Raw genomic sequence first — 72,089 nt, 5'->3', positions numbered from 1 at the left:
ATGACCAGAATCTGGGGCAGAAGGTGCTGGATGACATGATGTGAGGATAAAGGGCTCTGCAGGATTATTGGGAGGATGATCCCATGGCTGGATCAGGGGCAGGAATGATCAGGAGCAAGACCTTGGAGAAGACTGTTTGACCCAACCCTGTCCAACCACCATGAGAACAAGTCCAGGTAACCTACTAGAGAATGAGATACCATGTTGAAGAGAATCCAGTTGCTCCAATGAAGAATATTCTAGACTAATCTTGAGCTAGCCAACTCCCAACCATATCCAAGAACACAGACAAGACCAGCAAAGCTGCCTACACATCTTGTAGCTGACCACATATGCATAAGTGAGCTGAACCAAAAGACAAGAGCTACCCAGGTAACCCACATTCTCAGGAGCAAGGATAAATGGTTATTGTGAAGTCATCAAGCTTTGTTAGTTTGTTTTGCAGGGCAGCTGGCTGGTAGACACACACTCCTCACAACAAACTATGGAGTAGGTACTATTATACATCTTCAGTTTGCAGATGAAATAAGTAAAGCTTTAGAAAAGTTCATTCACTTGTGTTAGGCCACATATAGCCAGTGTTTTAATTCAGACAGTCTTTCTCTAGAGCTGGACCTCTTAACAGGTGGTTACACTGCCTATCCATTATGAGCAAAATTTTGCAGTTAAATTTGAAATAGGCAAAGTGAGGCACATACTGAGTCACAGAAGCAAGATGCAAAGCCAGGTCCTCCTCTTTCAAAACCCACGTGCTCTCTGTGCTGTCTCTCCTCCCTCAGGCAAAAGGGAAGCACTGAAAAGCAAATATGGGAAAGGAAGGTTGAAGTCAAACATAGACACTTTTGGACACAAGGGCAAAGAGCTTTACTTACTTCTGGTTTTTAGATATTAAGCAGCCCTACACTTATTTGAGCAGGGGTAGTGCAAAAGTACTTACCTTCTTTAAGAAGCTTAAGGGGCGGCAGGGGCACGTTCAAATAAGCCATACCCCAAGAATGAATTTGGTATTTGTGCTTTCTGCCAAGTCAAATATCTCTCTGTGCAGAAAACGGCCCTCTTGTTAGCTTAAAAATAAATTCAGGATGTTAAACCTCAAAAACTTCAGGGGCTAAGTCAGAAAGGTCTCTTCCATACAGAACATAAACACTAACTTTGTAGAGTCATGAAGTGTCCATATTTTTTTTTAATCACAAAATATGTTGGCAAACTTTGCTTCCACAAGAACCCCTACCATGAGGATAACTTTAATCCGGCACAAAAGAAAAATATTTACAGGAACTGAGCCTGGCAAGTTGCTCTCCCCTGTGCTATGTGATATACTGACTACCCTGATTATGTGACAGTTTGATGGGCATGGCAGGGAAAAAAAAATGCTTAGGAGTATAAATATTAATGCTTAGGCAGTGATTTGTATAAACTGCATAGCAAAAACAAAAGTACAAATATAAGTTTTTCACGTATTTTGCCTTGTCCACAGCATATATTATTCACCCCACATGTGTTCTGTCTCGATAGCGCATCTGTGTGGCTAGAAACCACATTTCTCAAATACTAAATTCTCATAAAAGTTTTTTTTGTCGTTTTTTTGTTTTTCTTTTTCTTTTTTTTTTTTTCCTAATCAGAACAAAATTTTCTATAGTTTGTAAACTGGCATTACAGCATTAAAATTGGGCTTTAAACAGTCCTTTTGTGATATCAAAAAAAAATCAGCATGGCAATTCAAACAGCATCAATGTATTTCTAAAAACATTTAAAAATTTTTCCGTTCCATCCCAAATGACATAGTCTTCATGGAAGGAAAAATCTCCAATTCTCTTTTGACATAATGTGTAAGTTAGGGAGCAGTGGTCTTCTTCCACTGTTGGAATTCTGCCAAGTGCCCCTCAATAGTGACATGGGAAAAGACGTCCCTTCTCTTCTTTGCTAGAGGTAGGACAGCCAGATACTCACTCCCATACTCTGCATATGACAGAGTCCCCCACGCCCCTTCTGGTCACCTGAATCTTGATTGTAATGATAGACAGGATTTCTCAGTCCTAGTTAGATCACCAATTCCTTCCTTCCTTCTTCCTTCCTTCCTTCCTTCCTCCTTCCTTCCTTCCTTCCTTCCGCTCTCTGTCCTTCTCTCTGTCCTGTCTTCCTCCTTTTGTTACTTATCTCCAATCTTTACTCTTTCCATCCTTCCTACCTCAATAACTAGAAGAAGAATAAAGTCCTTTAAGGGATTTATGCACATGATAATTCTGGTAAAAATACTAATAATGGTGTGTGATGATAAAATAATTGTAGCTAACATTTATTGAACATGTAAATGCATCACACATTGAACCATCTCCTTACATACATTTAATCTCATACATCTTCACAATTCTAGTGGGTACTGTTAATATTTCTATTTTAAACATGAAGAACCTGAAACCTGTAAAGGTCTCTTATCAAGGTTGTATAGGCAGCAAAAGACAGAACTGGGTGGCCCACAGGTAGGGCCACGTGTTCCTCAACATGCTTCGTTTGATGGCTCATATTGTGCAACATGACTGAACTTGTATTCTGTGTTGAGAACTTTGTAAATTGTGCACTTATAGAGATAAAGCATTTTTACCTCTCATCTAGAATAAGATAGGTGCAATTAAATAAAAGGCTGTTTGATCCAGTTTTCATGTTGGCTTCTCATTCTTCCTCCCAGAAGTGCTGGTAGAAATGCTTGACAACACCTGGATACACACTTGGACAAATACGGGGTGTGTGTGTGCACATGTGTGTGTGTGTGCACATATGTATGTGTATATGTCTGTGTAAGAGAGACACATCACTTTATGCCATGAATCCGAAACCACTCCAGATCCCGCCTCTCTCAGTTGAGTATATACATCAGGAAGGATATATCTCCATCCATTTCTGCTTCCTTCCAAGACGCTCTGCCTATTGCTATCTGTGCTTATTTGAGTATTCAAAAGGAGATATATGCCAACTAGAACCCCACATTCCTGTTCCACACTCTCTCTCCAGTGGTGATAGTGTTGGTTGTGTTTGTGTTGAGACATAGGGGTCATTCAATCACTGTGGCTTTATGTTTTTGGTCCTCTGCTGAGGGAAGAGTTAATTCCAATTTGAGGTTTACGGCTAAATCAGATTATCCATTGGACAAATGCAGTGCTCATGGTGCTTCTTCCCTCTTCAGCCCCATGAAATATCCCTTATCACCAGGCTCAGTGGTACCTGGGGGTGTGACAACGTAATCACTGCATGCCTGTTAGTGGTTTGGCTCGGTTGCAACATTTGCATTCAGACAGAATAAGTACATCTCTGAGATGACTTCCTTATGAAAGAATGCAGTTTAAAGTAAGAATTCAGAAAGTTTTTGCATTTAAAGCTGTGGATTACCAAAAATAAAACTGGTCCTCTCTCGTTTGCTTTATTCTATCACATAAGACATTATTGCACAGAGGTATTTATTGCAGTAGGTTGACAAGGCAAGGTACACAGAGGCCTGCACACAAAATCATCATGCACAATGTTCTTGAAGAAATTAGAGCCTGTAATGAAACATTATTATGCTTTAGGAAGTCTCTGTAGCCTAGAGAAATTGTTTCTAAAAAAGATACCAACACTACAATAACAGCCACTAAGTCACTTTTGATTGTCTTGGGAATTGTCTCCTTTTTTAATGTATATATTTAAATACAGTAGTTCTCCCTTTTCTGTGTTTTTTGCTTTCGACAGTTTCAGTTACCTATAGTCAACCAGGGTCCAAAAATAGGTGGATATAGAACTATAAGACATTTTGAAAGAGAGAGAGAGAAATCACATTCATGTAACTTTTATTTCAGGATATTTTTATAATTGTTCCCTTTTATTATTAGTTACCACTGTTAATCTCTTATGGTGCCTCATTTATAAATTAAATTTTACCACAGGTAGGCATAGAAAAAATTGTACATATTAATATTTGGTACTTTTGGGGTTCCAGGTATCCATTGGATATCTTGGAACATAATCCCCACGGATAGTGGGGGACTACCGTATGGAGACACAGTGTGGGTTTGACCAAATTAGAGAGCATAGTTTTCCATACAAGAGAATTTTCAAGGTAACTGAGATTTGGCATTTACCCCATTGGAAATGACTTATTTTCAGTATTTTAAAAAGAAATTGTAATTTAATGTATCACACCCCTCTTTGCTTTTGGAAACAGAAGATACAGGAACCGAGTTAACCTCTTCCTGATGTCACAAGTGACCATTATGCACAGCCGTGGCAAAGGGGAAAAGTACCGCGCCCGGAGTTATTTGATACCATGTGCGTGTTTACTCTTTCCGTCTCTTCTCAAAGAATTGGAGGCAGTTTACAAAATTATATGTAATACGAAAGGAAAAGAACAAATAATTTGAAGGCATCAAGACGAGGGGAAAATACAGGCTGGTAAATACCGAAGCCAGGAAAACATGAGTGAGCCGTGAACCTGCCTTAGCGTTCTGGTTGCAGGTAACGGAGATCCAGCCTGGAGACCAGTGAGGAATGAATCGCTGCATGTAAAATACTGCAGTGCTAAAGAACGGTGGAAATGGCTTTGACATTGACCAGAATTAGCTCGTGAACACTGTCATGACCCTCTCATCCTGACAGGTTTCTCACCCCTGTTTCTCTGTGTACAGGGTCTTCACTCTTTCAATAGTTAAAGGGGGCGAAGTGGTTTGGCTTACAGGAAAACCTGCATTTCTCTAACATTCTTGGAGTAGGACCCCAGTTGGCCCATTGGTCCAGCTTGTGTCCTGTGGCTATCCCTGGACAGATCACTCTTGCTAGAGGGATGTTTATTATGATGGAGCCTGTGTCATTGCAATGCCTATCTCTATAGTTGGGTAAATGGGTCTACGATCTGACAAGGGAAAAGGGTGACAAATGCAAGAGCCACTGTGCCAGCGTTCCACATGTCCTACGGAAGGCTAAATGTTGGTTTTCATGTAAGCTTCCCGATGGCCCACACAAAGCTGGAAACGGGATTGCTGACTTGGTTCTTGATTTCCGTAACACAGTAGGAAAGAGGGCTCGGGGAGACAGCAGAAAAGAAGAATCGGTGTTTCAAGGGCAGCCCAGCTTGTCCTCGCCCAGATGCCAGAGATTTCTCTCGCTTTGTGGTTGCTGACCTAGGAAACCACGGAATACCTGAATTCTGAATGTGGAATTCTAAGGAGCTCTGGTTCCAAATTTGGGTTAGAATCGCATTCCCCTGCTGAACACGGACATGCAACTGTCTGCTTCTCCCCTCCTCCTTGATCTCAGTGGGGGCCGGGCCGTCTGCCATTGCCAGGATCTATCCCTGTTGCAAACAACAGCAAAAATAAACAGATGAAACATCCTGGGCCCTTGACCCACAGCAGGGAAGGAAGGATCACATCCTGGACTCGGGAATTTGGACAGAAGGAGATGCTCAGAGGAGTGCTCAGACACGCCAGAGAGGCCCCAGGAATTTAGAGACCTGAGTAACCCCAGTGAAGCCCTGGCCCCACTCAGGTTGCTGTTTTTAGACTTAACTAAGCAGCTCGTATCAGTCCAAGCACGAAGGATATTCTCCAAGAACCACAGTCATGGAGATTTGGATTAATTTGCATTTTTTTTTTTTTTTTTTTGCCAAGGAAAGCATTAAGTGGCCCTTTGAGAAGCACGCGTTGGTCTAAGGTGATACGCTTTATTGTGCGTGGAGGGCAATCCGCACTGCTGCTGCTCAGGGACTCACCTGCCTTCCTGATGATTCCGTGCCAAGCCACAGCCTCGTAGGCAGTGGATGTCACTCCGAGTCAGAGATGCCATTCCAAGTCCTGGTGCTACTGGCCTCGCCAGGCTTGGCCCCACCTCGCCCCTTACCTGCCACTTCTCCCTTTTGCCGGTGCCAACACCAGGGCGGAGTTCCCCTACCCCACATGGCCGCTCGCTTGTTTCTTTATCACTGGTCCCTTGTGTGATTGTTTCAAAGGGCAGGACTTCCTAGATTTTTGGATTTAGATTCTTCTCTAAGCTGGCGAGTGATCTGCTTTATAACCTTCCTGCTGTTAGTGTGCCAAGCAGTAGAGGGCACCTTCCTAATCATCTTCTGTGGATGGGAAACTAGATAAGAAGGTTTATTAGAAATAGGTATAGATTTAGAGCCAGTGTGTACTGAGTGGAGTTCTCAAGGCTCCTCCCATAGTGTGTATGTGTGCGTGCACGTGTGTGTGTCCATGCTTAAAGAGCTTTTTTGAAATCCATCCTTGCCTCTTGCAAGCCCTTCTTGTTTATTTCTAGTTTCAGAGATAATTTTTGGTTAAATGTCTAGAAGTCTGACATATAGGTAAGTGGAGCACAAATGTTGTAAAGAGACATCAGATATCCTAGGCATCACTTGCTTCTCATGTCTACAATGATGGATGGATGCGTTTTTGTGATCCCGTTGGGAACCCAAGAGAGTTGTTGCTGTGTTCCCGGTGAGAAAGGTCATCCCTCTGCTCCCACACAACATATTATCTGCAAAAGAGACATAGGGATCTGCAGTTTCTCTTTCAGAGGGACAAGTGTGTCCAGGATGGATTTGGAGAGAACCACAAACTTCCTTACACGTTATTGCTCAGATGAGCCTTGAGCCGTGCCCAGCGAGTGCTTGCATATTCTGGAGCAGGAAGTGGGGCATCGCGGGTGGTCACAGGGAGAGATCCGTGCCCAGCTGGAGTGGGAGTCATCAAAGGGCACAGCTGTCCCAGAGCTCCAGACAGCTTCCCCTCGGGATGCCCCGGAACTCTCCCAGCTTTGCTTCAGCTATTCCAACCTCAGTTTCGTATGTGCGTTTATGTCTTCTCTGCCTCCCTTCCTCAGGGAATGCACTCTAAGCGCGGAGATTGTGAATGTGAAGTTACAGAGTTCAGCTTGCCAGTACTCCACCAGAGGAAATCAATCAAGGGGTAAAACGACAGGATCACCCCTGGGCTTTAAGTACAAGGAAACAAGCCTTCCCGCCTGCCCCCCTCCCACCCCCAAACCCCCGTGCTCCACACACACGGGTGTGACTTGCAGCAAATGGCTTCATCTCTGCAGACCTGTCTGTTCATCTGTCGAATGGGAACAGCAATGCCCAGCCTCAAGCCAGCTGGAGGTTACGAGAATTAAGCACGAAATGCCAAACACGGTGCCTGTCCTATAGTCGGCACTCGATCTTTCTTTTTTTTAAAAAGTAAGAAAAATAATTACATGTCTAGATACTTTCAGAGCCAGCTGAAATTGTCTTCTCTCCATAAACCCCTTATAATGTTTTTTCCAGCTGAAAGTCTGTGCTTATTCTCCAAGCCTCCCTTAGTGCTCTGCAGGCCCCTGGACAGCTGGGATCACATGTCACTTTATATTTGTGCTACTTGGTGTGTGTGTGTATGCACGTGAGTGTGTGTGGGCCAGGGTCTGCATGTGCATCTGTGTTTCTTCTTGGATCTTTTTAGTCCTTAAATTTACTTATCCCAGACAGCAAATGTGGCTTCATCTCTCTCTCTCTTTCTCTCTCTCTCTCTCTCTCTCTCTCTCTGCAGTCTGTACACAGGGAGTACTTAATAATTTTGTGACAAGTTTATTTATTTACCACCATGTGAGAGCTATTATTGCGTTCCAGGCTACTTACTAGGTACTTTATACATGGTATTTTATTTAATCTCCATAACTGCTCTAGGAGATAGGTTTTATTAACTGCATCCCTTTAATGACTATTTATATAGTCAATAAGACGATAATGACTTATACCCCTACTGAGCAGATAAGGGAACAGGAGCTCGGAGTAGTCACAAGACTTGCTCAGTGTTGCACAACTACCAAGAGGTGGCCCTGGGACCCAAATCCATTTTCTGCGACTCTAGCTCAGGCTCCGAAGTCTAATTAACCAATGGCATTTAAGGCATGGCCCCCATGCCGGACGTATCAGCATCACACGGGAAGCGGTTAGAACTGCAAAATCGTGGACTGTACCTCAGATCAACTGGATCGGAAACTCTGAGGGGTGGATTCCCACAATCTGTGGTTTCTCTGATGTAAGCTCAGGTTTGAGAGACAAGCCCTGCCCTAAACCATCAAGCAGGGCCGGGAGAGTGTGATGGCGGAGTGCACGGGTTCTGGCTCTTGACACCCCGAGATCAAGCCCCAGCTCTTCCACTTTCTAACTGCACAACTCTAACCATACAACAAAAGAAACTTCGTGTTGCTGCGAGGATTAAACATATTAGTACATGCAAGACATTTAACCCAACATTTGGCACATAGTATAAGGACTCGTTAAGTGCTATTTGTCATTATTATGATTTAATGATTTAAGATTACTTTTCCAATGTATTTCTTCACCATCCCACCAAAAGTTTCAACTGCTTTGTCTGTTTGTTTCTTTTTTAATAGATGGAAAAAATAATCACTTGGGTCAGCCCTGGCTTAGGCTCCTAAATTTCCCTGCCTGTGATCTGGCAGTGTTCTGAAGAACGAAGATGGCCTTTCTTCCTTCTCTGCTGCTATGCTGAGGGTGTGACTTGTGTGATTTTGGAGAAAAGTGTCTGTTGCCTGGAGAAGTATACAGTAAATTTAGAAGGCAGACTCAAATCTGCCTGCATGTTTGAGTCATGCGACCTTGGGCATGCTCTTTAACATCTGGAATCTTCCTTTTTCTTACAGGCAAAAGAGGGGAGTGGAATTACCTGGGTACAGGGGTGGGATGCCCTGGTATTTACTGAGCACTTACTATGTCCCAGACATTCCTCTAAGTGCTTTATGTGTGTTATCTCATGTGAGCCTTACAGTTGCTCACAGGGCAGACAGTAACATCATCTTTTCTTTACAAACTGCCACAGAGAAGTAACTTGTTGACAGTCCTACAAACAGGATTGGAATCTGGGAAATCTGACTCCTAAGCCAACATTCTTAACTACAACTGCCTCGGTGAATTGCTGAGAGAAAGAAGTAAACAGATGCGTATTAAACACGAAACAGTGCCAGGAACGTGGAAGTACTTATTCAATTTGGCCGGAACAATGAGCAATAATAGTAATCAGTAGCACTATTAATACTTTGGATGGAAGAACAGTTTTTCCCTTTTTTGCCCGGTGGGATTTAATCTCCTGAGAACTAGGTAAAGGATTTTTGTTTTGCCAGTGAGTTCACTCCGTACTCGAAGAAGGATTCCTTCCCTTTCTTCCTCGCTCCTCCTCCCCTGCTGAACCACTGGTGTCATTAAGAAACAGTTAACACACATCATCTTTCTTAGCTATTTTTGCTGCCTGCCATCTGGAGTACCTCGGCTCTCTGGTATGTGTTTGCACTAAATCAGCAGATGAAAGCATTAACTAATTTCTCCATTTCGGATCTGCTCATTTGGGTAACGATGACCTTTAAAACTAGTGTCATCCACCTCATAACCATGTGCCATATGTTGGATGTCAGATAATAAAGCATATTTAAACTTAGCAGGCTCCATAACACCTTATGGCTGGTTGGCGATTAATTAATAACTTCCTTAGCAGCATCTTCTCAGTGAAGGCTGACAAGGCGTTTTGTTTGCCACTTAGTGTCCGTTTCCACTGGAACCTTTTCAAATACACTCCTGGAAGACTTCGTTGTATGTGGAGCATTCCTGTTTACACTTGGCATATGGGGCCAGCACGTTTTCTCCAAAAGATATTTCGTTTCATTTTATGCAAAAGAATAATATCAGGCATTGATCCCTGAGTGCCCAGTGCCTTAGATGGGGTCCCATTTACTGTGCACAACAGCCTCCCAGGACAAGGGTTCTCGTTCCCATTTATGTACAGATGAGAGTGAGAATTAAAGGAGCTGAGCAATTTGCACAAGCTCATGGAAGGGCTAGGATTTGAACCTGGATCTCTGACTCCAAATGGATGACTTTATTTTATTTTTGTTTTCACTGAAATGCAAGATATCGTGCTGACTATTTTGTTTTCCCCATGCTCAGGGAGTCAAGCTATTCCTTAGATCATGTCTGAATCACAATGGGAGGCTTTAAAAGTTAATTCCCAATATCTCATCTGGTCTTCTCCAAGTTCTGCCATTCCATCACCCTGACAGGCATATCAGAGCAGAGATTCTGACAGTCACCTTGTCCAGGACCTGCGTCTCTTCCTCTGACAGCCATCCACTCACAACCTCAATCAGTAAGCCACAGCAGGGCTCGTTTTGTGACCCGTGCAATTCATGAAAACTCTTAAATCACTCTATGATATTAACCACATAGAAGGAACAAAGATTAAACCACTCACTTTTCTCAGCCTTAGATTCCTAGGGAGTATATCTGATTCCAAGGAAAGTGACTTTCAGTCTTTGGAAAAGATATTCTAAACTGAGTATCCAGGAATGAAAGGAAACGATGGGAAGAACAATATATAAATACTTAGTCACTCAAGGATCTTATGACTGAGGAGATAATTCTGCATCTCTAGCAGAGGGATGAATCTAAAGTTTTTGCCTATCCAAGCCTCATCCAAGCCAGTGGCACTATTAGATCCCTCGTGATTAACTTTAGGATCTTGTGAGATTCCTGCCTTTGGAGCTGTAAGTGCCTCAACACATATGATGTTATTTTCTTCCTCAATCCTTTATATATACACCCGCACCTTTACTATTATATAAATCCGTATGTGAGACCCACCACCACCATCAAGACAACTTATGTATCAATCTGTATCTTCATATTTTTCTCCATACTCTTAAAGTGCTATATAGACAAACCTAATGTCATTTTTTTCCTTAATTATAATTTGTTTCACAATGGCTATTACCTACATACACTTTGTTAAACACTACTCATTTGTTTGAATAACTATTATATTCCATGTTGTGAATGTGCTGTGATTTATACACCTATTCTCTAATCAGTGAGTATTCTCTTTCCCGCCTCCACTCCCATTGTGAGTAATACATAGGGGTGCTTTGATTTCCTGGCTCTGGATTCCCAGAAGTGGGATTGTTACCTTAGGGGTAAATGCTTTCAAAATTTAATTGCTGGTGCCAGATTGCTTTCCAAAAAGGCAGAAGTTCTTTGCATTTCCACCATCAATACCCGAAGTAAACTTTCTCCATATCAAATAGCTCTTAATATCGCTGTTTCAGTCTCATGGGTGTAAAGTGATATTTCATTGTTACTGGCACTGGCGTTTCATCCACTGCAAGAGAATTGAGCATATAAAATATATTTGTCAGACATTTTTTAAATTTGCACTTCTGTGAATTGTATTTTTGTATTCTTTGTCAGTCTTTCTGGTGAGCTCTCTGTCTTTTTCTTGGCAATGTGTAGAGGTATTTATAATATAGACATTTGTTATTTGTGATGCAATTTGATTTTCACAACTCTCAATGTCTGTCTATTGGCTTTGTTTCTGGTTTCTTTTGACATACTTAGATTTCACCTGTCTTTTAACTTTTGTTTTTCTATTATTGATTAAGAATGTGTTTCCTTCTTCTAGATTGTACATGTAGTTTCTTATACCTTCTGGCAAGATTTTTATTGCCTTTGAAAAAAATACAGCTGTTTAATCAATTCCTCTCACAGTTCTTTGCCATATTTTTTGGGATAATTTTAAACATTTATACTTCAAACTAAAATTTAAGATTTAGAAATTAGACATAGAAACTATACTATGGCCAGTGAGTTTTGCAAATATATTTCAATATTATTGGATAAGATATTATATAGCTTTTAACTTAATTTTTGACACAAATGATTATGGTAATAGATTTGGTAATATTGTGCCACCTTTGAATGCCTGAAATGAATCTCACTTGGTCAGTTATTTTACTTGTATTAATCTTGGGAAAATTAGTTGTATGATGGCTACATTTTTTTCATGAAAGAGCAAGGTATCTATTCCCATTATTTCCAATCACATTTTCTCTTTCATTAAGACATAGAATTTTCTTGATATAGTTTCTCTGCTTTCTTGTTCAACTTACTCTTACATTTTTTTTACAATATGGAGAATGAATTATTTTCTTCCACTTCAATTTCTAAATTATATTGCTTAAAACAGCAATAGCTTTTCTGGTTTTTTTTTTTTTTTACATTTTCCACATTACAAAATCTATTCAATGATTCTATTAGGTTTTCTAAAAATTCTGTTATATTTTAAACTACTTTTCAGTAAGAGTTTTCTTATTTCTCTCATTCTCCAATATTTATAATATCACTTTCTTTTCTTGTCATATTGCATATGCTAAAACATTCAAGAGAGAGGAGATAATAATGGTGATTACAGATATTGCCATGTGGTTTCTGATTTAATTTTGAAGTTGTTTGAACATTTTTCTCTTTAGGATATATTTGCTCCTGTTTGTAATAAACATTCTTTATTACATATAACTAATGCTATTCTACTCCACCGAATTTTGCAAATATATTTTCAAAATTTGGAGATATGACATAATAGATCTTACTTAATTTACTGTTATACTTGATTATGATAACAAATTACTGATACTGTACTTATATCCAATATCATATTTCTATTTACCTATCTGTTTAGTTATTTGAACTATCTTTATCAGTTTGGGAATTGAAATTATACTAGTTCCATAAAACAAACTGACAAATTTTCTGTCTTCTATCATCATAGCATGAGGTTACTGAAATTACTTAACAATGGTCTGCTCTTTAAAGCCCTCTAATCTTGGTACATTTTTCAATCCTACTTACCTTGGCAATCTCTGCTGTGTATCCTGGGATGGATATCTGTGCATGTGCTTGTGTGTGTGTGTGTGTGTGTGTGTGTGTGTGTATCTCTCATTGCTACCTTCAAATTTATTTGTTTGTTCATTAGTTCTTAAGGTTATGTCAAAACCTTACTTTACTCTGTAAATAAATTACAACAAATTGTACTTACAGATCTAACGGCTTTTATTTGTGATTCATGAATCAGAGAAGCCTCCGCTCTACAAAACAGAATGAGAGCTCCTACTGGGAAATGGCAGAACACTGGGTTTTGTAAGGTGGGAACATGGAAACAGAACAATAGAAAATAAAAGCCAACTGGTTAACATCAAGCTACTTCATGAGGTAGCTTTTTTCATGAAGGTTAAAGCTGAGGAGACCTTTCTTATCAACACTGACTCAAGTAGACTGAAATCTCCTGTTTTCTGGAAAAACTGGTATGCTTTGAAATCTATCTTAAAGTTTCAGTTTGATAATGTGGCATTTAGCATGAGTGGCTCCATGTTTGTTTGGCCTCGTCTGTTGGTGCCCAGTGCAGGAGCTCCGCCTGACTGCTTCGAGCTTCGGTGTAAGCTCCAGGTAGTCCGGGACCTTGCCTGTCTTGTGCATGGAAACACAGAAAGACAGTTTGATCCACAATGGCAGCTCATCCACCCATTCTGGAGTCCAGGTAAGGAGCTTCTGCTGTAGCATACCCTCGAAACTCTACAAATGATATTGTCATGATCATTGTTAGCAGCAAAAGCATTTGGTGAGCAGGCGTAAGAGCATAAGCCAGTGACTGGGAGTAAAACATAAAGTTAACCAAGCACAGCAGGATCAGAACGCCCACACGGGGCTGTATCAGTTCACCTGTTTCCAGTTCTTAGTAGTCATCTCTTAAGACTGACTTAGAGACCAGGTGGGGCAAGGCTTGCTTTAGGGAAGTTCCTTAATCCTGTACAGAGTGCCTGGGAACTGAAACAGACACTAAGCATTAGTCTAAGCCCCTGCTGGAAGTTGATAGAGTATAGGGAAGGGAATCTTGCCCTTGCAGGTCAACAGGGCCTGCCTATTGCCTCCTAGACTGGTCCATAAAAGGAAATGCTCCCCTCCCTTGCAGTGAGAACTAGCTTACACCCCCACCCCAGCCTCACGCAAAGTATTTAATTAAATCCAATCACATCGAAACGCTGCTTTTGACATTCCACTTTTCACTTCTTCACTCGCTTTCTGGTATAAAGATGCCCTGGGTTTTATTTAGTCAAATGTCTAACTAGAAATTGCACTTTTCAGAAAAGATAAAAAATAATGAGCATCTAATTCCCTATTTTCCACAGAGCCACTTAACTTTCAAGTGCTCAGTACTAATCAATAAAAGCCTTTCATCACAAAACCCAATAAGCAAGATCAAATTCAAGGGAAATGCTCAAAAGAGAGCAATGGTTGGCACCCAAACCATTTTGTAAGGTCAGAATCACTTTTCCACATGAAGCTAATTTCTACCCATGGCCCAAAGCCATTTTATTTCTTGCACTCTGATCTCGTGCATCCCAAAGCTGAGCCCACTGGGCCTGCTGAGAACACAGGTGCTACTATGATCAGCATCCAGAGAAAACCTGGTGCTGAAATGGATGGACATCACACATGCTGTGTTAACAGCTTGGTGCCCAATTTGAGGGCTTTTTCTCATTCAGGAGGACCTGCAGGCATGGGTGTAGAGAGAGAGTCCCAGACAGAAGAGAGAATGTTAAGATTCAGAGTCTTTCTGATGATGTTAAGATGGTATTTAGATCAAGGACTCCAGGGCACATTCCCTAGATCCCTTCCAATTCCCCCAACCCTCTCCAAGAAATATAAACCCCTGGGAAACAGGAGCAAACAGAAGTGGAAATGTCTTACTTGACAGTTGGGCTTGAACCCCGAATCTCAGTAAAAAAATAAAATAAAATAAAAATGTGATGAGCTTGGTTGGAGTTTGGGATCAATATCAGCACTAAAGAGCTTTCTTTTTCACCACATCCAAAACTAGCTTTTGAATCTTCCCTTCCTCCATTCATCCACGTGGGAAGAAAAGACAGGAGAATAACAGAAAAGGACCCTGGGTCACTTTCCCACTCTCACCTGATGAGCTTCAGAGGGAGAATAGGCAGAGAGACAGAGACAGAGAGACACATCCACAGCACAAGTGGCCACACCTGCTAACAAATCTAGACTAATTAGTTAATAGAATTTTCTAATTGATATTAGGATTCATCTATTACCTCTATGAAAATAACTTCTCTTGAATATAGGTAGCACTTGACAGATGCTTATTAATGGATGAAAGAGAGACAGAGAGAGAAAGATTATATGTGTAGAAATAGCTATAGTCTTCCCATAAACTATGTTTAAGTCAAATTAGAAATTCACTTTCACAACCAAGAAATTAAAAATTCCTCGAAACACAATTCATTGTTAAATAGATTGTTTCTTTTTTTCTACATTATATTTAAAAGATACTACGAAAGATTGCAGAATCCTGCTATAAACAAGAGACCTTATATCCATGGGTATCAGCAATCATATACACAGGTAGAAAACTGTTACAATACACACAGTGTCACCAAGTGAACAAGCGAACAGTCCATGGTTAAAGGTCAGATGCCAATATAATATTAAATGCAATATAGATGCTTGGAGAAAAGTTTTTTAAAAACTGTTTATTCTCACAGAGCGCTGGAATGGGGTATTGAGAAATGCAATACAGAATACTTACAAACTATTCTGTTCTAGGTCTTAGGCTTCTTGGAACTGTTCTCTTCTTCAAATAAGGTCTAGAAATCAAGGTAAGAGAAAATAACTGATGTCCAAAGACATCACACCTGGATGCTCAGCCTGTTCAGTGTGAAGCCTGGGCCGTGGGCTGTGTGTCAGTGGCCCTCTAAGATGATCAGAATATCCCTAATTTAAATCTAACACAAACACTAAGATCAGCTTGGAAACATTTTGCTGATTTCTCTCTGAACTTGAACATATGAACAAAGTAAGCAACATTTTTTTTTTTTTTTACAAAATTGGCACCTCATAAAGCAAAACTATGGGCTTCCCAATTTTAAGAAGTCAACAATATTGAGCCCTCTTACTTCATTAGCTTATTTACAACAGTGAGGTTGTAAGTTGTTCAATAATTGCAAAACCTCACTTCAACCAGCCTTCTCATGGCACACTGAACACAAGTCGGACGCCTGTCCTCTGACAAATGGTTGTTAAATTGGATCCACCTGTCTGTAACAAATACCTCTGTTCTCTGGGGCTGAGGACTCTTGGTCATTGGAGTATCCTCCGGGTCCTTCCATGTGTCAAATGTTTATTAAGTGAAAAATAAATGAAGGAGCAAATGAATTACCTTAAAGTCAGTGGGAAGGGTGGGATTCACGGAAACAAACAAAAAAGAAGGCATCCCTTTCTCCAAAATATTTAGGCATTTTATTTTGCAGAAGTTGGCACTGGATGAGTTGGTTTTGGGTCTGTGGGCTATACACAGTTTCCATCATCCATTGTAAAGGACTCAAGTTTTACCGGATCTTATTTTGACTTGGAAGGTTTCATGACAAGTTTATGGGATTAATTTCCTCCTCTTCTACACATGGCCTTATATGTGTTTTGTTCAGAAGATAAATCAACTTGCTGGGGCAAGATAGTCATAGTATTGTACACAGGACTTTAAGAAACAATCTTCAACAAACAAACTATAACTATAAGGCATCGTGGCCCACCTTGGAATATCCACTTGGCCAGGTTTTAATGCTGAAAGCCACCAGAACTCATTAAGTAATCAGCTTTTTAAAATAAAGGAGTTTTAATGAAATGAATTGTCAGACCCTTATTGCTGACACCGTCACTTCTGTTTCTAATGGATTTTGAGACTTGTTGTTCAGAAGTTAATCCTGTTAATAAGATTTGATTTTCTTTTTGCCTTAATAGTATACTTAGAAATACTTATGATGAAGCCAGTGCATATTCGGTGTGTGGTATTGTCGTGGTTCTCTGTGTAATTTTGGTAAATGAGACTAAGAGAAGAATGACTGGAGAGAGAATGGAGATAAGAAGTGGAAAGACTGACTCCTCTGCAATTTAAAAAACGGGTCTCTGTTTCCTTCCGGAAGTCTCGTTCCATGGCCTTCCATCTGCGATGCAGCTATGACAACCCAGGGCCTTTAACACGAAGGGGACCAGACGACTTCTCCTAAACAATCTGGCTGCTTAGTAACTGCATACATGGCTGATTAAGAAGAAAAACAATGTCATGGCATAAAGCAGTCTTGCCTGTTCTCCAGATTTTCTTTTGGTAAAATTTCCCTAATGGGCTTTAATGTTCTTTTATTTTTAAAACCCGTTTTGCCTATTTTAGAGATATAAAATCCGTGGCTCTTATATAGAAACCAGAAACAAACGCGTTTTATTTATTCTTTCATCATAGACATACTACTAAGAATCTATTCTATATAAGAAAGCTTAAAGTCCAGCTGAAATATAATGTGGCTATTTGAGAAAAATGATTTAAAGGGAGAGCATGTCCACTGAGGGCTGCTTTAAGTAAAAAAGAGATCACGTTCATTCACCACATTCAATGAGCATTTATTCCTGCCCTACCTATGTATTGACCCTGAAGACATATAGAAATTTACAAGGTAGGTAAAACGGGGCAAAGAGATAAGCAAACGGGACACGAAACAGAAGAAAATGTGATGTCCCGAGGTTGGCAGGCTTAAGGATGCACCTGTACTGCAGGGTACAGTATGAAATGTTCATATAGGTCAGGATGGTGAGGCTCTTGCACGCCAAGCTAGGAAAACATGGGCTCTATTTCCTAGACAGGGAGACATGATGCATTTTGGTGGGAAGGGGAGTAGGAGAAATTTATCGTCCAGGCTGGTGCTTGAAAACTCCAGTCAAAGTTCAGAATTAGGGAATATCTTCTTCCACTTTAAAAATATTTTTTCTTAACTTTTCCAGAATCCTAATGTCTGGTTCTTGTCGATGCTCTATTGAACTGAAAACTTTTATTCATATTTGTGGTTTCATTTTATAAAAATTATCATAACTGATGGATTTACGGTTCTGAAACGGTAACCAAATTTTAATAATGAAGCCATTAATACCTACCTTGGCTAGAGGGTATATTTGTGACAATGCAATATTTGCTCTGAAAGTAGCAATCCCCAAACTAATATATTTATATCTCTGTATAAGTTGCACAAATGTCTCCCCAGCTAACGGCACGTCGTGTCGCCTTGACAATCAGAGCTCTTCCACCCAAGTTGTTTCTTCCTTCCTCTTTGCGGGAAAAGAAAAAGATGTTTAAGATATAAAAGAAATTAATTATCAAGATGATCTTGAGAGACTTAAAAACTAATTTGAGAAGGAATTTCAATTTGCAGAGCTCACGGTTGCTGGTATTTTTCTGCAAAGGCCGGTGGAGCGGGGCTGTGTGTTTCCTGAGACTCACTGTAGCATTTACATTTAAATGAAAATACAGACATATATGTTTGACAAAGACCATATACTTATGCTCCTTAAAACCATTCTTTCATAAAAGGAACAGAAAACATCCCTCTATGCTGATATACCAATTTATTCTTTATGAAAAATAGCATATGGTGCATTTGTTTGGGATTTTTATTTTATTTTATTTTATTTTATTTTATTTTATTTTATTTTACTTTTTTTACTGGCTCCACACATTTGCTGAGAATCAGCCTCCTGAAACAATAAATAGACGAGGGTTGAGGGTTGTGTTCTTTCAATTATTGAAAGTAAACCCCAACAAAACTTTGAGGTTTATCTTGTCCACACTCTGCACCCCCCCACTGCCACCATTTTTATTTGTTTGAAACTAGACCCATGTGGTCAGGTGACCTAACCTAAATTGTACACACAATGACAGATTTGAGATTTGAAATTAAATCTCTTGACTCCTCACCAAGTGCTCACTTCTGACCTGCTTTTGGCATGCTCAGCTAAGATACTTACTGGGAGAATGTTAATAGCTTCTGGAAAGGATGTTTTTCAGAAAAAGATCTGACCCACCGAATATATTTAGTCCTGCTCTAAGCCAGTCAATGTACTAGGTTTGGGGATACAGGGATTTGGGGCCATGAGCGATTAATCCTGACATCAGAATTAATCCTGAAGACATTAGGGTAATTAATTCCTAACATGTGTTCCTGTGTTCTAACTCAAATAATTCAACATGTGTAACATCATAGGGTCTACCTCACTATCTGCATTTTATGTCCTGTGAAACGTGGAGACATTGAGTTGCTTGTCTAATACCACACAGCTAGTAAGGTTCAGTGCAGAGATTGGAACCTATGTCATTCTGCAATCAAAGTGCATCATGATTTTTTTGGTATTTGAAGTAATTCTTCCTGCCCAAAAGAACTGTAGCCAGAACCTGTCCTCACAAATCTGCTAACTGCCCATCCCTCTGCACAACTTGCCCCGTCTGTTGCTAAAGTCCATATTGATAAAATGCAACAACTGATCAAAGCTTAAGGATCATGTATGATGGTAGAAATAATTATTTTCACTTAGAGTTGCTTGGCCCCTCAGTGTCAAATATCAAAGCAAGAGTTCCAGGCACTACGCGAAGATCTTATTGAAATGACTAATGCTGCAACGTTGGTATAAAGTTCTTTGGGAAACTCCCAAAGTGAAATTACTCTCCTGACTCAAAAGCCAAACTTCCCTCTCCAAGGAGGCTTAATTGTAATTCAGCCTCTACTTATTTCCAGCCCTTGGGGCCAAGTTCACCCAAGCCATTTATTTTCCTAAGATGCAAAAATGTTTCCATGAATGTGATCTTTTAAGTTTTGTTTATTCATTTATTTATTTATGCATTCATTTATTTAAAAAAATACAACTGCCATGTTATTTGTAAAGGATTTGGAACTGAGACAGACATCTAAATATGAATCTGCTTTCTGCTGGATGCCCTCGGACAGGCACAGGCTGGGCATGGGTTCTAAAGAACTGAATTTGAATCCTAGCTCAGCTGCCCACCGTCTGTGAAGCTGAGTGTCTTCAAACTGAAACCAGAGACCCAGCAAAAGTTAGTTTCAAACGAGCAGAGGACAAACATCAAAGCCAGTGTGCATTTAGGGACAGATGCCTACTAGGCACCTGGCGGTTAAATTTTCTATATAAGAATGAGGAGCTAATATGTGTTCTGAACAAGTCAATGATGGGTTAAGGCAAAACACAGGGAAAATAGGAGGACCCCCCCCCACTGCCCCACCACACCTGGACCCACTCACATAGTTTTGGCCACCAGACTTCTTGCCTCTAGCTCTTGCTTCCTTTTGGGGTGTCTCAAAGACACAAGTAAGTGTTTAAAATTTGCAGACAAACATGTCTCACCCTGTCTCACCCCCTAGGCTGTAAACTCTACCAGGACAGAGGGTATAACTACATCATTCCTTGCCACGTCTCCAAACTTAGTTCATTGGTACCTGGTTGGTGTGTCCTAGAGGTAATGGTTAAGTTTATTAATAAAGCTGTTATCATTTTCCATATTCAGTTTTCTATAATGGACTCAGATCATTTGTGTGTTTTCTTCTCCTTCTCGGCCGTTTGCATTTATTTCTTGTACAGTTTTCATTCATTTTCATCTCACAGTTCTTGGTTTCTACCGGCACCTAATTGTCCTTTCCTATTCTGCACACCTCACCTGACTCATCTGGACCACCCCTGTGTCCTTGCACAAGTCGCTTCAAGAATCCAGGCCTCAGGGTCTTCCATTTTTAAATAGAAATAACCAAAAGACGCTGGGAGATTATGTAAGACAATGTGTGTACAGAATCCAGCACAGTACTCAGGGGATATTTATTTACTCTCCTACTACAAACCTTAGGGCTAACAGTGGGCTCAGCGGTCTGTTCTGATTGGATGAGAGCTACAGACATCCTTACCTCAGCCTGGAGAAACGCGGTTGTGGAAAATAAATATTTGGGTCATGCTTCATTGTGTAATTTTTCTGTGTTATTTACAAAGGTGATTTCCAGAAATGAAGAGAGTTCTTGTGAAAATGGAGAAAAGTAGAAATTTGTATCTGCTGAAGTCAAACTGTACTTAGTTTACAAGTGGATGACAAGTTCATTTGCACTTAAAAACAGAAAAAATAATGCAAAGCTGAAAATGTATTTCATTGAGAAAAAAGTTAAAAACAAAAAAAAAAAAAAGAAAAAGGAAAGAAAAAGAAAGACATCTGGGCAGAGAAAGCCATAAGCAAGAGCTCATGTTCCCAGTGACCATTATGCTACATGATTCATAAGGTCAAATTTTACAATTACAAATTTGCATAGGTCACATGTTTCACAGAGGGGATAATTCTTTCCAGGACATGCTCTCTCTTCCACCCTAGCTCTATGTGGCCTGTCACAGTCTTTGGGTGCAACATTACAATTCAGCAGTGTAAGAGATTCTAAATTCAACCTAAGCTTTGGCAAAATTAAATGTGCCCTAGCTAACTCGAAATCAAAGTCAGCTTTCCATCGCTCCTTTCAGATATCTGCCATTTTGTAGGGAAACGAGCATAGGAATGCCTAAACTCATTTATGGATTGCAAAATGGGCTAACGTCACCTATCCACACATCCAAACAGAATAATAGATAGCTTTAAAAGTACACAATCAGAAACGTAAGTGATAAAAATAGAAATGTATACGATCACATTGCATGCAATATGCACACATCGATTCAGTCCGCGGTTGGATGGCTGCATGTGCTTTCTGTAAAGTAAAGTTTAGTCAAACAGCACAAACTTTTGCTCTCAGGAGATTAGGCTAACCATGTTACAGAGAGAGGGCCTGGGCCAGAAATTGAGAAGGAAAGAGAGAGATTAAGAAAAAACGAGAGAAGAGAAGATCCCAGTATATTCAAAGAAAAGACAAGAGTGTTCACGGGCAATGGTTCATCCATTCATTCTCACTGCTGAACTCTTAATGACGTCCCTAAGTACCTGTCTTTCAGGCTCCCAGTCAGTAATCTTCATTATTTCTCTATAACCTACAGGGAAAGGCCAACCTGGTAACTTGGTATTTGAGACCCTCCCTAGTCAGCCTCAGATGCCCTATGTGTGTTTATTATTCGTTATTTCCCTTTAAAATCCAGCACTCACACAATTATTCTTGAAGCTTTCTCTTACGGAATTGCTGGAGGGGTGTCTGTCTTAGCTCCTCCTTGGCTAGCTTAGTCCTACCCACCCTCCAAGGCTCAGAACAGGTCTTCTCTACTCCGAGCCCTTTCCTGCCCCGGACAAGATGTGGTTCCAGACCACATCATCTTGGTGCTCACCCAACAGCCTGGTGGCCAACCCTGACTGCTCCATCCCATCTGTATGACTGTGGGTGTGAGTTCTCCACACATAGCATCAGGCACAATGGGGCTCAACAAATATTAATTTAAATGTAAATTATTAATATTTATTCCACTAAAGATGAAGCTGTGAGATCTGTAGGCAGAGGTGGTGTGTTAAGAATGCAATTTATTCAGGGCAAAGTGTTTAATACCTGTGAGCTAGGAAGGTTCATCTCTTTTTGAGAGATTAAAAATGAGGCTGAGAGAGGGCAAGGTTTTGTCTAATGTCGTGGAGTTGGTAACCTTTTTCCCTTTGTTTGCATTGCACAGGCAGGTTCCACTCTGGCATACTGTCTCGATGCAGCTCAGATTTTTGGGGTAGAACACCATAAGCTTGTTTAAAGAGGCATAGTGGCTAAAGTCCTGCCTGCGGAGTCATCCACATCTTGGTGACGCCCCCCTGACTAGATGTGACCTTGGAGTGTTGACTTATCCAGCTTAACCTCAGCATGTCTTGGATATGGGATAATGTTAATACAAGTCTCACATCATAGTTGTTTAAATTAAAAGAGATGGTATAAACCATGCTCAGTAAGAGGGCTCATAACTTTTTTGTGTACTGATTCTGAATCGAGGCTCCCTGGTATCACCTTAATAATGCTTAATAATCCATCTGTGCTAACAGAAAATGCTGAGTGCCTGGGTTAATGAGTCACCCTTTCAAAATACTTTCTAACAAGGACATTCTTTTAGGAGATAACGAGGATTGCGTGGGAATTTTACTGGAAAGGTAGATTTCTCAAATCCCCATCTCTGCTGATTTTATGTCAGTTGGACTAGAGTGAGTGCAGGAGTCCATATTTTTAACAAATACTACAACTGATCCTGATGCAGAAGTCTGGGGAATGCACTTTGACAAACATGACCTAGTGGATACTCATTCTAAGACTGAAAATTTGAGCTACCATATTTAGGACCGATTGACATATATATACTTTTTATTGTCATCTTGATTCTTTGTGTGTGTGTCAGTGTATGGATGTGTAATTCACATACAATAAAATACACAAGCCTCTTGTTTTACACATATACATATAAGACCGTATATGTGTTAAATCAAGATATAAATCACTTCCAGGACTCCAGAAAGTTTCCTTATGCCTTTTCCTAGTCAATATCAGTCCCCTAGTTAACCACTATTTTTACATATAGTATCATAGCTTAGTTTCACCTGTTATTGATCTTTGTATCAATAGAATGTCACGCATTCTTAATACGTAGGTGTTTTCCACATTACATTTATTAAAGTTGCCCATGCAGTTGTGACAGGGTTCGCATTAAATCTCTCAAACACGCTCTCTCCTTTTTCCCCAACGGATGCTAACTTCTTCAGCAATACCCAGAGTTGCCTGGAGGGACTGACCTTTCCGATTCTTGAAAACCACAGCACACAGCCCACAAGTTCCAGGCTGACTCACCGAACAAGTTTCAAATGTGACCTTTGGGAATGATGCCTCTTCTGACACAAGCACATGTTTTCTTATCCAGGCGAATATTTTACATTCAATACTGAGAGAGGAGGCGTGAGGGGGGTGGGGGGAAATGCATGTTCTGGCCACCAACTATAATTAAAGATGACATTTTTCTGAACTTGGAAAATAAACAACAACCTGCAGAATGAGTCAGGGCAGAGAGCACCACTGATGGAATAGGCGCAAAAGGAGCAGCTGATTTTTTAAATCATATACCCCTTGGATTACATTAGTAATTCAGTGTGTCATCTGTTATTCAGCCAATTTTATAGAAATTACAGAGAGATTCGTTCCTAATTAAGAATAATCTGATGGTTGGGCTTGACCCAGTTAAATTCTTATCTTTATGACATCAATCTTTTATAATGCTTCCAGAAGACTTGGCAAAGACTCCAATTTTATAAGTAAAAATTAATTAATTGGGACATTAAATTTGAAAGATGCTTTTATCTTTTCCCTGGTTCATGCCTTCACAACAGAAAGCAATAATTAACAGTTTTATTCAAATATATAAAATAATTCCTTGAAGATTTCTAACCGATTTAAGTGCTCTAGGAATCAAATGATATGATGTCTAGATATCAACAGACAAAAGAGAGAGGATTTTTTTTTTTTTTTTTTTTGCAAATATTTTATTGAGAGAGCTTTCCTTGGTAATCACTTCCACTGGGGTGAGACCAGGTGGTATCTTGTGAAGCTGAGTTGACTTGGGACTAAGTTCTTCTGCCAAAAAAAAAAAAATTCAATATAATTTTTTGTTTAAGAAAGATTTTGTTTGTTAAGGGTTTTAAAGCTTTTTCAGTGGAACATCATCCTAGTTTAACTCACCTAATTTGACTACCCAGGAATATAAATCCTTAACCCACATCTTGAAATTATAATTTCAATGCACTGTTATAAAATTAGTCTTGGATTTGGTTATCCACATAGGTTCCATTTGATTGTTCATTTATTCATCATTATTTTCTTGTTTGGCACATTTGGAGGAGAACAATTAAGAAAACCACACAAACTCCAAGAGGTTGAGAAGGATTCATAGTAGACTAAGTAACTTCACCTGACAGATATCGGTTGGTCAGTCTAGAGAAGCCCCAAATGGTGTGCCCCGATACTCTGACCTGCCGGAAAGTTTTATTAAAAACTTGGGAGAAGCTGATCCTTTCAGATGAGCTAATGTATTCAGATAACATGAATTGAATAATAATAAGTAACTGAGTAGAGAGGAGGAAGCCAACTCTCACCTCTGGGGAGGAATGGTGGCAGCATGACAGTGCACCTTTCCTCAAATTCTACTCTTTCTCACCACAGAAAGGAGACAGGTGAGTTTAGCGTAGTTAAGTGATTTACTCTAGATCATACAAAAGTCCTTATTAGAGTCGATGGCCTTCCCGGGTAGGTCTGTGGGGTAGTTTTAAAATATGGCCATGAATTGTTTGACATACCTCATCTTGACAGGTGGGGCATATGTCCTTGCCCCTTGAATGTGGGTTGAGCAACAGGTCGATCCATGAAGTATGATAGAAGTGACAGTGTATGACTTCCTAGCAAAGTTAGGAAAGCCCACACAGCTTCTATTTGGATCTTTTGGGACACTTGCCCTGGGAACCCAGATGTGATGCTATGAAGCCAAAGAAGCCCAGGGAAATACACATATTGAGAAAAACCAGAGGGAATGATCTGAACATTGTGTCCTACCTGGAAGAGAGGATGGTAGCATTGACATTCAGCCACCCAGGGCCAGCGAAGTAAAGAGTAAGAACCAGGACCAAGAACCAGGGCAAAGATGCAGCGACTGGGTGAGGAAGAAACATCCACTCTGAATTCAGATGGCTGGGTTAATTATCTTTTTATCTTTTTGGAGAGTCCTCCACTCCCAGACTTTTTACTCAGTTGCAAAACAAAAGGGATAATCTCTACTTCCTTCATTGGCCTATAGGCACAATGTTAGGATTATTAAAGATAATTTATGTAAAAGAATACTGCATGGAATGACTGGTATTTATTTGCTGTTAAACTCTGAGGCTTAGAAGTTTGGGTTTTTGCTTTCTTTTAAAAGATGTCCATCAGTGGAATGCCTTGCCTTGGAAAACTGCAAGCCCCTTATCTTAATGTCTTCCTTCAAAGGCTGGATGACTGCTCATCAGGGAATTAGGGTGGTGGCCCCAGGGACCTCTGAGTTTCCTTTGGTCCCTAAGGGATTGCAGAGACAGGCCTTTTGTCTCCTTTAATGGCCTGTGTATCCTAGAAGCTCAGCACGGCCACGCTCCCACACCAGTGAGCATTAGCATTTCCGTTGTGAACTGGGTGGCCCGCGGACCACTCACATTTAGTCTTTGAAGTTTTGCATTCAACTCTCCTCTCTCCCCTCCACCATCAACACAGAACTCTCGGTTGAGATTCAGAATATTTTCGAAATTCATGTATGCAGAAAATGTTGTCTATCAGACAAATGCCTGCACATTAAAGGAACTATGAACATTTAATATTCTACACCAAATGCTGAAACCCAAATTCAAGGGCATTTTGTCCTTTGAATCAGAGATGTTGTCATGCATCTTCCTCTCCCTTCTACTGTCGTGTCCGGAGTCAGCATTAAGGAGCTGCAGCTAGTTTTTGATGGGATTTAGTCTGGATTTCCCCTTCATCCCTTACTAACTCCGCAACCTTTGGCAAGTCTCTTAACCTCTCTGAACTCAAGTCTCTGCATACAAAACGGAAGTACTAACAGTTACCTCCTGCAGATGTGAAAATTCAATAAGATGAAATGTGTGCCTGTGCCTGAGGCAAGTAGGAAATTGATACATATCTGCTTCCTTCCCACTGATTGATCTCTTTGGGTTATTTCCATGGAACTGAGAAGGATGCATCTTTCCCCAACTCTCCTTCTTCTTATCTCCCTGAGAGAGACGTCTGAAATGCGGTGGCCAAGAGAAATGGCATTTAGGGGTTGGGGCCTTCATAGAGGAGAGAAATGCAACTCTTTTCACTTTCACTTTTTTCCTTATACCTTTTCCCTCAAAAGCAGTGACTGTTAATTGCACCCACCTCAACACCTATTCTCTCTGAACTCCTTAATATCAGAACCCTGATTTTTAGGGGGGGACACACTGCCTTCTATCTTAGCACCTTTGGGCTGCCATCATGAGATGCCATAGACTGGGTAGCTTATAAACGACGGAAACTTCTTTTTCACGGTTCTGAAAGCTGAGAAGGCCAAGATCAAGGGGCCAGTGGATTCAGTGTCTGGTGAGGGTCTGCTTCGTCACCTAGGGCCCCTCCTCACTGTGTCCTCACAAAGTGGAAGGGGCAAATGAGCTCTCTGGGGCTTGCTTTATAAAGGTGCTAATCTCACTCAGAAAGGCTCTTTCCTTATCATCTCTCAAAAGTCCCATCTCCTGATACCATTACCTTGGGGGTTAGGATTTCAACATACAAATTTTGGGGGGAAACAACATTCAGATCATTGCAGTCCCTTAGGAAGAAAAGGCTGTGTTTTTCAACCTCCCTTTGAGCTCGGCGTTGCCGTGTGCCTACGTCCTGGCCAGAGAGCTGCATGTGGACGTGATACAGTCCGACTCCTCTTAGAGAGAGCTGAGGGCGATGCCTCCATTTGGTTCCCTTGCCTGCAAGTTGTCCTTGCCAACTACAGTGTCAGGAACAGTCAGGAATCATAAAGTGACTCTGGAGATGTGATGGAGCAGAAAGATAGGACCCTGGGTCTCTGCAAACCTAAAGAAAGGAGCCACCATGACCACCTTACACTGCCGATGTGCAAGCTTTTGCCGGGGAGGGAAATAAGGCTCTATCTTGGGTTAAGCCATTGTTGTTGGGGTTCCCTTTTGTATAAAGCCACGATGGATGAATTCTAACCAAGATACATAGGGAGGGCCCCAGGGAGAAGACTGTTGGGAGAGGAGTTTCAGTTTCCTGCGAAGGAGCCAGGCAGCTTTCCTCGTGGGAGTCTGGGGAATGTCTATATGGGACACAGGGGCAGGTAGGAGTTGGTAGTGGTACAGTTCCATGTCACAGAACAAGAAGATAAAAGACCCACGCTTACGAGAGAAATTATAGGGGCTTTAATAGAGGTCCTGTTTTCCTTTCGTTTCTCCCTCCCTTCCTTCCCAAACATCACTGAATACCTGCTACAGGGCAGGTAATGAGACAGGCACTGATTGACCTTGATCTCAAATTAATCCCCAGTGGGTGACAGCAAACAACTCAAACGTACATCAATTGCCCCAGAGTGTGGAGAGCCCTGAGAATGTTCTCAGTGTGCAGGTTCGGAGCGGTTCATCCAGCCGGGCTTAGGGAAAGGGAGACAGGAAAGCCTTTGCCAGAGAGGTGCCCCAGCTGGGTACAAAGGGGTGATGGGCTTCAGCCAGGGAAACAAACGATCCCCAGCCCCGACTGCCACTCCCCATACCCACGCTGAGTACCGCGTGGTCATTAACAACCTCTCTCCGGTCCCGAAGTTTCTCCACCTCGGCTGCTGTTGAAACCTGGCTCAAAGACCACTCAAGACCCCAGCCACTCAGTCAGTGTTGGATACAGACAAGTGAACACTTTGGGGAAATTTGCATGTGGTAATTATCAGTTTAATCTCAACAGCCTTGTGATTTGGGAAGCAATCTTCCATGTCACGGGGAAATTGGCTGGAGAATTGCTCCCATCCGTCCCAGAGTGGGTGAGGGCAGGTGCTCGGGGCATAGCAGCCAGATGGAGGCCCCCAGTGTCCTCCCATGGTGGCAGCTCTGCTCCCACAGGCAGAGAGAGTTCGGGCCTCATGGCCAGCGGCGCTGGAGCCATGAGAGCCACCCAAATGGGTTAAGTAGGTAATCGGGCAAGATTGCATCAGCTCTTTAAGACATAATAGATATATTTTTTATGACTTGCCTGTAGGGAATGAACAGAAACATCACATTAAGCAAGGGTTGAGGATGACGATTATGGAGTACCTACTGTATGCCACACTATTATTTTAGGCATTTAATATACATTGTCTTATTGAATCCTCACATTAGCACTTTAAAGGATATATTAGAACTCACATTTTATAAATGACAGTACAAAGGAACCTCAGGGATTGTGGAAGGTTCCCAAGGTGACATGGGCAATAGAGGACTTAGGATTCCACTCTCGTCCACCTGACTCAAGAGCCCACACCCCATGGGGTCCCCTTGCAACTGGAGCACACTATGACAGGCTCCCATCGAAACCGACTCCGTGGGACAGAGACTCTACTTTTATGAGTGAAGACAGGGCAGGCTGGAGGCTACTAATGAAGACGGACCAGCTATGTTTCTCAGGGTTTCTGTGCCAGGAGCTGGGGCGGAATTTTTCCCTGGTAAAGAACAGCTACTTGACAAGATATGTTTGCTGGAGATATTTTATATTCTCTTCCCAAAGGAACACATGTAATTTCTGGTCTCTAAGTAGGAGAAATCATTTTGCATGGTCCCTGTTTGTCTTCTGCCCAATAACGTGGGCCAAGCTGTTTGCTAATTACCCCAGAACAACAGGTTCTCAAAAGAAACTAAAAAGCGATTATCTAGGTACCATTTCACGCTAACGCTCTGGCTTCGAGTGGGAAAGAGAAACACAATATATATGCTCTGTTAATGGGCAACCAAACAGATGACTTGGCACAGAACAGAAGAAAGGACAAAAATATTCTCTCTTTGCCACAGGAAACACATAAACCAAAACAAAACTCAATATCACTGTCAAGTGCCCCTGGGTGCTCTCTGGAAGGAGAAGAACTCACACTCCAAGTCTGGCTGGGTTATAAACTTGAAAGCTTTCTTTCCTTTGCCCCTAAATCATCCAGAGCTATTTCATCTCTCTTCCTGGGAAGAATCTTGACAACCCTACTGGCATCTGGGACACAGCTGGGTAGGGTGGGAAGAACATGAAATTTGAAATCCTTAGACAGGAGATTATGTTGGAGTAGCCACTTACTACCTGTTTTACCTAAGGCAAGTCATCCTGGGAGACTCGCAAGGTTATGGAGAGGAGAAATATCTACAAGCTGTCAGGAAGTCTATAATTTAAAAGAAAAAAGTAAACATCGGCGTGCAGAATGTGAAAGTGACAGGAGAATGTTAATGATGAATAGAATTCCATTACCCAAGCACTGAGCACTTATATTTGGCCGGGTATCCTGCCAAAAGCCCTCACCTCGCTCCAGGAAGGTGCTATTTGCACACCCGTTTCACAGATGAGCAGACTGAAACGCAGAGCAGCTGATTCACTCAATAATTACAGAGCTGGTAAAAGGGAGAGTTAGGATTCAGATCCTAGTTTGTCTGACCCTGAGGCCCAAGCATCTTTCTGTGGTACCACATTAGCATTTTCATCTCAATTGAAATATAAATCAAGATTAGCTGACACCAGTGACATATTAAGAAACAAATGATCCCGGATGCCATCCTCGACGCTCAACAGCTGGCTCATTTCCTGAATGTGCCACAACACTCAGATGGCATGGAGGTTGGGACTGATGGCTCTTTATTTGTCTGTCTCCTGTCTAAATGCCACCCTTTGAAGTGAGTGAGTTCACCTCTGCTGCAATGGACACAGGAAAGAAACCAGCAAGGATATTAGACAAGTGTGGAAACCTTTGCTTGAATTCTAAACTTATTTTCGTCTCACATGCTCTGCCTATGGCTACATTTAAAATGCTCATGTTTAAAATACACGCATTATATACAAAGACAAAATGAGTACACGCAAAAACTGGTGACTTCGGGGTCAAATCTGTAGCATGGTTATTGTGTTGGGCCACCACTGATTTTCTGGTTTCAATCGTACACAATAGCTATGTAAGGTACCACCATTGGCAGAAACTGGGTGATGTGTACATGAGATCTCTCTGTACTATTTTTGCAACTTCCTGTGAGTCTATAATGCATTTAACATAGAACTCTTAAAAAATGCCCTCAGTGAAGTTGCTTCTTCTAACGTGGGAAGGTGCCCCTCCCCTCCAGGACATCGTGCACATGTGGCGCTATTTCTTCCCATTCCTTTTACAAAATTTATTGAGTTACCAATGCATGCCCAATCTCCCTGTGGGCATTTCCCCTGTTATTTTATGTAATCTCCATGATAATTCCGTGAGCACAGCGTTATCAGGGCCATATATAAATGGAAACATTGCTGATAGAGACCACACGATCAATAAATGTCCTCACCTGGCTCCTCGGAGGGGAACCCAGTGTGTTTTCCGCAATCTCAAGCTAGTCCCCATGAATATTTGATGAGTACCTACTATGTATGTGAAATCATGACATACATCCTAGAAGGCAAAATGAAGCATAAGGCTCTTTCTCAGCTTTGGGAAACATTTAATGTAGCTAAGTGTGGAAAACGACAGAATAGTCTGAGGAGTACGTCACAGTGGAAGAACACTTGGGATGTGCATCAGGGATCTCGATTCCAGCCACTGTCCCATGTCTGACTACCTGTGAGACCTCAGCTCTGTTTGCTAAACCTCACTGGAACCCTGTTCTCTCGTTTGCAAGATAACCTTCCACTAGATGGTCCCTGAGCTTCTTGCCAGCTCTTGTCTGTGGTTCTTCACCTACACATGGCCCAATGACAGCCCCAAGTGGTCTGTGCTATGATGATCCGAGTTAGTGACATGCATAGAAGCAGCGTACAGGACAGAGAGACCCCCCGTGGACATATATGGTCAGGAAAGGTGGCTTGGAAAGACCTGGCTTGTGGCTGCCTCTGAAAACGGGAAGGATTTCTATAGCATGAGAAGACAGGCCAGGGCAAGACATTTCAGGTACAGGGCGCTCCTGTAGTTAATACTGTTCCTCCAGGGACAGTCACAGAGATTGAGAACACGTTTGTCTGGGATGCCCCAGATAAGGTGACTTGAAATGAAACCCTGCTTCACTCTGAAAACCACCTAAGTTCATGAACTAATTATATTTTTCTTTGTCAATGTGTCCTAAAGAAGCTTGCTTGACTTGAAGACATTGTTCAGTCAAGATCACTGTTATGGACATCTCTAGTTCTCTACGAGCAGAAGCATCCTTCCTGTTTCTTCCTAACAATGCCTCCATTTTCATTTAAGCACTCACCCCTTCCAGGAAACCCAAGGCCTCGGACCCACTCCTAGCTCTGGGGTTGGCCCCACCTGGTGGAATACATGAGCATATCCCAGTTACCAGGTAAATGACAAACAACAATAATTATTTTCCTGGCAAAGTTATGACCTGGGAAAATCCACACGAGACCAGAACTTTTGTTTGTTTGGTTGCGGGGAAATTTAATCTCTTGTTTATGGGGAGAGAAGCAATGTGTGGCTCCAAGAGCTGCTCAGAAAATATTTTGCAATCAGGACAAGCCAACTTTAATGTCAAGCTGAAACCAAAAAGGCAGAGCAGAGACACGGGGGTAAAAATGGGTGTTTGGTGAATTGTTAAACTGCTGGATCAAACCTACACTGAAGCCCACACATCTCCAAATTTTTCCAGTGATTTGCTCTAAAAATTCTCCCATATTTTCAATCATTTAATGTTGGGCCTTGTGGTCCTTGGGACATAAAGAGTTAAATTAACAGATATAAATATATTTTGCCATCTTTGTGAGGTTGCAGGAATCCCAGGAAGTGCCAAGGACAGAGAGTAATAATGTTGAGAGGCCTGACTTGCTCCAAAGTCCTCCTTTACCAGTCAAGCAAAATTAAAGTTAAGTGTTCAGCTTCACCCAAACTCTTCAAGCTCATACCTGAACCTAATGAGTGGTCTTTTACTTCACATTATTTTTCCCTCTGAAGGTGGATCCCTTCTCCTTCCTAATCTAATTTGAGTGTCAGGCCTCTTTCATCACTCTCAAAATATCCTGTGTGTATTGATTTGGGTACTTTAAACACTGTTTTGACTTCTTTAATGATCTTGTATGTCCAATTGCTAGATTCTAAACTTTTAGAAGGTGGAGATACTTCCTTTAGGTTTCTGTATTCCAGGTAACTGTATAGAGTTTGGCCAATAACTACCTGCAGACTGTATGGAAGAATAAAAGAGGAAGCTATAACACATACAGTTAGCTCGTTAGTAAGAAAACAATGGATAGCTCTGCAGGGAGACACAGGGTACTGCTGCTATAGTTTTGGGGGTCACCGCATGGGGCTCAGGCTATTCCCAGAGGCCCCCTTCTGCAGGTCATTTTGGTTACCTGGCCCATAAGGTGAAGAATGGGAAGTGCGAATGGTAGGAGCTGAGAGTAAGTAAAACGCCTTTCACACAGGCCTGGTTCCACCAGAGATTTGTGCAGCAATTTTCAAAGTGAAATAGGAGGGAAAATGGATGAGAAAAAGTATAAAATCAAAGTGGAAAAAAAAAAAGTTTTCCTTTGTATCCTATGGACTCTTGCAGTTACTGTTATTGCCAAATGAATGTTCCCATTTTCTTGGAAGAGTCATATGGCACCGGGCATGTCACCAAGGTGCAATTTGATCAGTGCTAAGCGATGCTGTCGGGTTTGGGGTCCAGAATGGAATTTTAACGGGAACAATAAAGCAGTCACAGTGGAGCTTTTCTAACTTCAGGAAGTGAAATATTGATCCTGGAGTTGAAAATGTGGCTCCCAGCTCATCACTGTACAATTATCCAGGTTTCTAGCTGAAAAATATGGCTCCTGGCTCATCATCATACTATTATACTATCCAGATTTCTAGTGATCAGAATAAAACCAGTTGATGAAACTCAGGTGCATTCTACACCATAGTTTTAATATTTTTCCATCAATTCTCAGACATAGCTGACATGCTTTTTTTTTCTTTCACATTTTAGCTTTGCTGAAATCAGAAATTTTTAAAACAAATGCATGAATTGTGTATGACAAAATCTGCCTCTAAATAAGTCTAAAGGAACTCTTTCAATGAGTTTAAAAAACTCAAAAGGATAAAAAAATCACTAGGCCATAGTTTAATTGGCAACAATTTTTTATTAGTTATACACAAAACAACACTACACCTTAAAATTAATAGTTCCTTCATACAATGAAATAAATTGTGTTATGGTACAAGTATCAGAATTCAAGTTTATAAAACACATCCCCAAATCAATTATGTGAAACCAATTAAAGGGGTAACCTAAAACCCTTTTTCTACAGGCAATTACAGTCAACATTCAATATTTAGGAAGAGAATTTTTAAAAAATCTTTTATATTGAAAATAATATAGGGCAAAAGTGGAGATTGCCCGTGTTTCATTGAACATACCAATAGAAAGTCAATAATGATCCAATAGCTGCATCTCTCTTGTCCTCTGACCACATGGATTTACCCCTCTGCTGGAAGGAACAGCCTATAGTTCCATAAACTGGTACTGTCTTTGAATCAGAGTCTCAGGTTTCAAAGGTGGGAAGGTGCCCAAACAGAGCTCTTCGGTTTACAGATGAAGCAATTGCCTCAAGGTTGGTTCTGATGCTTAAGCCACTCACAGGTTGTGTTCAATCTAAAACTCATGCTTACACAATCAGAAACCTGAAAGAAAAATATGAGAACATAAATATCAGCAGGATAACGGATCATCAAATGACCTAAGTTCATTTCAACATCCGTTGAGTGTCTTCTTGTGGTAGGTACTTTGCCTAGACTAGTTCAAGTAACTGAACACTCACAAAACCTATTTCTCAACTTCACAGATGAAAAAAAATACCAAAGCTCTTTAGGTTAGGTGCTTTGCCCGAGGTCACATAGCTCAGGGAAGAGGTGGGAACCAAATTAAGTTCCGTGTGATTCACAAATTGCTTTCTCCCTGTTATGACCCATTGCCTTGCACTACAACCATGAGGAAAGTTTGTGCTCTTCTGAAACCGACACTCTTTGGGAAAAGACAAATATAAAGACTCAGAGCAACCGGGCACAGTGGTGTGCACCTGCAGTTCCAGCTACTCAGAAGGCTGGGGTGGGAGATGGCTTGAGGCCAGGAATTTGAGTACAGCCTGGACAACATAGCAAGACCCTATCTCTTGAAAAAAAGACTCATAGCATTTGCTTCAGTAGAAATCTGGACGCCAGAGGTCAATTGCCTCCACACCTTTGCTGAAGGCTGAAGAAGTCCCCTTCCCCAATCTCCTGCCACTTTTTCCATGGTCAACCCCTACTCATGAATTAGGCTTCAGTACAGTTATCAGTTCTTCCAAAAAGTATCCAAGGCTGAGTGATGAACTTTCTCCTGTCTGCTTCCCTGGGATCTCCTGTTTCCCTTTATCATTGCATTTCTGTCATTGCATCTCACTGAGGACAAGGAGCATCCTTTTCATCTTTAAGTCCTCAAGGCTAACAGACCCCGGTGTGTAGAGACGGCAATAATGCAGGACTGTTGAATGAATGCACACATTATGCGGACCGTGAAGGCTCATTTGTCCCCTCCATAATCGGAGACTCTTTCCTTCTCCAGAAGAATAGCCACAGCTGACATCATTAAAGTGGAGGGCAAATGCAGGAAAATGAAGTTCTAGGTCCCTTCACTAAAAGTTGCATAATGAATCCCCCCAAGCACATAATAGGAACTAGGCGGGGGCCAATCTGTGGAAGGCAATGAACACCAGCTTCCTGGTGTCATGCAGCTTAGAGAAAAAATAAATCAGTCATTGACAAAACCACTGTAAATTTTTTTCCTAAAATTTTATGTCCCCCTATTGTTTGGTAGTGCCTATACTTCTGTGCATCACCCTCTTATAGAATGTTTTGGGATGATAACGTGTGGGCAGACCATAGAGACCAGAAGGGATGTCTAGGTCTTGGTAAGTGAAGACAGTGAGTTCAAGAAGCCAGGATCTTCACCCCTTTCTATTCCTTTCTTTCTTTTGTAAAAGAAATACCTTCAACGTGTCACTCCTAGTTATTTGATTTTAAGATAAACATCTCTCCAGGCCTTGCAGGATTGACCCCTATTTTCCCCTCTGGCTTCTTCTCCCCACTTCTCTTCTTCCCTTATTATGCACCAGCCACATGGGCTCTCTCCCCTTCCTGAATATACCAGGGCCTTTTTAACTCATGCCCTCCTCTTCTTGGAGCTCTTTACTCTCCTCTCTTCCTCTGGCCAATCCGCTTCCTTCAAATCACAGCTAAATATAATTCCCTGGAGGAAGCTCTACCCGCTCACCTGGGCCTAGGTGAGATAACCCTGTTATTTGCTCTTGTTGCATTGCCTCATTCTCCACGGGATCCCTTATTACAATTGAAATTAAGTAATTATGTGTGTAATGATTAGGTTGATAACTGTTTTCCCCATTTAGCAGCTCCCTAGGGGCAGGGACCACCCAGGTCTTTTTTGCTACTCTATCCTCACCACATGACACGGTGCCAGGAATGCTCAAAAATGTATGTTGGACCAAAGAAAAGGAATAAGTGAATGAATGAATAAATCTTGGTTCTTCAGTTTCCGCTTTTGGGATTCAGTGGGTGCCATGCAATACGGGGTAAGTTGCATTTGTCATTCTACCCTTTCCATCCCGCTAACTGTTTTCCCACCCTGCAGCTGCTTTCTCAAAGAATCTCTGAACCTCTCCTCCTGAAATTGTGCAAGCTTGCTGTCGGGAACACCCACAGATGCACTCTGCAAACACACAACTCACTTTGAGTAATCATATTGACTCGGAATTAACGGCCATTCAGATACCTCATTGAAGATGCCATCTGGGATGTTATTGCTCTTCAGAGGTGGATCGTATTCTAAGAAAATCTGTCAAAATGTAGAAATAACTCATCAAAATGGTCATTGCAGAATCTAGCTGCACTTCCCAGGGAAGCAGAGTCTGATGCTGCAGGTTTCATTGCCTCTAAGTGAGATGCTAAAGGAAGAAGGGCTGTTTCTTTTCTCTGTTCTCAAGAACCAAGAGAAATCAAAAGTTCAGGAACGTACGTAGAATGGCCTTGGACTCCTTTGCTCATTCAGAGACATCTCACCAAAAACATACACTCCCCAAGGTTCTCTCTCATCCTGCAGAGTATGTGCTTAAAGCAGAACTGGGTTGCAATTCTTACTTGACTTACAGCCCATGAAGTCATGGGCAAGTTTCTTAAGCTCTCAGAGACCCAGTTTCTGCACCTGTGAATTTTGGATAATAAGGTCTACTGCATAGGCCTACTGTGGGGCTTAAAAAGATAAACATTGTATAGAGTCTGATATATAATGCTTGGAACTTACAGGGACTCAAAATGCTTAGTAAATAAACTGGATTAAGCCACGATACAATCTTAAGCTTGGACCTTACAGAAAATGGTAGCATAAGGTGTCTCTGACTAACGTCTTAATGGTAGAAGAGATACAACCATTGTAAGTGCCATTGGCAATGGTGGTGCCAGCAAACCAGCTGTGGTGGGGATGGTATAGAGTGTTTGCCTATTTCCATGGTGTAAATAATCCCACCACGGTCTGTTATAAGCTGCCAACAAATCAATAATTAGCTCCCCCAATTTCTGAGTATGTAACAATTGGATCTTGCAAGCCAATAAAAGACAGCTTCAGCAAACCACATAGGAATGTGTTTCCCCTCCCTTTGAGTTTGTGCCAGGCCTTGACTATTCTTGGAGAAACCCCAAATACATGCCTCTCAATAGACGCCTGCCCCCACAGCCCTTCCTGAGGAGCACCTGGTGGCATCCCAGGTGCTCCCTGCTTCCACCTCATCCCTTTCAGCCCCGCACAGAGCCACCCTCTGCCCTCTGTGGGCCACACACCATTGTTATACTAGGGAAACAGTATTATTCACCAGGCACATTTGAATTGAAAATAACATTTGAAAAGGATTATCCCAGGCAAAGTCATCAACTGCTGTGTACTCATTGAAGTTAAAACAATGCAAGATTGATTAATTTGGAGCCTATGCAAATTACAAATAGCGTGGGCATTAAATCCTGGGTATTTGACTTCACCTCCAAGTGCTTCACAATTATTATTTTCAAATCAAGAATCTGGATTTTTTTTTTATTTTAGAAAATCAAGATATGTATGTATATTACCTGCTCCCCCAAGAAAAACAAAAGTGAAGGAAAGAAAAATCACACTTGAAGTATACTAATAATCTTAAATACATATGAATTAAAAGACAAAGTGCTTTACGAAGTGAACTCAGTTCTGTGTCGATTTCTAACCTCCCACATGCCACCTATAATAAAATGGCATGTCCTTGGTGAAGTTCTCTCATTTCTAGCTACATGGTTTTATCTTTTCCCAGTACTTTGCTGAACACAACCCTCACTCACAGCCTGAACTAGTTGATTTATCACTTTCACACCCACTTTAGAGAATATCATGGATGTTATCATTAACTTACCTAATAGCCTTCCATATGCACAAGCACACCTTAAAGATATTAAGCTATATGACCTCAGATACAGAGAGAGGCATGAGGGAACCATTTCTTTTGCATGGTCTGGCAGTGGGGGTGGGGGTGCAGGTACTAATATTTGCATAGCACTTACTGAATACCCAAACAGTATGCTGGAGCATTACACAAATTATGACAACATATTATCACAACATTTCAGGAAGACAGATATTATTCCCCTCGTTTTACAAATGCAAAAGCAGATGCTGGATAATTAAGAAAAATTTTTCAAGGAGACACACCTCAAAATGCACAAAGCGGGATTTGAATCTGGGTTGTTTGGGCTGCAAAAACCATTGTTCTCTCTGCTGTGTCACTCTACTTTATGAATTCACGCCTAAGAGCTGTCTGATAATGTGTCTCATTCCCTCCATCTATTTACAGTCAAAGCAAAGGCACCTTCTGTCTCCACCATGTCTAAAACTTGAATTTGAGATGATGTCATGGGGATAGCCGAATTAGATCAGTACGGATTTATCAAGGTCTTACTTCATTGGAGATGCTGTGCGGGGTGTAGAGTAACTGCAGAGTCCTTCCCGGAGGGAAAACCAGCTCCCCTGCACAGAGAGAAGATGGCAAGTGTGGTCAGACAGAATCTGGTTATAGCCTGACCTGCGCTCCTCCCCTCATCGCGTGGGCCTGACTTGCTCTGTTCACATTAGAGTCATCCTGTCCTTCTCCCTCCTCCTGTGCTCTCCCCGCCCAGTTCCCAAGTCAGCTGGAGCCCACCTGTGCCTTAGCTCCAGGATCCCCCATACCTTCCCCTCGTCCCCAGCAGAGCTGCTATCATCGCCCATGCACCGGGCTCCATTATCTCTTACCTGGGCCATTTAAACGATTTTAAACACACTTTCTTTGTTACACAATCCTACACAAACTCCCAGATTAATCTCGTGTTTACATATTCAACTTTCATCATGACACTCCACCACTCCAGATAATTTTTAGACTTAAGAAAAATTAAGAAAGTAACATTCTATCCAAGTAAAAGCTACATAAAAGCGTAGACAATAAAACAGACGAAAGCAGATCATCTCACTTCAGACTTTAATTTAGCGGTCTTTGCCCCTTAGACTCTCTTTCTCATCCCTCGGCACCCTCTGAGGCACCTGCACAGAATACGGGGGCAGCGCAGAGCAGTTTGGGATCACGGGCCGGAGGAATGCATTTCAGCTCACTAGCCTGTTACTCAAGGCCCTTGTGTCTGCCGGGCTTGGGAACCACCCATAGAGTTGCTGCAACATTCAGAGTCAATATATTCAAGTCACTTAGCGCATTCCTAGTACATGACAGATGCTCACAATAAATGTAGTTTGCTTTACTAGTGGTTGTTGTTTCCAATCCTTTATGCATTTATGAACCCTAAGATTCATTTTATATGAGCTCCTGTGTCCTGTGTTTTCAATCCCCAACTGGCTGTCTCTACTTATTCCCTCAAGCTATTTTCTCAGCCTAAAAACTCTTCCCCGTCTAATCTCTGTACGGACACTCCTATCCCTCTTCCAAGGCCCGCTGCCCCGTGGATCATCCCAGCTGGAAGCCATGGCTCCCACCTCTGAACACTTGGAGACTTTCCCTCGGGCTTCTCCTAGAACCCGGGTGCGTCACTAACTGTCTCTCTCTGTTCCATCACTTCCGCCCCAAAGAGCATACCGAGGATGGGTCATTTTTCCCCTTGCCTCTATTCCTAACACTGTGTTTGTGAACCACAGACACACACGAGTGTCCCCTCTCCCTGCAGCTTCCTCACCGAGTGACAACTGGGAACATCGCTGCACTTCACTGAGCCTCAGTTTCCTCCTCTGAAAATGGCTGCAGCCTCCCTGGCTAAGTCCAACTTTTTGGATGAAATGTGGTAATGCAAGTCAAGGGCTTAGAAGAGCACTCAATAAATACCAGCCACACTTTTAGTGTTAGTGGTATTATCATTATTTTATTATCTCATTATCCCAAGGGTGAAACAAAAATGCCTGCCACCAAGAAACAATAAATCACTGCAGACTTTACCTCCTCGTAATGCTATTGGGATAAAAGGTCTACAGCCCTGGTTGAAGAAAATAAAGTAGTGTTAGGTTGCTTTAGCTTTCTTTTTTTTTTTTTCCTTTCTTGTCTTATAAGAGACCAACGTCCCGACTTTGCTGAATTACAAACCGGAACTGAATCCCACTAATGGGGCTCCCGTGATTTCTGACGGTCTCCCCATGGTGCAGGCAGGACAGGGCCACAGTGGAGCAGCAGGGCCATTGTGTCTCAGCCATGAAATCGGTGGCTCTGAATTGTCCTGCACACGCCACAGGCCAGGCTAGAACGTACAATAAACCTTTACGGGACACTGTGGGCAATACCATTAATAACAAAAGAGAAGAAAAACTAAAGATGTATTCTTGTGTATCTTCATGTAAAGATGCTTGCATTTACTTAGCATCCTTCTAAGTGCTTTATTCAGTCAAAAAAACATTTATTAAGTACCTACTGTAGGTCAGGCACCATACGATGAATAATATGAAAAATCCCTGCCCCTGTGGAGTTTGCATTCTTTTGGGGAGGAACAGACAATGAAAAACAAAATAAGCATCATAAATGATATATTATAAGATGCTGTGTGCTCTAGGAAAAATAAAAGAAAGGGGACTTACATGTATTAACTTAAGGACCATTGTTGTCTAGGCAGATGATTTTATTATTATCCCTGCTTTAAATATATATAAAGAAATTAAAGCACAGAGAGGGAAAGGAACTTGCCCAACTAGCAAAGGATCAAGTCGTAATTTGAATTCAGGCCTTTCGACTTCAGAGTTCACACTGTTAACATGGTGCATGCAGACAACCCATTTCATTGGCCAGATGGAGCACAGCCTGTGCCCCGTCCTGCTCAACCCCTGGCTACTGTGTGGGGCCGGAACAGGACAGTTCACCTCCCTCCACAGATGGTGACCTGAGCCTGTCTGCTCCGTGAGAACCAGAGAGATGACAGTGTTTTCCTTTGCTCTGGCCTGATGCCTTTCCTCACGGTGCTTACAGGCTCCTTCAGAATTGTCATTGGCTCCGGTCACACATTCAGCTTCCTTCCAGGAAGATGACAATGTGAATATCTGCTTTTTCAGGGAAGCCCAGTTCCTCCTTGCAAATAAAACACATTAGAAAAGAATTGCACAACGTCAGTACTTTTTTTGGTGTTAGATAATATTGCATTTTGCATCTCAAAAATTAAATCTAAGTTGAGTCATACCAAACTCAGTACCTTTGAGGGGTTTTTTTGCCTCTATTTAAATAGTAATAAGCCGAGCATGTGTCTGCATGCCCTCGCTACGGGCGTCTACATCTCTAGCCATACGCTGTCCAGAGAAGAACGCCCATACCTCTAAAGTAAATTGACATAACCATAATGAAAACATAATTTCTTCCCTCATAGTTACAGAATGATCAGCTACACAGCTTTGTAGAACCTGCTCTGTGCCTGAATGATCTACCTTCAAATGGGCCATGATTTGCTATTTGCCCCAGGAACCTGGGTGGGTCTCAGCATTCCGGTATCTGAGAGCCCCTTGCAGTGATTTCCGTGGAAAAAGAGACATTGCTACAATGACGAATGCAAATTTAAGTCTGCACGACAGAAAACAATTTAAAGGTTTGAAACGGCAATTTTCATGTTTCGAAAATCTTAGAGACGCTGTCAAATCCAAGGCCCTCTGTGATGAGCGCTACAGCTAGGACATCACGGAGCTCTGAGACTGAGAGAATCTAAACGGCTAGTCCCATCCGTCAGGCCATGACAGCACGGGGTACGGGCTTCACTGGGGATGCCGGGGAGTGGCCCCATCACTGCACACGTCTGTCTATCCACACCATTCTGGCACCCACTTTTCTGTGTTTGCACCTGATGTTCCCCTCCTAGGACGCCACCCTGCTTCTTTTCCACGTACCCCGAAGCCTGCTTGTGTTATCACGGCAGCCGGTTCTCACCTCCTCTACAAAGTCCTTCTGCTCCACTGAAAGCCTCGCCTACCTCAGAATCTCCAAAGCCTGCAGATTAGAACTCTGTGGTTCTCAAGGTTTAATGCACATCTGCTCTCTCCCCACTACTATCACATACACTTGATGGAAGGAATCATTCAGCCCACCCATATTGACTGGGCATCTATACTATCCCAGGCACTGTTTTAGACACTATAGAACGATAAAGATAGAACTGAGCCATCTGGATCAAGTAGCTGTTCTCATAGAACTCACGATAGAGTATTAAAGCAGCCACGTGTCCCCCCTCTGTGCCCCACATGTGCGTTGTAAGCATTCAATGGATGTTTGTTTATTGAGTGACTGATTGTTTCATGAATTCTTTTCATTTTTTTTTTTTTATTCAGCAACTATGGCTTTGAGATCCTAATCTATACCAGGTAATGTGTTAGGCCCTGCCATTTCTGGGGTGAGCCATAAAGAAACAGCACCCACCCTCATGAAGATTTGAACCAAGTTACTTGCATAGAGCTTAAAGTTAAGTCCTTCATTTTTTTCAAAGAAATAAAGTTTGCAGAAATATTTCTGGGCAAATGCATCTTCTCACCAACAGTTACCAACCATCCACAAGAACAGAATTGCTCTGACTCCCAAGATTTCATGGAACACCCACAAATGTGTGCAGTTGCTATGACTCTGCAGGTGATGTCACTCATCTGAGATATTCTCAGCCAGCGGTGGAAGTGGGAGTCCCACATGGGTGTCCTGAGCCCAAACCCCAAACACTATCCCCAAGCATCCGGGAACAATGTTCTTATTTTTCAGGATGAGAACTGTGCCTGTGGCTTTTACAAACTTAAATATGATGCACACAGAGTTGGGAACCTCAGGAACACTTCAAGTATTATGAAAAATAAATGAGAGATAAGGTTAGTGATGTTGGGAAGCAGCATTTTCAGCATGAAATAAAAAAAAAAAAAACAGTGAAAACACAAGATTTAAGAGATTAAGTAAAAACCTTGTAAAGTCCAGAATTAGACTTAAGATGTATTTTATCCCATTCAAAAATTATACCTCACTTCTATTCTTTAAAAAGATCTAGAAACATTTGAGGAGTGCTCATTTTTTTTTCCTGTTCAAAATATTTTTTATCAGTTTAATCTATGTCCAAATATTTAAAAAAATTGATAAAGTAATTTCTCAAAGAAAGAGATGGCTACTGGATTTCTGTCAATTTTATTAAATAACTTAGTTGCTGTTCATAAACTACTTACAGTAATGTAGAAAGAAACTCTACAACATAATGGAGTATCCTCAAATTACATCTTCATTTCATAATTATATTAAGATTTTACTTCCAAGATCCTTATAGAGTCATGATAAGGTAACCCAAGTGGTTTTTCTTACAAACAAAAGAGATCTCCCTGTCTCTGGCGCACGGTAATTACTGTTCCAATAAAAGATCTGAGAGTTCTCCAGGCTTTGCCCTGACCCCATGCATAGAGCTTCAATACTAAGTAATCCTTGTACTGTTGCTTCAGCCAAAAAAATATCTAGTTATTAGTTGCAGCTTGGTTTGGTTTCTCCTTGGATTTCTAACTCATTCCTGAGCAGAAGGGTGCATTGTATTTTATGTTAGCAATATTTCTTGTTTATTCTCATAGCTCCACTTAATGAAAAATAAAACTTGGTTCAGCTTCTCTGTGTCTTGTGGCTCTTTGTTGAGAACAAATGGATTTGAGACATGAATCCATGACAGTAGTGCAGGAAGCTATCAATATATTTTAAAGTCAGCAGAGGTAGGTAGAAGAAAATAAAAGCCTGCAGACTCAGCCTTGAGTTCTAGCCTCCTAACTTCTTGTGAGTAAACTTTGGGAAATTATTTAACTGCATGCAGACTTTGTTTCTTGAGCTATAAAACAAGGTAATCCTCATAGGATCATAGAAAAGACAGAAATAAGATCAGGTATGTAAAATATTTAGTATATGGGAGCATCCAATAAATATTATGTATTCCTTTCTCTAGCTGCTGGGTGCTAATACTACAACTTTCCATCAGATTTTTAAAGAGCAACACACTACATCTTTCTATGTATTTATCTGCATGCTATATATATATATATATATATATATAGTTTTTTTCATACAGATATAGATATAGATATAGGTATATAGATAGAGCCATGTGTGTGTGTTTGCAAATTGCTACTTAAAACAGAATTAGTAACATCTATAACTTTCAAATTAGATGCTCCTAACAATCCACCTCTTTCCCTCCACGGTTCAACCTGCATAACATTCTTCCATAACTCACATGAGCAAAGCTTCGATGATTCATTGGTTGTCCTCCTTTTCCCCTTCCCAGGCTCAGCGAGGCCCTTGCCAGAATTAAAACACTGCCAGAGTCCTTGACATACAAAAGGAGTCAAACCTTCTCCAGCAGAGATAGCTGTGGCAATCTCAAATCCATAGCCACTCCAGTGTGAAAAGCAGCAACGCCTCCCCGTGCACTGCACTTCTGGGCACTACAGGTATAAAATAAATATCATTTACTTTTATATAATATCTTCTTAGGGATGTCTTGAAGATGGACTTGTTTTGATGTTGTTCTCTTAGGGAAAGAAATAAGAGTTAGAAAATAAAATTCTTTGCTATAGGCATCTTGGTGGAAAATGTCATGTTACATGAGAAAATTTGTCTGACTCCCAAGTTCCTGTTCACTCTCCATTTATTTATTCTTTCTTCTTTTCCTCTATTTTTTTTTCTCTTTTGTGCTCTATCTTTAAACATTTTTGGAGCTATTGTGATGTGTCAAGACCTTTGAAGCACAGGCATAAATAGACTATTCATTTTTTAAAGGTTAATCACCGAAAGTCAGTTTCCAGGTGTTTAAATGTTAATGATTTAAAAGACATGAAAATAATGTATAAATTATAAATAACTATTTTTTGGTGGTATTTATGCAAAATTGTCATTGAGGAGTGATACATTTCTGCCTTTCGTATGTTCCTTGTCTTATAAATACCTTACAAGTGGTAGAAAACTCAATGATGCTTTAAATAAGTTACCTGGCTCCATGTGCTATAATAACTTCCATGTGGGCACTTATTGTTTGAGGATTTAAGAAGATCACTTTGCACCTTTTCAACTCTGGATCAATATGGAATCTATAATATGAACCCGGCTTAGAAATTGCAAACATGTATTGATTTCTGTTTTAAAAGGTAGTCATAGGTCAAACAACAAATCAGAAATGAAATTTGCAACTTAAATCACACAGACAACGTTAATATCCCTCATGTAGAAAAAGGTCTAAAAATCGAGAATAAGAATAACAACTGTATTCTGAATATACTTTTAAAATTTTTGATATTCTCATCCAGTTCTTCGCTTCTGTTCTTGCAGAAAGGGTGATCTGGAGTGGCTGCTTACTAGCTCTGCCACCCAAGGCGAGGAACTTAATCCTCCAAGTCAAAGTCTGCTCTTTGGAAATGGGATGCTAACCTCATGTGGCTCTTACAAAGATTCAATAGGATGATCAGTGCCGAGTGCTTAGCGCTGTGGCTGCCAATAGACACTACTATATAAACGTTAGCTATTATTTTACATAGTTATAATCATAGTGCTTTTCCTATTAAATATCCTGATTCTTTATTTTCCACCTAATTGGATATTATACATGCTTTTTATATTGCTATCCATTAATAGTTGTCATACTTAGAATGTTTATTAATTCACCTAGGCAATGGGTATGTCACCATTTATTTAACATGTCTTATGTTGGTTTATTCCCCTTTTAAGCTTTACACACACACACACACACACACACACACACACACACACACACACCAGATTAGCACCTCTAACCACCTCCTTTTCCTGTGTTTAGGATGATCAAACCCAGCAATGGTTCCCAGAATGCTGATTACTAGATAGGAATGGACTTCTAACACTTGACATATTGCTTCCTGTAAGAGATTTATAAAAACTTACTGCCATTAGCAACGTAAAAGTGTGACGGTTCCAATGCAACCTTTGTGCTATCATTTTCCATTGAAATAAAAGATGTAAAAGGATACTTCATGGTTGTTCTACTAGCACTTTATCAGTCAGGCTAAATCTTGTAAATGTTTATTCACTGGGTGCATGTCTTCTTTGTAATGTTGAGTATTGTCTTTTCTGTATGTATCATCAGAGCATTCTTTCTTAATGGTTTGTAAGCACTCTTTATATACAAATGACATTAATTCTTTTTACATTAATTACTCAGGTATAGTGTTTCACTTTTAAAATCATGGAGCAGAATGATTTCTCCTCTTATGTGTTAAGGGCAGGTGCATTTTGTTGCATTCATGCCTTTAACCATGTGGAAACTATCATACCTGCCTCTTGTTTCTTGTTTCTAAAGAATCTGTCACATTATTTCTGAGCTTCCTTCTGAGCTAAAGTCTTTTTCATCTGACTTCATTCTCTTACACACTCCATCCCCCTGAAATTGCACGAAGAACCCATGATCAGCTCACACCACCGCTGATAAACCCTCTGTGCAGTGTTATTGTTCCTCCAGGCACCTGAAATGGTTCTAATGTTCAAGTTCCCAATGTCAATGGGGACTGCGCTCCCCTCAGCCTCAGTAGATGCTGAGTTTTATGCCCACCCATTACTTTCTGTTCACTGGCACCAGTTCATAGAGTGCATCAATTTTCTTTCATTTTTGTTTCTCAACTCCTACGGCAAAGTTTAGCACTATAAAATACGTGACATGACTCGGCGATGAAGCAGCAGCTTCCTGCTGGAACCTCAGAGCAAGAGGTATTTTTTTTTTTTTTTTTAAAGAAAGAAAGCCATTGAGCTACCAGCTGTTGTCTCAAAAAGATGCGGCAGCAATAGCTGCACAGATATTCTGCGGTTGTTCCCTGGCCAGAGTGGAAAAATATTTTATCTTTTTTTTATTTTTTGACTCAACTTCATGTGGCTTTCAGGAAGTGGCCACAGACACCCAGCTGACCCTACCAATGACCAGTGATGAGACATGTTAACTTTGTAACAAATGAACTAAGTCAACGATGCCATATTCAGCCATTGTCAAGGTCACTATTTTTGTTTCTTGATTCCTTCTGCAATTACGAAGATACACGTAAACGGAAGACATTGCTTTTTAAAAGGTGAAACGACATTAAAATATGCTTCATTTTACTACCAAATAACAGGAAAGGCCACTTAAAATACGTCTTGCCCAGAAAACGCAAAGCAAACATTCACTTGATCTTTCCTTCTTCCCGTGTTCTGCTTTTCAGCAACTCTATCCAATTAAAAAGTATCAACGCCTTGGATGGAAAAATGTGCTGGGAACAGATTTGACACCAGAGCGAGCTGTTGTTTTCCAGGGGATGGGGATAGAAAAGACAAGTGGAATCATTTCTCCAGATGGCACATAGTAGGCGTGGCTACTGTGCACAGAAAAGGGCATCACTCCATACTGACATATTCAGAACAGGAAATCCCAAGTTAACCACCACCTGGTTTATAAGCATCTCACCCAAACAATATGCCTACTCTCTCTCCCCTCCCATTGAAACCCACTGCTGCTACGGAGTTGGTGGAGAAATGACTGAGATGTGTTTTCTCCACTTCCTTTCCAAAACGATTTGAGCTACCAGGATTTATCATAAGAGAGAAGAAAGAAAGAGACAGACAGAGACAGAGACAGAGAACGTACCCACCCAACACGTCTTTAATTTATCCCTCTCTGCTCCTTCCTCTGTATCCACTCACTTAATACAGCCCATGATTTCTATTTTCTGAAAAATCCCTCTCCAGGAATTCACACTGCAAATGACCTCATACTCGTTTCCTTAGTCTACTAACTGCTTTCTCTACCTCCTGACTCCATCTCACCATGCAGACTCCTCACTGGAGGCACTGGAGCTAGAGTTCTAAAAAGCATATTTCTTTTATAAAGTTCCTTGTTTTACAAAGCTTTTTATCTTCACTCTACCTTCTAAGGAGAATAAAACTTCAGTCTCGTGCTGGGATGGGAGACAGAAAGTTGCTCAGCAGAGTGGGGAAATAATCTGGAAACCAAACTGATTCTCGGGTGCATATCAAACAGGGGTCCTGCTTCTTGAAATACCGTCCTCACACTCACTTCCAGAGGTGCCCAGTGTTATCTAATCCAGAGCCACTTGTGTGTTCTGTGGTCTAAATGAGCTGCCTCTCACCTTTCTCCATCACCAACGTAAGATTCATTCTTCTCAGTACTACCAAGTCAGTACTATCCATCCATTTGCTTTCCAGCTTCCAAACTTTTGTGCCTGTTGCTCCCTTTTTCATTCTCTGTTATTTACACCTTTAAAAATGGATATTGTCATTTTAATGGGCTTTTACAAGGAAGAGAAAATATAAGGTATTTATGTCTTCCATCTGCCATCTTTACCTGAAATCCACCTGTAACTTTTTTTAAACATAAACGTCATAAAATAGTCACACTCACACAGGTTCACAAATTTATACATATAGTATCTGCGTGGGGAGGGAAAATAAATATTTTTAGAATTAAAATAGTGTTGGGTCACAGTGTCATGCAAATATGAAGATACTAGAAATCACGTCATATTTTAACACGGAACTTTTTGCTTGCTTTTGTACAAAAAGGAACTGCTATGGGCACCATGGTTGGAAAGATATTCTGGCTTCATCCATTCCTAGAAAAATATCAATTCCCAGTAACCACTCATGAAATGACTTAGAGTTCAGAAGACAGTGCAAATAGCTCTTGGCTTATGTGTGTATGCATTTTGTTGATGGTGTTTGTTTGCTTTTTCATTGGTTTTCATTGGTTTTAGAGGGTGTACCTTCCCAAGGCCACAACCGTTCATCTCTTTCCTACTTTGAGTTCTATCCTGAGTCCAAGCTTCAATGCCATTTGTGTCCTCACATGATCAGTGCTGGAGAGATTGACCTCTGGAGCAGTACTCTGTCCCACTGGATCCCGTCCTTGGACAGCAGAGGAAATCCATAATTATCGTAGATCTTATTGAATGTGTTTGCCTCTCAGTCGTCTGTGGCTTAGACTTCTGACTTTCGTTTGGTTGTTTTCTCAGAGTGCAAAAATTAATTGAGAACATTTTTCTCTTGCTTCCATTGATCATTTTTTTATAGAAATCTGTGTGTCAAGACATTTAAGACTTTTTCCTCTTCACCAGGGGTCCTTGCCTAGGAAAGAACAAAGCCAGTAAAGGTGGAGAGAACCCTGGGGTGCCACGTGTATAAAGATTTCATACACACAAAGAAAGAAAACATAAAACCTGGGACCTTACTAGATGAGTAGAGGACATGAACAAAAAGATCCATAAAAAAGGAATTAGAAATGAACTAACATGCGCATAGGGTGGGGGAGATTTTCAACCTCTGTAATAAAAGTGAAAAAGAAGGCAACTGAAAAAAATGAGAGGCAATTTTTCACCCATCTAATTAACACACATTAAAAATTTAACAGGCAGGAGAGAAGAGAAAATGATGTTTGAAAGAGTTTGGCTTAACTTACTTTCCTGCATTGCTCTAGGGAGTGTTAATTAGCACAACCCTTTTAGGAACAATTTAGCAATAAGTACCATGGGCCTTTAAGACATTCCTACCTTTTGACCTATTAATTCTACTTCCAGGATACAAATAAAAATGAACTAATCCTGAATAACATAAGAAGTTCCTGCATAAAGCACTTCATTGACATCACCCTTATGATGATGATACGCTGAAAATAACTTCTATGTCCAAAGAATTCAAGTTGTATATGTATGAAGAGTGTTTAAAAACAAATTTTTGTTATGGTGAAATTCAAAGTAAAATTTTGTTATGAAAAACTTCATTGAAATATCCATATAAAGAGAGCATCAGAATTATAAAACTATTTCATAAACCCAGAGTAGAGTCGTGAGTGATTATAATTTCCAAATTTTTAAAAAAAATTTTCAGGTTTTATGTAGGTGATCTACAGTGCTATAATAATTCAGAGGAAATTTTATTTAAAACAAAAACTTGGAATTGATTGTGAAGCTGTCATATGACAAATCCCTGAAGAGGTCCCCACAAAAAAGACTGTGGCTTTAGCAGCTTGGCCTGAAAGTGAAGGACATTTGACCGTGCCACCCTAGTCCCACCCAAAGAGATGACCTGAGACCTGCCAATCATCTGTAATCTGACAGCACCAAAGAGGTCCCTGAAATCCCTCCGGGCTCAGAAGGAGAGATGCAAAGTCATTTTAGAGGAGACTAAATTCATATTGAATGAAAGGAAGTTACAATCCTTGCCAAAGCAAATTGTGTCAGAATTATGGCTGATGGAGAGAAGTAAAAATCATTGGAAATCAAGAAGGGGAACAGGGGAGGAGTAAAAACCTACCTAACAGGTTCAAAGAACACTGTTCAGGTGATGGGCACACTTGTAGCCTTGACTAAAGCATCATAAAAGCTATCGATGTAACAAAAATATTTGTACCCCCTTAACATATTAAAATTAAATAAATAAAATAAAATAAAAAGAATTTTCACTGATGAAAGTCCCATACTCCCCAAACCAAATTTTGAATGATTGGAGAAAAAAAGGAATTCTCTGCAATTAGCCTATCGACTCCTCTCAAGGGGTGTTAACTCCGTGGAAGTATGGGCCTTTGTTGTCTAGTTCACCTTGGTAATATCTGATTTCTGGCATAAAGAAAGTGCTCGAGAAATGCGTGGTGAATGAATAAATAAACTGAATTGCTCAAGCCAGAAACCTAGGAGCCTTCTTGAGTTTTCTATAGTCCCAGCCCCATGGCCAAACTGACCCTGTGCTTCTTTCCTAAAATGTGTCCCCAGTTGTCCCCTTCTGCCCCGTCTACTGCCCACCTCTTGGTCCAGGCCACCATCTCTCTTGTCAACAACCTTCTGTCAGCTTCCCCATCTCTCCCCCTCTTCCTGGATGTTCTCCATCAATCAGCAAGATTGATGACCTTAAAGCCCAATCAGATCAGGTCATTCTGCTGCTTGGCTACAAAGTTTCCAACTGCTCCAACTCCTTTTTGTGGTCCTCAATCACTTGCTATAACTGCCACTCCCTATTTCCTCCCAGTTCTCAACCCGTGACACTTTCTTATTTACTAGTCATGCGGTGACCACATTGTTCTGTGTCCAGTTTCCCCAGTTTCTTCAATATCCACGCTCCTTCCCAGTTCAGGCCCAGTTAGATGTCCTTTCCCCTACCCAGAATACACTTTCCTTCACTCAGTTTTCAGCTTAAATAACCTGCTTTCAGAGACACCTTTCTTATCCACCTAATTAAAGAAGACTTCCTTGCTACTTTTCATTTTTATTTTTTGTCTTGTGTAAGACTTAGGATAATTTGTAATTAGGTATACATTTATGTTTTAAGCCTGTTTCTCCCATCCAAATGATACCTCATGAAACGGGGACCATTGTCAATCTTGTCTATTGTTGCATCCCAATGTCCACACGCAGAGTCATACAAACAGGCAGTTCATGTTTACCTGCTAAATGAATGAGCTCCTAAAAAGAGAAGTGATTGACAACACAGATCCACTGAATGAGTGGATAACTCATTGAATAACTCCACGTGGAGTCAGGAAGCAGATAAGGAAACCAAGGCCATGATAAAATTAGCACTAATCTGTAATAGCCCACTCTGAGCCCAGAAGGAACGAATAGCAGAGAACCTTCATGAGGACTTCGAGTATTAATGGAAGATCATGTACTCATAACCTTTTAATAAGCTTTATGTAATCCATTAGTGTGAATTCTGTATTTATATATACGTATATATATAAAGCTTATACCTTTAATTTTCAGTAATTCTCACCAATTTTTTCTGTGTATTGGCACAATGTTGTCAGTCTTAGAAGGACAATTGGACCAACAAGGATCAGACAGTGAGGCCCTGGCACCCAGAGCAAACAGAGCAGCCGAGACAGCGTCCCCCCATTTCCAGATCGGGTCTGAACAGACCCTGTTTACATGTCAGGGACGGGATTAGCCCTTAAGAGAACACAGATGGCAGAGGACACACTCCAGGGCGAGGCACTCAACATGTGGGGAAAGCAATTATAAAGGGATTTAAGACAATGACAGAAATGGAGAGGTTAAGTCTCCATCCCTTCTGTGGTGCATTAAATGGCAAAATGAAAAAGCTCTGGAACATCAGACTAAACTCATCTGGCAAATTGTTTTTGGAAAGAGAGAGGTTTGTGCATTTGGACTCTTGTCAGCTGAATAAACACCCCGTTATCTAGCTGGTGATCTCAGAGGTTCTGCGAACCCCACACGGGCTCACTGTACCTGCCCACCCGCCCAGCACTGCCTGGAGAGAGGCTGCCCTTCCGGGAGTCCTTGGAATTTGCTCTTTCCACGTCGGAGCACGTTGGAGCACGTTGGAGCTGTTTGCTTCATGGTCACAATGACCCTTTTGGTGGGAATCCAGCCCAGGAAAACACGGTTTTCCAGAAGAATTTTGAGGGGTTGGTTGACATTCCTGACTGAATGGCGGGATTCAAAAATGATAGTCTGCTGCCTGAATAATCATTTTGTTTTCTTTTTTAGGTTTCCCCAATTATGTTAATTTGGAAACTGTATCTATTAATTGCCCAATTAGACATCTGGTAATCACTCTCTACAGAAATAGCCCAAATCATAGTGGCAAGGGCTGGGTGCACTATTTTATTGTATTGCAAATAAAAATCTAATTTAGTTTTAATAAAAACTAATTCCAGCTAATTTAATACCAATTGATCATTAATGGGGTGCATTTTGTGGTTTATCAAGTATATAAGAAGGGTATGTAATTAACTGGAAATGGTGTCCACAAGGTTATAATTAAATCCTGTGTAACTTTTAACTTCCGGCAAATGTTTTACCACTTAATTAACATTTCAGAAGATGATTTATAATATGATTTATTAAACGCCGATTGCACAGAGTGCTGGGACAACTAATCAGTGTAGTGACAGGGCCTCCTATTTACAAAGTGTTCCTTCTTTCAAGCTAAGTAAATACCTTCTTGCAGAGTAAATAAGATATCTACATACTTTTTATGAAAATTAATAATCAATTATGGACTAAAGTGACAGGCATTTCTTAACATTCTAGTTGCAGCATTGCATTCACACTCATTTCATCTTTATCCAGCAGAGACCCAGAGAGTCAGATATAATAACAAAGATAAAGAATCTGTGTGCTTCACTTTTGTCCACTTCCTTCTCCAGACTCTAAGCCTCTTCTGTTAGACTTTAAGAGGCAAGAGGGCAGAGACATTGTATTTCTTTCTCACTGTTGCCTCTGCAGCTCTGTAGTTGGCAACAGTAACCAGTGAGTCATTCATTACTTGCTACAGAGACAAAGACAGTTCATTGCAAGAAGCACAGGGGCGAGAAGGCAATAGGGTCTACGATACCTACCATATCTCTTTCCTAAGTTGGCTACAATAATTGCTATTTTATTGACTTACAGTTTGGATCAACATATAAAATGGAAGTGCCAATGTGAGATTTAAAGAAGACATTGCATGTCAAGGGTCTGATGGAAAAACATCCAACAGGTGTGAGCCATAACCCATCTCCCCTGCGGTGTTTATCACAATTGTAATTCACGTTGATTTGGGTGATGAGCTGATAACTGTCTTTCTTCTCCACCAAATCAGAAGCCCCGCTAAGGCAGGATCAGATCTGGCTTTTCTCACCACTGTATCTGCAGAACATAGTAGAAGAAAGAGCCCATCTCAACATTGGCCTTCAATGAATACATGCCTAACCGATGAATGGATGAATGAAGCCACTATCATTATTACTTATTGGAGACGCCCAGTATTTGGACCTCTAAATTTGTGTTCTTCAAAAGAAGCAAAAGAAACCAGAACTCAAATCATGGTTTGTTGCTCATGAGGTGAAACATTTTGTGTTGAAATTTGCAGCGACTTGTTCTCTGCAGCAAGGCAAGTCTCTGCAGGGCTCTAGCCACAGGTTCTGCCTTCAACCTTCCAACATAACCCCAGTGACTGTGCAGTTGTGGTCCTCTTGCATTCTGGGCCGCCTTTGTGCTCCCACTGTGGCCGTCGGAGCTTATTGGAGCATCATTCCCTACAAATATCTCTATGTGCTCTCAGGCCAAGCCGGGTCCTGCAGGGGCCATCTCATTTGCATTGGAAGGTATCAAAATCTTGCTGAGCAAGTCCCTTCCACCCCAAACATCTTTCGAGATCTGAGCTCAGCACCATTTTAACACGATGCTTCTCGCTCTCCCTGAGGCCTGTTCCGGGAAGGTGAGCTATATTCAACTTGCTGCCGTAATGTTTGGGCTTATTGATTTTTTTTTTTTAAACTTGGCACCAAACATCAAAAAGGCAGTTTAAAAAAAATCAAAAGGGGAAAGAAACAAGAAGGGAAAAATATGCACCCAACTGCAGCATTTAGCACTGTCCACAGCGGAAGGCATTTCCAAGAGGTTGTGCTTCAAAATATATCAAAACAAGGGCTCTTGCCTTGATGGGCTTTTCAAATGGAGGTGGCAGCCTAAGGCAGTAAGCAACTGCGAAGGACAGGGATGTGAGTCCGTTGTTTTATATTGCCAGGCCGGGGCTTGGCTGACTCGTAGAATGTAGAAAACACACTTAGGTGACACTCCCTGCAAGCAAGGAGTCTCTCTGCCATTAGTTCTGGCAACCTCTAAAATGTGGCAGCCAGATTCATCATGGTAAGGTGGAGGTCTGTAGTATCACCACAAATTCAAAGGCGCGGTGCACACAGTTGCCTTTTGAGGGTTGTAGGATCAAGTTGGCTCATCGATTAGATTTGGCCTTTCTGAGCAGAGTGCAGGGAGCCTTGGGAGGGGATGTTTAACACATTTGGAGGTACAAAATAGTCACCTCAAGCCTTCCCCAACAGCAATCACCTGCAAGGAGGCTGGGGCCACAGAGTAATCCATTCATCCATCCATCCATCCATCCATCCTTCCATCCATTTATCCATCCCTCCCTCCTTCCCTATATCCCTCCATCTATTTATCCATTCATCCATTCCTCCCCTCTTCCTCACTCCATCCATCCAAAAGTTATATATCAAACATTATACTAGGCATCATGATTTATGAGGTGACAGAATTATTTTATATCATCAAATGCCTCTCCATCTTCCAAATCTGTCATGCTTTTCCATCCTTCATGCTTTTGCTCTTCCTATTACTAACCCTGGACTATTCTTTTCTTCTAGGAAAATTTCTTCTCCTTGTTAAAATCCCAGTTCAGAGGGACCATCTCCTGAGAAATGTTTCTCAAATGTCTCAGCCTGGATTGTTTTTGCCTATTCGTTTGACCCTTTGTGTATATATATTCACCAGCTCCTACCATGTTTAGTATCAGTAATTTAAAATAATAATAATACCAACAACAATAAATAGATTCTATTTAACAAATGCAATGACTAGACAGTTTGCCAAGTATTAAACATCTAGTCCTCACAACAATCATGGGAAGAGGCTACTCTTATTATCCTATAAAAGAATAAATGCAACACAAAATTTTAGGTGTGGTCTCACCTTTGTAAATGACTGAACCCAGTTCTGAGAACCACAAAATAGCATAATGTTATAGTGGTTCCTACTTGACCACCTACATTTGTCATTCAGATGTGGACTCACTTTGGATTTTGGTGCAATTTAAGGGACAGTTACTGGGTGCTGAATATATACCAGACATCCTGATAAGCATTTTACATAGATTGTCTCATTTAAGCCCTCACAATCCTCTATTAGGTAAGGACAATTGCTATTTCATTTTACAGGTACAATCACACTGAGGCTTGGAGATAGTAAAAACCTTGCTCAGAGTCACCTCCCTAGAAAGCAGTGAATTTGGCGTCCAGAGCTATGAAGGCTTTCACCAGAGTCCTCAGGCCTCAATGCCGCATTCTGCTAACTGGCACACAGAGAGAAATAAAGCAGGAACTGGGAAGTAGAAAAGCCAGATGCAGAGAACGCAGGAGGGGACATCATTTCCTGAACAGTATAAATACTCGAGTGGTCCTGCCTTGACTTGACTTGAAGGTTCATTGTCTTCAATAATAACTATTCAAAGTGCCTTGACTTGGATAAAACATTCCTGAGAAAGGCTGTATCCCTGCTTGAGGACAAAGTGCATGTGTGTGTGTGTGTGTGTGTGTGTGTGTGTGTGTAATTTACAATATAAGAATTTATGTTAACATTGTTTAGAGGTTTTAGGGTGAAAACAATATTCTTAATTGTGTAGCCATGATGGTATGTCTGACCATGATGAACTTTTCCATCTCTACGGGATGTTTTCTGCTTAGGTTCATGACTGGATCAATATATACCACTGGCCTGGGCATTCAAAGTAGCCCTACTAATGTCACTATTTCTTGTCCTAGAATATCCTCCCAGGAGCTCAGCAAAGCAGCATGTACAGATAGTCACGTAATCATTCTGCAATGACTTGCAATTGTTTATGCGTTCCTACCACAACCTTGAAATTCCTCTTTCAAAGATCACAAATGACCCTTTGCTCACCAAAACTAATGGCCTCTTCCCAGCCATCATTTTTCTGGAACTTTATGAACCATTCAACATCACTCACTTCTCACTCTCTCCACTGAGGCTCTGTATTGCCTGAGCTTCTCTACGTCTTCAGACACTAAGTACCTTCTAATTTCACCATTTATTTTCAATTTCCCTATGTAGCTTACAGAGGTCATCACATTTTCTAGCCTTCAGGGTCAACTTTTCAACTGGTATCACCCCCCCAAAAAAAAAAATGGTATAAACACCTTCCTGCAATATAATGAGAAAACAAGAGATTTTACCAATATCCCACAGACTGTGACTGTCCATTTGACAATCCCTATTTTAAGATCATCAGCTGCAGAGTCAATGTCCAAAACTCATTTTGAAATAGCTCTACATAGACAAGGAGGACAAACTCAGTTTTTCAAAGCGAGTGCAAGACAACTTCATTTCCAATCATAAGACTCTTGTCTTGTACCTGTGATTTATCTGGCTTCTACCTGTTGAGTATGACAAACTATATTTCAACAGACACAGACTCTGGAGACTGAGAAATATGACAGACAGTAAATGAGAAATGGGAAGAAAACGTGAGTCCTCCTTCACTCATAAAAAGTTGGCATTCTTTCAAACCCTGTCTGCGAACGATGGGTAGAGAGGAGTGGATGTTCACAACCACGGAAAACACCTATAATTGATATACAATTGTACAAAAGAGTCAAGAAACTAAAATGATGTTTTAGAGAGGCCCATTCAGTCTTTGAGATTTTAAGGAATAAAAATTGTCTGAGGCGCGCGCGCACACACACACACACACACACACACACACAGTGTTCACAGTGTTCCACCACAACCAAGCCATCTGCTGGGATTTTGGTTTAAACAAAGTGAGAACACTGTAGGAAATAGCTGCACTTACCTGGGGGCCATTCACAAATATTTCCTCCATTGAGGTAGCTGTCAGATTCTCCGGAAGCAGTTTGGGGGTTGAGGCACACTGGGGAATCAGTGTGTTCTGGGGTCCAGAACTGGATCAGTTTTTGTATATCAGGCATGGCCATAAGGATCTAAGAATTGGTGATCGCCCTATCAAAAGGAGCATCAAATGTCAAACCGGAATATCCTATATAGGCTTTTGTTCCAAGGGGGGAAGTCAGCAGGTGATAAGGAAAGAAAAGAGAGAAAGCGGTCAGGGGTCTTTGGGCTGTAGAAATGAGTAAGGGCTGGGGGAGTTGGGGGAAGGGGATAAGTCAAATTGTCTGTCCTGCATATGCACTTGGATGTGTCCCTGAAAGCCCAAAGTTCCATTGTATTAGCTGCTCAAGGATATAGGTGGGTTGGTCTGTTTTCAAAACACAAGGTTGGTTCGGATAGGAGCCAGCAGGGGAATACCATACTTATATTTCACACACACACACACACACACACACACACACACACACAATGGATGAGAAACTGAAATGACATTGAACGGATCTTAGGACCATTTCTCTGCCTTTGAAGAGGATAACTGTTATGCAAATACGCTTTGCTCTTTTTATACTTTTATAAAAGAAGGCATTATTCTAAGCCTTTTATATAGTAACTTGGTAAACTAAACACTGCTTCTTCCACTGCTATCTTCTCGGTGGAATTTTTTTAATACTATTTACACTGATATGGCAGCATATTTTTTTCTGTCAATGGAGCTAGTTGATATGGCAACATTTAATTTCTTGAAGAGATGTCTATCAACATCATGGTGAAAAAAGTAGTACTGGTACATTGCACCAGCATGAATCTTCACCGCCTCCAACAAGAACAATGACAAAATATTGCAATAATGATAATAATAGTAATAGCAATAAAAACAGCAACAACAGCAAGTGCCACCACTAAAGTAGAGAAAGCTGAGACTCAGAAATCAGGTATCCCAAAGATTCAAATTCCTGGAATCTCTTTCTGACCCAGTAGCCCTGTTTAAGAATCCCTTTAAGTGGCAATTTCATGCTTAGAAAAGGAAGCTAATTATACGTTATTCATAGGGTTATGCATGACTCATAGATTTGCAGGGGAAATATATTATGAAATAAAAATAAAAGGAAAGGAAAGAAGAAAAATGCCTTGCATTATAATTTGCAGCACATAGTAGGCTCCTAATAAATGATAGTACTCATGTCTGTTTCCATGATTCCAAAGGCTGTTCAGTAACTTTTGAAGAAATTTAAAGAGAAGAAAGGTAACACTACAAACAGATGAACCAAGGCATGTCTGAGTTCTTTCCTCCCACATGAAACAGCATTATTTCTAGGACCATTTGAGTTATCATTCCCCATCAACGATAGGGAAGGCATCGTTAACTCCATGGAGTCCCACTTGAGAAGTGCTGACCTCACTCTGGCCTCACACAGATCCCTCCCTTAGCCATAAAGGGAGATACTTCAATAAGTCAAAGCTGAGAGCAAAAGACAATGTTTGTCCAGAAAGATAATGGTCAAAGCAATTTTTGAAATAGAGACTGGGAGTGAGTACACACACAATAATATATATGAATTCAGTTTCTTATGTGAGAGGCAGTGTTGTAAGAATTTTATAGATAAAATCTAGTTTAATCCTCAAAGCAACCATTGGAGGCAGAGACTTTTTATGGGCGAGGAAACCAAGATTTTAGTGGCCATTAAGCTGATTGCTCAAAGTCACGCCGCTACCAAGTAGCTAGCTAAAATTCAAATCCAAACGGGCTTTCCCCAGAGCCCACACGTGCAACCTGGAATTGATTCTATGCAGAACAAAGAAAAAGCATACTACATACAGAGAGAGAAAGGCAGGAAGAGAGAAAGAAAGAGAGGGAGAGAGAGAAAGAGAGAGGAAAAGAATTTTAAAAAGAAAGGTAAACAAAGCTAAGAAATACACATAATTGAGGTGCTTCTCAAAAAAAAAAAATCCACTTGACGTTTCTTTCATGCTCTTTTCTCCCTAATAACCCACTTTTGAAGTATATTAAAATGTTAAGACCTTAAATAAAATATTCTAAGAGAAAGCTAAACTTCTGTGCAGAGGCACTGCATGTGTACACATGAAGAACACGATGTGTTTATGTGTTTTCTAGACCTTCCTTCTCAAAAGAACAGTCTTATTTCAACGGGCTGTTATTTATGCTGGCTTGGCTTCTCTCTTCACAGCCCCAGTGGTGAAATGTCATTTTCAGTTTGCGTCTGTGAATAGACCTATAGACACCACTAACCTTTGCAGGCCAAGCCCACGCTGCTGGGAGAATTATTTCTGGACTGGAATGACCCCTGGAATGCAACAAAATGTGGAGTAGTGATAGTTTGTTATCACTCAACAACCTTTTCCATCTAGTATGTCCTCACTCTGTAATCTTTAAATTCTTTATCTCAAGAATCACATGACATTCTTGGTCTCTCCCAAACACAATGGTTTTTTTCTCAGCCTTCAGTTGTTTTAGGATTTTAGTTATTTTAGGATTTTTTTTTTTTAACCATTGGATACCACCTACCTCTTTACAATTGGTCTTCTAAACTTTTATAATTTTTTGAATTTATTTTATATTTTTAGCAATGAAACTATTTTAATATCTAAATGCCTGCACTGGCAGCTTTAAAGGGTCAACTTTTTCCTTTGATACCCACCTCACCCCACCCTCCATGTCAAAAGCCAAAGTCTACATGGGCCCCATCTCTTTATCTTCCATTGGGTTCTTCCAATTAGGTCACTGGCCCTGCATGTATGTTATCCATGAAGTTTTCAGCTACGTGAGATAATAAATTCCCTTTTTTGCTCAGAAGTCTTTGAGTAGATTTCCTATCAGGGACACACCATCGTTTTCTGCTCAGTCCTGGGTCAGCTGCCGCGTTTCAATCTCTGGACTCACTCTTTGCCTCACCAGCCTCTGGACAGCTGCTCCTGTCCTCACAGCTCAGCTGTTGCCTCTTCTCACTCCTCTGCGTGCTGTTGCTCTTCCCACTCCGCTGAGCCCAAGGAGTAGACATTAGACTCTCTCTTAATCCCCTAAAGCACAGCTGAAGCCATGATATCTGAAAATGAGCTTAACACCTAGGGAATTAAAGCAGACGACATAACAAAGGCATGCAAAGCTCAGAGCAAGATTGTTGAGCCTGGACTCTTCTGGTCCTAGGCTTCTACAGGAAAATACATCCTGTTGTCTTCCCCTCGGCCTCGGGCCTGCCGCCATGTTGCAGGGGCAGGATTAGGCAACCCCTAGTGTATGAAAGTGTTCCAGTTGCCCCCGGACCCACAGACCCACTCAGAATCCATACCCACATTTTCCTGAAGCCCTTGGAAAGCGAAATTCCGGTGTCAAATTTCTGAACAACAACAAAGGAAAAAAAATAAAAAATAATGGTATTGATTTTTAATTTTGAATCTGACTCCATTTGTAGACATTAAATTTGTAGAAAGTTAGTAGGAAGTCGCAGGACATCCAGTTATACAACATACATTTTATATCATGTTTGCAATGACTTTAAAGATGCAAGTATTTATGTTTCCAACAATTCAATTAAATAGGAAGTTGTGGACCAATCTTATTTAAAAATACAGATGCAAAAATTCTACATAACATGTTAGCAAAAGGAATTCGAGAGTATTACAACCAAATAAGACTTATTTAAGAATAAAACAATGGTTTAATATCAGAAATTAAAATCTAATTCACAACATGAAATGATTCAAGAAAAAAATTATATAATTTTTTTCAATAGATACAGAAAAAATTAAATAAAATTTAGTGCCTATTCATGATTCTGAATAAAAGCAAATTTTTAGAAAAGGAGAAATTGAAGGGAAAAACCTGACAAAAGGTACCTATAAACGGTGATGTTTTAGAAACTTTTCCATTAAACTCACTATCAAAGGTTGAATTACCATTATTACATCTTCTATTCAACCCTGTTCTGGAGGTCTTAGCCAGTAAATTAAGGAAAGAAGAAAAGAAAGAAGGAAGGAAGGAAGGAAAATAATGAAGGTGAGAGGAAGAAAGGAAGGGAGAAAGGGAAGGAGAAAGAAAGAAATTTATATGTATCAATTGAAAGGGAAGAATCAAAAGTGTTCACAAATGGTTTGTATGGCCTTTCTGGAAAACATGAAAATATCCACAGATAGTTTATTAGAACTAACGAGAGTGTTTATCAGTATCGGTAGGGAATAGGAAAATGTCGAAATATACAATTTAAAAAAAAAGTCAAATCGTGTCCTGTAACTAGCAGAAACAAATTATGAAACGTAATATTTAAATATTCACAGTAGGAATGAAAATATAAAATACTATGAGATATTTATAAACACTTATTGAAAGACATAAAATAAGACTTAAATAAAAGGTGTTTGTGTTTTAACCCCTGGAACTATGGGCTTTAGATCCTTGGCAATCTCCTCCCCTTATGTACATCTGGCTTCATTTCCCACCTCTCCGTCTCAGGCACCCTCGTTTCTTGGAAGAGACACTGGATGTCTTCCCATGCCCTTTCCTGCTTCTGAGCATGTCTTACAGGCTTGATTGTGTATTTATTGACTGGCGTGTTGTTGGTCTTGTCCCACGATAGTGGAGGATGCAGAGAACATAAGCCTTGGTCTTCTGGTTCGCTGCTGCATCCCCAGTATCTGGAAGAATGTCTGGTTTGATAAATATCGCCAGAATAAGTGAATGAAGAAGAATGCATGCCCTCAGAAGTTCCAGTGATTAATTCTCAGTAATATAATCGTATTCAGTATCTGAACTCCAGTGTTCTGAGTCCAGCTGCATCGATTTTTCCAACTCAATCTAACTGGCCATTTCTGCTTTCACTCTATTTACACACGTTTAAACCAACAAGGTTAGAAGAGATGTACAGTTCCTAATAAGGACCTGAGACTTGGTGACTTGGAAGTTTGCCTTATGTGATACGGCAAGGAGTAGGTGAGTCGGCGCAGCACAAAACCAGCTGTGTAAATAGCATCACCTCCTGTCCAATTTAAATGAAGCCAGTAAATTATTCCTCCTGACCCTAAACCATTTATTTCACCATGCTAGAGAAAGAAAAAGGAGTGTGCAGAGAAGCAATTTCTCTGTCCAGGTATTTCATTAAAAAGCGAATGGAAGGGGCCCCCATGGGAGAACATGGCGCCCGATACGATTGTGGGAGACACTTTCTTAAAAAAATGGAATAATCAAATGGTGATTCACCTACTCCAGTCAGTTCTCGCCATTAGCAATAACAGAGGGGCCAGGAGCTGGGGTGAACTTCAACCCACAGCATGCCCTGAAGGAGACACAGAGGGGCCGGGAGCCCTCTGCCAGCAGAAGCAATAACACCAACGTTAATAAGAAATCACCTTTGCTAACTCTTCGGGGGATTGTTATTATGGGGGTGGCGTTAGCATTCTCGTTCTTCTCTATTGTTTCTGACGATGCAAATACACCTGCGGATAATATTTTGTTAGCTTAACAAGCACAATAGAGCCAGCTTCTGCTCTTTTGCTGCCCACAATAAAACAATCTCATCCAATATCTGCATCAGAGAAAGCTAAGTCTGAGCAGGTCCATCGCTGGCGTTGGTGTTTACCTAACTCGCACTTGTTTTTAAAGGATATTGGGAGGGGCACAAGGATAATTTAGAAACTATAATTTTGTTTTGAACTGTGTTCTAATTCCAAGAACAAAGCAAGAATTCTTGTTTCCAATTGAGAGAAGAGGAATCTGAAAGATGCCATGCAACTTGCCCGCAATCCCTGAGGTTGTAGGGACAGAGCTGGGATTCAAACCCAGGCAGAGCACAATTGATAACACACTATAGACCGAGGGAGCCTCTATGGGTGCTAATAATAATAGTAATAGCTTTATTAGTATTATTATATATACTTAATAAATGTTAGGTGTGTGACAGCCCTGTAAGTGCATTACACTCATAATCTTATTTAAATCTCACAACATGTCATTTAATTCTCACCACCGCCCTACCAAGTAGGAACTATTACTTTTTTTTTTATTAGATATAACACCCAGAGTCAGAAAGTTTAATGGCTTAAGGTAAAAGAATCAAAAAGCAGCAGAAATTTCATTTGAACACATGTTTTTCAGCCTGTTTTTGCTCCTCCTTTGTACTCTGGGTGAACTAGACTAGAACAGCACCAGGCATATTGAACCCAAAGGTTGGAAACCTGATTCAGCTACTAAGTCATCGTGTGTGTGACCTTTGGACTGGCCCTCTCTCCTTCCGTTGGGTGTTCGGGTTGGCCTGTCTCTATTGCATCTTAATTCCTGGTCTCATATTCTTTCCTTGTGCACACAGACTTGCACAAAACACACAAAGCTGCCATCTGGTAGGCTTGTACAATTGGGCTGCCTCAAATGCAAGGTCACCTGGTTTAAAAACTTAACGATGAAAGCAAACCGTTCTCGGACACAAGTCTCAGGAAGACAAAAGAGCAGGAGCTGCTACCTGAAGCAAGCGGAGATCCTGCCGTGTCCTTGTCACCACCACTCGCAGGAAGAGGAGCAAGCAGCTCATTCCCTCACTCTGTGTTACTGTTCACAAGGGGCTTTGGGGGGAAAAAAGAAGAAAAAAATGGAGCTGAGAACATAATTACACGAACTTGAAAATGAGGTAAAGACCAAATTAAAGCAGTAAGCCTTAGGCATAAATACAAATGGATGACTATCAGCAAATCTCTCGTGGCAGCAAGTAAAAAGGAATGTAGGGAGACCTTCTTGCTGTTAAAATAAAAGTCTTCAGTTGATACTGTACCAATTACATGTCTACGAATAATGTACGAGGATGTCGGTTTCTCCTTCACCAACAGCAGGTTTCAATGTTTTTGAACACTGTCAATTTGAAAGGAAAATTGGTATCTACTAACTTCAATAAAAAATGAATAATAATAATAAAGGTTGGGAAAATTATGGGAGGTAGCACAGCAGCACATCCAGAGGTTTTGGATTCCCCCTACGTCTCTGAATAGACACCATCATGATAGTGATGGTGGATAACAGTTTTTGCAGGATAAACACAAGCCGGGGCCCATGCCACCCCCTTCATATGCACGATCCCACTGAGTTCTCACTCAGCCCTAGGGGGTAGGTGCCATCACTACCCCATTTTACAGATGAGCAAATGGACTCAGATCCTAAAAACCTGTCCACACCAATCAGCAAATCAACAGGGCAACCAGAATTCAGAATCAGGCCATCCTCATTCTGAGCTCTTGCTGTTACTCACTGTGATAGACTGTTTAGTGGAGGTGAGTTTAAGAAGAGCCCTTGGCCTTGGCTCTACTCCAGACCAGCGGAAATCTTCAGTCAAGGGCTAAGACAAAGCGTTCAACTCCAGCGGCCAAATGTGTCATCTTAACCCTCTCTGCTTCCTTTCTCAGTCCCACACGCAGTGCTGCCTCTGCCCAATTTCTTAACCACCTCTGCTATGTCATTGTCCTCCCTCCCCATTATAGGTGATATTTGTTTCTTCTCTTACCTTCACACTTCCTTCTTCGGTTATTGATCACTTATCAGTTGATTGGTTGATTCATTATTCTTCCAACACATCACATGTGCATATGGCAACGCCAAGTGCGATCTGGGATGCTGAGCACAAAGAGGGCTGCAGGGCCGGGCTGTGAATGTATTTAACGTCACTGAATTTTACATTTTAAAATGATTGGAATAATAAATTGTATACGTATTTTACTATCTTTTTTTTTTAAAAAAAAAAAAGGATACCTGACAATTCCATGGGGAAATAGAATCAGGAAGGAAAATAGAGGAACATTGGGAGGGATGCCTGAAGATGACTTCAGTGGTCTAGGTGAGAGAAGATGAAGGCTCAGAGTAAGAGGAAGGGTCACAGTAGGAGGGAGGCAGTAGAGTTCTGCAAAAGGGAATGGAATTCCATCTGGTTGACGCCCTGCTGTTCTTTCTTATAATGCGACCTGTTTTTTCTCTTTCCTGTACGTTTAATCCCTTGTTGTTCCTTCTTAATGCAACTTCTTTTTCTGTTTCCCATAAATTTAACCCTCGTATCCACTGATTCACCCCTAGGTCTCTCCTCCCTCTGAGTCCTCTGTCGTACCGAAGGCCATGTCTTATTACATTTGTTAAATAACTAAAATAAATCAGCAGCATCAGATAGCTAACGGCTGCATGTGCAAACCTGCTGAGAAGCTCTCCTCATTACACCTTTCCTCCCCACTCTCCTATCCCAGCCAACTTAGGGTCCAGAGCTGTGTGGAAGAAGACCCTAAAATCAATACAGTATTTAACGGGAAGGCACTGAAGCGTAGCCAGCCCAGCGGCAATCTGCTGACTTGGAAGCATCGGGAGGGCTTCCCAGGTCCAGCTGCTGCCTGCCCAAGCAGCGGTGGAAGCCCCAGAAAGACAAATTACAGTCATCAATCCCGGAGAAGAGAGACTTGCGTCCTACCTCCTGCATCAGTGGGAGGGAGAAAGGGCTGCAACCTGGTAGCCGTGTTTCTGAGATGGTAATGAGGATCATTCCTGACATCGGATGACAGTGGACTTAAAAGCAAATCGGTCGGAAACCACCCAGTGTTTCCTGTTAGCAGCCTGACTTTATATGCTGCAGGGTCAGCACAGGCCGGGCCTGTTGGTGTGACTTTGCAGAGAAGGTGCTTTGATCCCATTAATATGGGCTCTGTCTCCTTCAACCCTAGCACCAATGAGCCTGCTGTCATCCTCCGTGCGCCAAAGACCGGCTACAGGAGGAAAAGCTCTGAACCATGGAAAAGGAGCACAACAGACTTGTGCAAGTGACACTCTCTACCTTCTCTTCTCATATAATAGGACCTTGCCTGCCAGTTACAATGAAGCCTGATGCTGGCCATCATTGCATCTTCTTATTGGAAAAAAATATGTTATTAGGCATCCCTTAGTAGAAAGCAAAATAGCGAGAAGGATAAGTCTATGGTCTTTGAAGTCACACAAACCCACACTTAACTATTGACTCCACCACGTCCTAGCTGAGTGACCTCGGGAAGGTTACTTAGACTCATAAAGCCTCAAGTTCTTTATCTGGGAAATCAGCATTGCGGTACCCACTTCGTAAAGCTACTAGAGTATATGATACACGCGTGTGAAGTACGGGACACACCGCCTGCATACAAAAATGTGCAATAATTTTTAGCTGCTGTTATCATTGGAATCATTATTTTAGACCAAAGCAGAGAAATTCATTGCTATACTGATCTCACCAGGGATGGGGAGAACGAATGTCAACAACTAGAAGCGACTAATGTGCTTTGTTCTCAACCGTTTCCTCATCAGAACCCACATTCATTACTGGCCAGGAACCCCAGCTTAAATCTGAGCTGTGTTTATTCTATTTCTGGTGGCAGGAAGGACCTTCTTGAGCCCTGGAGAAGGGACACCAGGCACAAGGGAGAGACACGAACCCCACTCATAGGTCACAGGGGAGCAGGGAAGGGGGATCTGGATAGACGCCCAGGGCCCTTCATTCTGGTGTCCTCCCAGCCTGGCTTGACCCACTGCAAACGTCTCCACCCAACGGGGAGCTGCTTTCTGGCGTGCCTGGTGTGCCTTCTCCCCTCACTGGAGACTCGTTGCCCTGTAAAGCCACGATTACCGTAGTTAGAGTGATGCCTTACGAGTTTATGTTGGGTAGTAGCGGTGAGGCTGGAGGAAGGTCGGAAACCACTAAGGTGAGGGCGAGGCTTTCAAGAAAAGCTTTGACTGCAAGTAAAATCTAAAGGCCAGGGCAAGCGAAAGAATATTTATGCCAATGTGATTCATAATGGGTCCAAATTGGAAATAGCTAAATGTCTACCAGTAGTAGAGTGATGGATACTGTGTGATTTCATTTATACGAAGTTCAAAAATAGGCTATTGACTGATGGGGATAAATGTGAGCACAGTGGTCACCTTGTGAGGCAAGTGACAAACGGGGGCTGGAATGTTCTATTTCTTGAGCCAAGTGGTGGTTACACAGGTGTTTCATTTTGTGAAACTTCTTTGGGTTCTAAATTTATGGTACATGCACTTTTCGGTGTGTTATGTTATTTTTCAAAAAAAAAGAAAAAAGAAGTTTACTTAAGTCTAAAACGCTGGCTTCCTACAATGGCTGCAAGGTTCCTACAGTTGCTGAGCAGGCTCAGGACCTGTGGCTTCAGCAGATGTGGGCCAGGGTGCCCCGGTGCCAGGGACCAGGGCCCTCTGTGCCACACATCAGGGGTTTCGCAGCGAGCAGCAGGGAGGACACCAGCATCCCGGGCCACAGAAGCCAGGACACTGGGAGAGGCTGCAGGAGCTGAGCGAATCCCTTGTGGAGCCCACATATGTAGACGTCCCTCATTGAAAGATGCCCAGGAAATATTTAGGGAGAGCTCAGAACCCCTTGACCTTCCTACAGAGTGGGTGAGTGCAAATCCCATTTTTAGAAAGTTCCTATGACCCTGCTTTTACCCGCAGGCTCTGACAACTTAAAAGTACAATTTTGAAATGTTTTGTGAAGAATGCATCACAAAACTGATGCAACCAACCGCCAGATAACAAATCTTCAAGAAATGTCCATCCCCCTTTCTATCGTGCCATATTGAATTCACTGAGAAGCAATGAAGTATATTTCCTCAAATTTGATATAATTAAATGAAGAATCTAAATTTCGGAGCTGTGGAACCATCTTTCCTTTTGACTCAGGATGAAAATTATTTAGGGCAAAATGTCCTCCCCGCTCAAACAATATTTATATAATATTAATGACTATCAAACTGAATGATAAATGATTCATTCATGCTGCCCCTGTTCTGTTGAACAAAACTGTTGTCTTTAAGTATCTATCAATGAACCTACATTAAATTTGGTGACCCCTCCTACTTCCCTGATTACGGAGTTTGTTTTAAACCATTGATGTTATAAATATCACTACAATAAAACATTTGTGCATAGTTTGTTTTTTTCACCTCTTTTTGGAATATCACCAATAATTTATTGGAATTAATTCCTATAAATGGAATTATTAGGTATGCAAATTTGGGCATGTTTAAGATCTGTGAAATATACTTCCTGAGTTCCTCTTTTTATAAATTGTAAATTTCACTGCCAGAGTTTATTTTTAGCATGCCATCGTTTTGTTTTATTTTATTCTTTCATTTACTTTTTCATTTTCTGTCGCAAGGTTATTTGGGGAAGGTCAAGGTTATCTGGCTCTCATGTCCCACTCTGGCTTAAGTAAGCACTTTAGAATCCTACAGAGAGGCAAGTCTGCGAAAGGCAAACTTTATGGCTGTGAGTTTAGCCAGGCTCTCAAAATAGGAACAGCCACATGCAGCGCCTCTCGATATTTCTCAACTAACCGAAATCAAACCTCACATTCAAACCGTATCTGGCTGAATTACATCCAATCTAAAATGGCTTTGAAATTTTTCATATTAATGGATTTGAATGTAAAAAGTAATAAGAGAAATCTATAGACCTATATAATTTTAAAGTTTTATGTATGTGAACCTGGAAATATTAGAAACATAGCTCATGCTGATGAATAATTTTCACAATGTGAGAAGATCTATGATGTGGCCTGTGTGCTGGGGAAGGACCTGCCCAATAGCACAACTGGTTTTTTAAAGGGCATGAGAAGGAATTTAAGGCAGAGAACATATTACAGCAGATGAGAAGAGAAGAGAAGAGAAGAACGAAACCATTTCATTTTTCCTCATTGGCTTCTAGTAGGATGCCTGAAAACCTGTGCACCTTGTCCCACAACTGTCATGCCACTCTCCAAATCCACAGATTTTAGTTTTTTACTCCCAACTGTTTTCAAATATTTATGACAGTAACACTGATTAAGTGGGAATTTTCAGAGGGAAATAATTAAAAGTAAAAAAAAAAATAGATATGGCAAGTGTTAAGGTTTAAAATGTTTCTGTGATTAAGTATAAAGCTGGGCTCAAGCTCCCTGGCATTCAAGATAAAGATGGAAACATGACCTATTTCATATGAGATGAGAAGTCCTACCAATTCTGTAACTAAGTCAAAGAAGAAACTTGATTTCTGAGTGAAACTTCTTTTCTGGGCCACTATGAAAGGGGCAAAGGGAAATATTGAGGTCCATATTAGCTGCCAAAATTTTATTGCAGATGCAGAAGTTTAACTCATTCTTCAAGCTTTGAGAGCAACCTTCAATTAAAGGTTCAGTTGGCTACCATCCAGTTCAGCGATGGTAACTGTGTGAGGACTAGAATAATGATATATTTCAAGTTTATAATAAGAGTCCTGAAAAGACCTCTATCACATTCAGGTTTCCAGGGAATGATCCTTTTATTTAGCTTAGGAGTCTACCTGGACAGAGGTTGAGTGTCTAACGGCAAGGTGTCAAGGTGATCATCAGAATCACCTGTCACTTTTTTTTTTTTTTTGACACACTAAATCCAAAACCCTGGGCATCGTACCTAGGAGTGTGTGTGTGTGTGTGTGTGTGTGTGTGTGTGTGTGTTTAATTTACTCCCCCAAATGAATCAACAGCAGACAGTTTGGGTGAGCATTTGGAAATGAATGGTTGAGAAGCTCTTCTGGAAGCCTTTCTGTGTGTACTGGCCTTTGGAAGGAGCCCGATGGAAAATGAGGGGAGACAGGGACCCCTGAAGTTCATCCGCAGTACAAGTCACCTCATAGGGAAGATTAAGGGTGAAATCTTCATCTTAAGAGCTGCTGATGGGCCTTAATGGTTTGGAGAAGAAAGCACAGAGTCCAGGCCAGGACGTGCCCACCTCTTGCATTCGTGGGGCCCAGATATTCCCTGCAAAGCGCAGGGGCCCATTACAGTCATTCTTCTCACATGGTGATGCCTGTCTGCTCCGGCAAATTTTGATAAATACAATGCCAAGTTGAGTGGTGTGCAACCACTGCCAGCAATATTAATCAAAGAAGGGGCTGGTAGATCTCTCGGGTACTTTTGTAGCAAGGGAAAAATAATCACATGTCTGATTTCTTCAAATGGCCACATTTGTTGGTTCATTTTTTTTTTCTCCCCTAACCTAACAATCAGGCTGACTACAGTGTAATAGTCAGACTGGTATCATTGGCTGGGGTGTAAAAAGCTGTCCCCTAGAGGCCTATTCCTGATTTGTACTCTCTCCAGGTCCCTGAAACACTAAATAAATAAAATCAGATGGCTTTTAATGAAAGCCTTAGCCTCCTCCGTTTAGGTTTTAATTGTGTGACAGTCAAACACACACACATATCACATCCTGAGCTATTTACTGGAATTACAAACTCTCAGCCTAAATGTCAAGCTATGCTACAGAGAAGCGTGAACAGCTCAGTTTATTAATGGCAAGTTCAAAGGTTGAGGCCATCATTTACTGCAGTGGGGATACCGGCTCGCTCAAGCAAGCTGTGTTCTGCTGGTTTTGCAGCGGAGCCCTGTGCTGTCCAGCCATCCTGCCTCCTTCGATGTGGTGTGGAAAACACGTGAGACAAGACCAGTCAATCTCCGAGTCAAACCCAGGTGGGACTTGTGCGCTCCTCGCTGCTCTGGACCCCTGCAGCTTTCCTCTGATTACTCTGTCGCTATTGATTGCTTTTCCTGGGGACCAGGCTAACAAGTGCAGTAAAATGTGACTTGGGAGAGCTTCCTGTTCCATAATGATCAGCCTTGATGGCAACCAACGTTGACCTTACTGTGATCCAGGCAGCGTGGGCATAGAAGAGAAGGAGAGAAGGTAGGTAGAGGGGTGTGTGTGTGTGTGTGTGTGTGTGTGTGTGTGTGTGTGTATTGGTATGTGTTGTTGGTGGTAGTGATACAAGACAAGGCAGGAAAAGAAAGTAATTCAGGCCCTTTGGTCCTGGCTGGCATATACTACCCGGGAAAGATGGGGCCAGACAAGCAAACCCAAATAATAGGTTTCCCAAGAAATAGTCCCAGATGATGCCCTCTCCCCTGCACCCTAGCTTCAGGCATAACAGCCTGCCTGCAAGCTGGCCCCAAAGTCTTAGCTCCTTACCAGGGCTTCAGTCCCTGCCTTTGTCCCCAGCAGCCTTGGAACCCTCTGCATCCTCCCAGCGTGGCTATCTGAAACTTGGACATTTCAACTGAAAAATCTACTGCTGCCCCCAAAGCGTCCAAAGGCGCCAATTAATCTCTAGTTGCTTTCAAACCTACAACTGTTAAACTAGGGTGGCACCCTCTCCCAGGGGCTCTAGGTGCAGAGGTGCCAGTGAATTCTACCAGCGCCTGCACCCTTCCCCAACTTATATTTCAATAGCAGCTCAGTCTGGAAGTTTCTCAGACTCAACCCTGCTGCTATTTTTACATCTCTGTCAAATCTCTTCCTGATCCCCCTCCTTTGAAAAGGACCTTTATAAATCCCATCATAATGGCAGGAATGCAAGAAACTGCCAGGGTGGAAAGGGATTGGGCGGCACATGGTCCTGCAGCTGTCACCATTTGGGGCTGAGAAAGCTGGTGAAATTTTCAGAAAGGCGGCCACCCATCTCACATGTCTGTCTCATGCATGTTTTAACTGTCTTATCAAGGCTGCACATGTATTTCACGCTAATAAATACATAAGTAAGTTTTTAAAATGCAATTGTCTTTTTTTAACCAAACTTAGTGACTCTTAGAACAGAAGCCAACTAAAAATGTCCCGTTTATTTGTTCACGGGCTCCCTAAGCTTGTGGGCACACAGCCAATCTATGTGTATGC

Source organism: Lemur catta, chromosome 20 (genome assembly GCF_020740605.2).
Source record: "Lemur catta isolate mLemCat1 chromosome 20, mLemCat1.pri, whole genome shotgun sequence".
Classification (NCBI taxonomy): Eukaryota; Metazoa; Chordata; class Mammalia; order Primates; family Lemuridae; genus Lemur; species Lemur catta.
The sequence above is the reverse complement of the archived record's forward strand: the minus strand, read 5'-3'. Positions refer to the sequence as shown.